Raw genomic sequence first — 72,089 nt, forward strand, 5'->3', positions numbered from 1 at the left:
GACGCAATTATAGCAGGATCTGTGGGCTGCTTCTGCACGGACAATTATACCCTTCTTCAAAATACAACCACTTCTCACGGACACATTCAAAGAAGAAAAAAAACAAAAGAAAAATTAAACAATTATAAACAACATCTTATTATGTACTCTCCTGACCTTATTTGTAAAACAGGAAAGGAAGATTTTTTTTTGTCTGACTTACAGGACATTGAGAAATTTTTAATATGGATGTCTAATTTTACCTTTTATTTATTTTTGTATTGATTTTGTTTATATGAAGTATAATGTATATTAAATAAAGATAAAATTGAAAAGTTGTTAAAGTTTAAATGAGAATTAATAAAATTTAAGGTTTTTCTTAGTTTATATAAAACATATTAAAAGTAACTTATAAATCCGATTAGATGAGTATTTATTATTTCCACACTCATGTTAGAAGTATAATAAGAGAGTGTACATATTGCACTTGCCACATGTCTACACAGTTTATTCACATGCTTGAATTATTTCTATAAAAAATTAGAACGAATTATATGTGCGTTTTGTGTGATATATTAAATTCGATAGATTAATTATATTATTTTGTTTACTATTTTTTCATATGTCTATATGATTATGTTATATTTGAGCATTATCGAGTTGAATTAGAGGGAGTCCTTTTAAAGGTATTTTCTGTACTCACATGAACTCGAATTCAAAACCTTGTGCTTAAGTGGCCAAATCACTTTCTACTAAAACTAATGCTTATTTTATATTTTGTTAACCATTCTTCTCTCAATATAAAAGAAATCGCATTTATTATAATTTTCTTCTATAAGTTGAATATTTATTAAAAAAATAGAAAAAAAATAATAGTTTTACTATGCAATCCATAAAGTACATAATTTTTTCCAATCAATTGCAAAATTAGACACACATAAATGAGAAAATTATCTTCGCAGCAAATTTTAATACCAAAATCTTATCATCTCATATATGAATAAACGATTGAGCATTTATAAATCATGATGTGGCATGTGTTAATAGGGTAGAGTAGGCGGGACATTGTTATTACATTATTGTTTAATACTCCTCTGGTCCTTAATATAATAAGACCCATTTAATTAATTTGATTAGATTAAGGAAGTTAGGTAAGTTAGTTAATTGTAAGAAAATTGACACATTTTTCCTAAAACACCATAAACATCTTTCTTAATACCCCCTCTCCCTTTTACTTAATTGTGGTTGAGGGAGTATCTATAGGGGTAATTTAGAGAAAATTGATAAATATGAGAAATGAGTCTTATATTTAGGACCAAAATCAACTCAAGAATTGGGTCATATATTAAAGACCGGAGGAGTATATAGAAATGGGTGCCATCTAGATATTTTTCAAAAACTAAATTATAATTAGGTTAAAATTATATGAATGGAGAGGGGAAAAAAAATAGAGACGAGATAATATCAGGAGAAAAAACTTTTAAAGATAGTAAAAATTCCCCCCTTTTTTTCATTATTCTCTTTTCCCTATTCTTTTCAAAACGAAGCCATAGTAATTGATTTTTCCCATTTTAAGTTCATGGTTAGTCTTGTGGACACGTTTAATGAAAAAATATGACACAATCATGTGACATTGATGTGAATTTTTCATCTTATCTTTAATTACATTTTTTAAAAATTTTAAAGTATAATTATTATTTAGTTTTAATAATATTCCTGTAAAATGGAGGACATTAAATAAAAGTAGTTAAAATCTAAAATAAACTGTGATACCAAGTGGGGAATAAAATTTAAAAAGTTAATTCTCATATAATTAACATATGTAAATTTTTTTAAAATTCTTTTTTGCATATTTATAAGAATAAATAAATAAATAAATAAGGATGGAAGGAGAAGAAGTATAATAATAGTCAGAGATGTTAAGGAAAGGGACTGATGGAAAGTAATAAATGACAAGATACCTAAGAATATATATATATTTATAGATATAAATAAAATGGAAAGGTCAGAGTGGTAATTGAGGAGGTTTTGTAGTATCCCAAGAGGCTAACTGAAACGCCTTAAAAAAAAGGGAAATGGTTTGAGTGAACATGCAGCCGCTTCCTGATTCGCAGGACTCATTCATTTCATCTCCCCCACTCTCTCTTTCTTTATTGTTTCTGTGGTCTCTCTCTCTCCTTGTCTCTAACTTCTGCAAACAATGGCCCTTGAGGCATACAGAGAGTGATTGAGAAGGAGTTCTCGATTCATGGGTTCTTCTTTTTCCCTGCAATTTCATTCGTCCTTTCCTTGGTACTCCTTATTCCATTCCCTTTCAGTCTTACCTTCTCCGTTTCCTTTTTGTTTCCCTTTCTGGGTATTTTTGTTTTTATTTTCTTGTCATCTCTTTAATCCCAAATTTTCCAGGTCTGCAGGTGCGAAGAAGATATCGGGTTAGGTGTCAATGTGTTGAGCTCTTTCTCATTGTTGAATAGCTATAGTTATGGATTCAACTTTAGAAGGTAAAATTGCCTGCGAGTCGTTGATTCATTTGGTTTTTGGCTGAAACTTGTGCGATTGGATTTGTATGTATGAATTTATTATTTGCGTTGTAGTCAGGATTCAACATTATGGTCCAGCTAATGGTTTTTAAGCGTACTGCAGGAGCATTTTATGATTTCTGGATTTTATCGTTATTGTTTTTGTGATCTCTTTGTTTGCTTCCTTTTGAATCTCGGGTGACAATTGCAATATCCCAAAGTCCCTTTCTTTGTCGAATCTCCCAACACTCAAAAAACCGTGGGGAACTTTTTCTTATTATTATCCTCCCCTTTTAACGGAGAGCTATTAGAAGCGCTTCCTTCTGTTGAAATTTGAAATATTTGCAGTTTTTTTGAAAATTATATACTACTATTGTGTTGGTTCCTGAGCTTTTACCTGCATTTGCTGTGTATTATAATCAGTAGTTGCTTAGCCTCTCAAAATAATCTGTTTCTGGAAGCAAAGAGAAATAGAAGATGGAATCTTCGGGAGCTAATTATAGTTTCCTTCGCCGCTTGGAAAGTTTAACATATTCCTACATATTTAATGATTAATGTAATAATTACTAAAATGCTTTTCGCATTGTCCTGTGTTTTAGGTGCCACGCTCGATCCATCTAAGTGCAGCAAGTTGAGTATGGAAGAAAAAAGAGAACTTATCTATCAGATTTCTAAGTCCCAGGGTGCTTCAGAGACGTTGCAGTCATGGAGCCGACAAGAGATTTTGAAAATCCTGTGTGCAGAGATGGGAAAAGAAAGGAAGTACACTGGCTTGACAAAGTTGAAAATCATAGAAAATCTTTTAAAAATTGTCTCTGAAAAGAAATCAGGAAACCAGGAAATTACAACAGATCTTGAACCGCTTTCTCCTCATGCAAATGAGCAGAAACCAGCTAAAAGGCGGAGAAAACAGAGAATCCGTCTCGGCTGCCTCTTCCAGCAAACAGTGGTCTAGTCACTAATGGTGATGGAGATTTGGGCAGTAGTAGCACCACATACTGTAAGAATTCAGCTTGCAAAGCTACCCTAAGTCAAGCAGATGCATTTTGCAAAAGATGCTCGTGCTGCATTTGTCATCAATATGATGACAACAAAGATCCTAGCCTATGGTTAATATGTAACTCTGACCCTCCATTTCGTGGTGTTTCTTGTGGCTTGTCATGCCATCTTGAATGTGCTTTAAAACATGATGGTTCCGGCATTGCCAAAAATGCAGTTCGTCCCAAGCTTGATGGGGATTTCTGCTGTGTCTCATGTGGGAAAGTAAATGATTTGCTCGGGTAATGGTCTGTATTTATGCATATATGTGTTTTACGGCTTCGAATATTATTTATTATATCGTATTGAAAGCTGGCTGCTCCTCGTTTCCCTACTCTCTCTCTTGATATTTGGGAGTATTTGACGCAACCGAAACTAAATGATTTGAGTTTTTTAATATCAAGATCATGATTGTATTTGGGAATGTGTGTTTTCATCATTCATACAGGGAGACTTGAAGACCCAATGAAAAGTCTTGACGGACTATGAGGAAAGAAGGACTTTAGTAGTCCAGTGTGCACTTCTTGAAAAAGTGAAATTATTATGTTAAATAGAAATCTCGACTAAGGAATACAGAGATCTAGCAAGAAAATTGGAGCTGCATTGAATTATATTAAAATGACTGCTTTCTTGATGAAGTGTATTGGGACAAAGGAGCAAGTTGTCGTTGCTTACTTGCTTAGACTGCTATTCTTGTATTGGATTAGCGATCGTGTACGCATTCTTGGTGTATGCTTGCAACTATGCATGTTTTTGGTGTTGCTTCAATTCTGTCCTCTATTTCAAGTTTCCCTAGTGAGCAAGCGTTGTCTGCATCTGGTTTATGGTCTGTTAGTTTCATCTGGTCATTAGGTTTCAATTATCATGTTTCTATGATAATAGCATTTAGCCAGTGGAAGTCCATAATTCTTTTATGATGCTTGACTTGTATAGGTATTTTGTAGCTTTTTCCCTTTTAAGGGAAAGGGTGGTTTTAACATGTAATCAATTAGCTTATCCAAAATCAAATGCTATTAATTTTTTTCTGCTAGGCGGCTGATTGTTTGTTCCTTTATATGTATTTAGATGTTGTAGAAAACAACTGTCAATGGCAAAGTGTACCAGACGTGTGGACATTCTTTGCTATCGTGTCTTCTTGACCGAAAAACTTTTACAAGGGACTGAAAAGTATAAACAAATTTATGAAATAATTGATGAGGCTGTCAAGAAACTTGAAACTGAGGTTGGCCCATTAACTAGCTCACCAGCGAAGATTGGTAGGGGAATTGTCAACAGACTTCCATCAGGACCAGAGGTCCAGAAACTCTGTGGTTCTGCTTTGGAATTGCTGGATTCATCACTTTCTGAAGTAGTCTTGCCTCCATCACCCGGTCCGGCATATCAAGGTAACCATTTCTTTATTTTGATTACTATATTATGCTTGTGATCTTTGTGAGACGCTAAGTAAATGTTAGTTGGAGGCAACTATTTTCGGATATGGTTTTCAAAGATTTGTGAGTTAAGCTTCATATTATATTATTATTTGGTTTCAATGCAACAGTGACTAGTAAAGCATAATGTGGTAGTAAATTTTCAGCGCCCCCCAAAACATACCCACCACCACTGCAAACAACTACAACCAGCGCTATCCCATTAGGTAGAGTTGACTGCATGGACTATACTATGCCATTATGCTCCATTAAAACCCACCCGCCCACGCATAAATTTTTTTATGTATTTGGTTATTCTACGGTTTGTGATTATTCATGCTTGATGATATTGCAGATACAAAATTGGTCGCCTCAGATATGGTGGGATTTGAAGATATCGCTGCAACGTCGCTCACTGTAGTTTTGGGTTCAGAAAACCCATCTGGGGAAAGTATTGTTGGTTACAATTTGTGGCATCGTGCGGCTCATGATGTGGACTATCCCTTGGACTCAACTCGCACGTTGTATCTACCAGACAGAAAGTTCAGTATCAGGGATCTAATTCCAGCCACAGAATACGTCTTCAAAGTTGTTGCCTTCAATCATTTGAGGGAGTTGAGCATGTGTGAAGTCCGTGTTTTGACTGAGCAAGGCGATGAAGAAGCGCCCAACTGCTCAACAACGGAAAGAATTCAAAGCCCAGTAACAAACTGTAGCAGCCTTTCCAATCCCTCATCAGTAGAAGATGAAATTAATAACAGTAACCCAGATTGTGACCAGACCGATAACCGGGTGGAGAATCATCTTACCGATCAAAAGGACACTGACAAGCTTGCTTCAGGAATTTTATCCAGTGACCTCACTAACTGTTCCAACACTGGTGAAGGTAGACTTCCGGCAAATGCTGATTCCTCATCAGACAAGGAACATGCTGTAGGAAAGATTGGCCCTTCTTTACCTAGTTCTGATGTGTTGAAGCTTGGAAAAAAACACTCACCAGAGGAGCAAGTCACTGAGGACATGATCACTGATAATGGGCTTAATCCGCTGCCTCAGGCTAGGAGGGACTGCGCAGCAGGTAGGTCAGAGGAAGGCCTTCCCATCACTCCATGCAAGCTGGAAATGCTTAAGGATGGGCCAGGAAGAAAGGGGAGGTCTAAATCGAGTTGTAAGGCCAAGGATGAAGAAAATGGGTCTGGGAAGAGACAATGCCCTCAGGATGGAATCAAATCAAAGAAGAGAAATGGGGAAAGGCAACAAGTTGAGGAGTGTGATGCAGATGGGTTTTCTTCTGATGGAGATTTTGAGTATTATGTGAAGGTGATTAGAAGATTAGAGTGTGAAGGACATATAGAGAAGACCTTTAGGCAGAAATTTCTGACTTGGTACAGCTTTAGAGCAACAACCCAAGAAGTTAGGGTTGTGAAAGTATATATTGATACCTTCATTGGAGATCCAACATCTCTTGCAGAGCAGCTTGTGGACACATTCTCAGACTGCATATCAAGCAAGAGAACATCTACGGTGCCACCTGGCTTCTGCATGAAGCTTTGGCATTAGCCCAGTTTAGGCTATTGAAGCCCATTCATGCTGCTAAGATTTGTGAAGCAGTATTCTTTAGATATCTATTATTCTTCATTTAGACATTCACCAATTATAATTTATTTCATCATTGTCAATCATAGGATGATATAACAATTATAGATTTTTTCTTTTTGGTCACAAGTTGCTATTTTAAATTGATATTTTTTCCATTTGGGGCACGATATAATAGAGTAGGTGAAGAAAAGAACATCGAAGAATGGGTGAATGCTCAAAGGCTTATGTCTCAAGATCTGCTTGAATGAGATTGCTACTGATTCATCAAAAGCAATGAACCAGATCTTCCAAACGTCACTGCTCTCCTAGTGGAATATGATATTAATGAGATTGGTTAGTTCAAAAAGTGCGTGTAGACCCAGTAATGTGAAAATTTCCTGGTAAACGGATGGTCAAGGATTTGATCGTTCTTATAACCTTAGACTATTAGGGTGAGTTTGAATACTCCTGAAATCAATTTTAAAAAAAAAAAAAGTGCTTTCACGAAAGTACTTAAAGCTAATCCAAACATCATCTTAATGTCTATTTAAGTTCCCATATCTCTTTCTTTGTATCAGCCAGCTATGAGCATGCCCTATTATTCAAAAACAATAACACAAAGGAAGTGACTTTAACTACCCAACACGTGAACATGTTCACTCCTCTCTTTGCTTGAAAGCCACCCTTCTTCATCCGGTGGTCCTCTTCCATTACTATCTCACCACATTTTTCTTTTCTGAATGATACAGATCATTCTCATCTCTCTCTCTCTCTCTCTCTCTCTCTCTCTCACACACACACACACACACACACACACACACACACACACACACACACACACACAAACTTCAAGAGTAACACAGCAAAGCATAACATCAGGCTTGAGAGGGGGGAGAGATGGCATAAATATACATTGGGATTCATGACTTACTTTTATATCTATTTAATTTGTCTACCCATAAAAGTGAAGTAGGCTTTCCGTTTTCTCAGTAATTTAATATTTTAGATGTAATTTTTTGTGTCCTAGCGAGACAAAGTATCCAAAAAAAAAATTGAGAACAATAAAATTGAAAATTAAACTCTACTCATTTTTTTTTATTAAATTCGGGAGATGGATGTATTTAATTTGCAGGAAAAATAATTTTAAAAATATGAGCTTAAAAACAAAGGGTCTAGTAGGCTATATTGGGCCTGAGCCTGGGCCTTTCATCTATAGCCCATCAGCATTTTCATTTTAATCCCACTTGATGCTAATGCAACTTCATCTTAACAATATTCTGAATTGTTTTTTTTCTACGCATATGTATCCTTCTATTAAAAATAATCTTATTTAAAACACTATCAAATATTAGATATGAGGACTGTTTTTAACAAAAATTTGAATATTAATTCGTTAGTGAAGGATTAATTCCCTCCGTTAGATCAACTCCCATTAGTTTGAGTTGTCAGCATATGGTGGATGACTTGGGAACTGAGTGTTGGTTTTTAAGGTGTGGGAACTGAGTTATAGCACGCTAAAAGAATGAGTGTCAGTTATTTAATTTTTTTCATCGGGTATATGATTTGGTAGATTAATAATAATTAATTTGAGAACAGGAGGCGTGCATGCGGTTAGTCTTGCATGCGCACTGTACAGACAGCGGCAGAGCGATTAAAGCTTAAGGTGTTTCTTTTGAAGAATTCAAGAAAACTCATTCTCGAAGACCATTAAAGTTAAAAGCTCAAAGGTTACCTCTACTAAAATACTCCTATATTCGTTCATTAAAAAAAAAAAAATGCTTCGTCTGATTCTTAACATAGAATCTAGTTTGATATTCAATTTAATCATAAATATAATATTTTAATTTACTTTTTCTCTTACATTTATTTATTTTTTCAAAGTTGTCCTTATAATAGATGTATACATTAAATGTTTAATCAAATAACAGTTCTAACTAATACACATAAGTAATAAGAAAATTTTAGAGAAAAAATAATTATTTATGATAAATAATTAATTTAACTAATTTTTTTAATCTACTTAAATTAGGTAAATAGTTTTTATATTAAAAAAGTATTAGTTTTAAATTTTACATATTTGGGCAATTTACACAGTTAAAATTGATGTCAATTATCAAGCTTAAAAAATTACTTTAATTAATATTATCATTTAGAAGTCCTTGTCTATTTTTGAGGTCTGTAACTGAAACTTTTGTTTGCTTGCTTGCCCAGAAACAAAAAATGAAAGTGTGCATGTTGAGGTAAGTGGAGAAGGGGTGCAAGATGAGAAGAGAGGCGTGGGGAAGATTAATGGGAAAAAAAAAGTGACCCCCACACAGCCAATTAATGCCCATGCTGGAAAAGACATTTACCTTAACATTTCAATTTAATTCAAATTCCCTTATTTACTTATCTCCTCTTATGTTTATTTCCATCATACTCTGATCCTATTTATAAAATAGGAAGCAGATATTTTTTAATTCTATTTATAAGACAAAATTTTTTTTATATGGATATTTAATTTTATCCTTTATTTATTATTGGGTTGATTTTGCTTACATAAGGTATGATGTATATTAAATAGAGATAAAGTTAAAAAATTATTAAATTTTAAATGAGAGTTAATGAAATTTAAAGTTTTTCTGCATCTGTATAAAACGTATTAAAAGTAACTTATAAATAAGACCAGAAAGCATATTATGTTAGGTTGTCTGTCCTTGGAAATGAGCATGTCTTAGACTCTCGACAGTTAACATAAAATTCTGTAAATATATTTAATCATTTTCCAATTGAATAAGTTTTTGGAATATTTCAAAGGCATGCAGTGAAAAACTGATTTGCCCAATTAATAATGACCGGTTAAATCAAATTAAATAGTTCAATCTAATCCTGAAAGAAATTAAACTGTTTATTTATTTTACAATTTTTACCTATTATAAATAATTCCAAATTATGTGGAAACCGAAAATTGACTGGAGTAGAAAGACAAACATTAAGCGTGACGAGTGACATTATATATGTGGCTCTAGTGCTTAGTATTTATCACTTATGGGGAGATTTTAGTCTTTTTCTTTTGTCATTTATATTTTTTTAAATGTTTTTATCTGCAATTCTATCTTTATTAATTATAGCACAAGTGCAGAAAAGAAATGATTGAGACAAAATATACTAATTTTAATGCTCTCTCCTCAATAAGAACAAAAGTAAAGATTTTATCTATTTAATGTTGTTTTTAACATATGAAAAACTCTTACAAATGACAAATAATAAGGATAATATATATATATATATATTTATATGCATGTATACGTACGTACCCACATATGAGGACCACGCCTGGTAGCCTGCAGCTTCTAGTTTGCCTGCATTTGGCTCTATTGCCTCCCCCTCCTCAGTTCGGTACGGAACGAAACTTTTGGCAGACTTAACTCTCATTAATTAAAATATTTAATTAAACTTTAGTCTTTCTTTAAAATTTTTATCGTTACTCCGTGTTTTATTGCAATTTGGATTTCAGGCCAAGAGAAAATTACGATTTGGATTGCTGGTTTAAAACTCTAAATTGATTTTTTTTTTTGCCATGATTTTATACTTCTTTTAATGCAAACGGCATGCAAAGCTTGAAGAAATAAAACTAGTCTGTCCTCAAAACAAACGCATTAAATACCACTAATTGATGCACCTGGAAAAAATTGCACCCGTAAAAAAAATTGAGTAAAATTTTATTATTATAGCAATCGAAATGTTGGGTGTATCTGAAGTAAAATTATGAGAGTATTTGGAATGCCCCAAAATTATTTTTAAAAAATATTTTTAATAAATTGAAACAAAATTTTTTTGACATATTTACTTGGATATAGTAATGTCATTTTTAAAATTATGATATTATTTTCCCCCACACAATTTTTACATTTACCTTCTTATAATACTCTTCCGGTCCTTAATATAAGACCCATTTAACTAATTTGATTAGATTAAGAAAGTTAGGTAAGTTAGTTAATTATAAGAAAAGTGATACATTTTTTCCAAAATACCATAATCATCTTTATTAATACTCTCTCTCTCTTCTACTTGATTATGGATGAAAGAATATCTATATTTAAAATTAAAACTAACTCAAAAATTAAGTCTATATATTAAGGACAGGAAGAGTACATGGTCAAATCGCGGCGGACAAAAAAAACAGAATGGTCAAATCACCATATATTAACATATTGGCAATCATGGAGAACGGTCCATATATCAATCATCTAAACTGTTAAAAATTTAATGAAGGGTCAAATCATCATCATCATCAAGTTGATTTGTCATCTACAGTACCATCAAACTACTTTTAAATGGTACGTACGGACGATTGATGACAGGAAAAAAAACATGCAAGCTAAATCAGCAACGATTAAAATATATTTTTTAATCTTTAATATAAGATCTTTTTTTTTATTTTGATAATAAATATAAGATCTCAATTCATTTTTTTCTCTTATGATTATCAATTTTTTCTAATATAGTTCTTCTAATAATGATAGTTTTAGTCAAGACACTTGTTTGTTTAGTAAGGATATTTTAATAAAGACAATACATATTTATTACAAATAACTAACTTAACTTTTTTTTTAATCTATTTAAATTAGTCAACTAACTTTTAAACTTTTATATTTAAAATCGGAGGTAGTGTGTGTATATATATATAAAAATTTGTTATATGTCCCGGCATGCTCACTATGTCACTGTGTGTATGGGATCGGACTCAACAAAATAATACTCTTCTAATCCTTAATATAGAACTCGATTCTTGAGTTGGTTTTGATCCTAAATATAAGATCAATTTCTCATCTTTATTAATTTTCTCTAAATTACCCATATGAATACTCCATCAACCACAATCAAGTAGAAAAGGGAGATGAGGTATTAAGAAATATAATTATGGTGTTTTAGGAAAAATATGTTACTTTTCTTATAATTAACTAATTTATTTAACTTTTTTAATCTAATCAAATTTGTTAAATAGGTTTTATATTAAGGATTGGAGGAGTATTATTTAGTTATATGATTCGATTGAGGTTGGAATTTAAGAAGTGGGATGAGCCACGTATATTGGTAATTTTAATAAAGACAATACATATTTATTATAAATAACTAACTTAACTTATTTTCTTAATCTATTTAAATTAGTTAACTAACTTTTAAACTTTTATATTTAAGACCGGAGATAGTATATATATGTATAAATTTGTTATATATCCCGGCATGCTCACTGTGTCACTGTGTGTATAGGATCGAACTCAACAAAATAATACTCCTTCGATCCTTAATATAGGACTCAATTCTTGAGCTGGTTTTGATTCTAAATATAAGACCAATTTCTCATATATATTAATTTTCTCTAAATTACTCCTATAAATACTCTTTCAATCATAATCAAGTAGAACAACGAGATGAGGTATTAAGAAAGATGATTATAGTGTTTTAGAAAAAATGTTACTTTTCTTATAATTAACTAATTTACCTAACTTTCTTAATCTAATCAAATTTGTTAAATAAGTTTTATATTAATGATCGAAGGAGTATTATTTAGTTATATGATTCAATTGAGGTTTGAATTTAAGACGTGGGATGAGCCACGTATATTGGTAATTAATAAATCGTATTTAATATTAAAACTTAGGGAAAGTGACAATCCAGTTTATAAATTAGAGGAGAAGTTGCATTTATACATATGTCCATTGATAATCCCAACAAAAAGCATGGTTCTTGCCGATAGAGCGGCATTATTAGCAATCAGATTTTTTTTTTTAAAAAAAAAAGTCTGGGAAGAAGTGAATTTATTACTTCTCTCCACTTATTTATAAGAATGGACACTTTTAGTATATTTTACATAGATTAAGATCATGTTCAAAATGCATTAATTTTTTCCTAAAGTATGATAATTTTTTAATTTTATCCTTATTTAATATATACACATTTCAAAAAAAGATAATTATCTAAAATAGTATATTCGCGTTGAAAATTTAATGAAGTGGTTTATAAATAGTTAAGACAAAAAAATGTTATCTCTCTGTCTTATAAATAGAAACAATGAAGTATTTTTTAATGTAATATATTATTTTGTATCATACATTATTATATTTTTTCTTTATATGATGTAAATAATTTTTAGTGGAGATCTAGAAACCAGACACATACATGTTTAGGATAAAACATAATAACTGTACAAGTTTTTGAAGCATCCGCGTTGAACCTTGAAATTTTGATTCATTATAGATAAATTTATTTAAAAAATTGCTGGAAAAAAAGTTTTATTAAAATATTACTACGATTATCATCATCATCATCAGGGTTTACCACCTTAAGAGAAAGTATTAATTTTTGTTTGTTTTCGTTTTTTCGATTAATTCTTTTTGCCTTTTTCTTTACGAGAGGAAGAGAACATGGTGCTAATTTGTTGCTTTTATTTGAAAATGAATAAAGCTGAACTCAATAAGTAACAAGGAAAACATGTACACTGAATACAATAAAATTGGATCTTCGCATCAATATTTTTGTTAGCTAGTGGTGAATATGTTGTGTTTGACGTCTAATTGATTTCTGATTATTTTTTTAACAGTGGCTACTTTTTTTATTTGTTTCCATTTGATTGCAAAATGTCCGTAATTCTTTAAATTTTATATCATCAGACATCAATGAGTAAATAATTTTGCTTTTAAAATTTAATATCAATTGTAAATTGTTCCAAACTTTTCACCCTTCATAAAAATTAAAAAGCATGAAGTCCCATCCAGTTAATTTATGTGAGAAACATTCTGCTACTATCAATTAGTTATTACATATGTTATTTTACCGCTTAAATTATGCAAAATATAAGAAAAATTGTCTGCAAGTGTACTCCCTCGGGTCCTTTTATACCGATTTCAAAAAAAGAAGAAGAAGAAGAAGAAGCTTTGTTAATAGTATAAGTTTATAAAAAAAATTATTTGAATCTATAAGTATGTTTTTTTAATAACTTGCGCGCCTATTATACCTTCTATATAAAAAAAAAAAGTTCAATTTCACAATTTCACACACTTAAAAAAATTAAGAAAAATGTTTGACATCAATTAAACTACAACCCTAACAATTTGCATGTCTGTTTAAAAGTTTAAAACATCGCTTATTAACATTTTTCTTATTACACTCTTATGTGAGTAACCTAGGAATGTTTTTTAATGTATAAAATTAAATGCAAATTTTGTAATACGGTCAGTATTTTAATATATAATAATTATTTTTTTGAGTAGGATGGTATTGCTAACTCAGGGTATCCCAACCCATCCGGCCAGACTAATCCCAGGTGCACTCGCAGGTATCGAGCCCATGACATGGTAGGGAAGGCGCCTTGCGTTCCCGTTTGCGACCAGTCGGACCCGACCCTTGCAGGCTTTAATATATAATTATTAATTATTAATTGGATTTCTTAATTTGTGTACTAAAACTTTAGAAGATTTATATTTTAAAATTGAGGGAGTAATTGAATTAAAAATTTAAGAGAAATTAATGCATTGTATGTATTGTGATCATAAATAGAGTCATTAATAACACTGATTACTTATTCTCTACTACTTTCTGGTTAAGCTTCCTAACAAGGTAGCAGTTAAATCATTAAATGTATTTTAAATTGATAAAATTTACCTATTTTACTCTTATTAAAGAACTTGATTGTACAATTTTATCATCTCTTTTGCATTTAAAACTTTCTTTACTTCTTGTGACATAGGATAAAAGTGGGATGATTAATTACCTCTAAACTTTTTATATTTTACTTCTTTGGTCTTATTTATAATCTTCAAATTTGAAAAAAGGTGTGGTCCATTCTATACATTTCAATTTGAGTTTGTCTTAACATTTAATGTATTTTTTAATATTGCCCTTGATTATTTTTCTCTTATCACATCTTTCCACATATTATCTTTCATTCTTTTTTTCATTTATTATAAAGGTATATTTAGAAATAAAGTATATTTCTAAATTATTTATTATTTTTAATTAATTTTAACTAATTATTTATTATCTGTAAATTAATTATTTAAAATTTATAATAAAAACCGGAAGAAATATTATCGAGTAAACTGGAACAGGGGCATAGGGAGCAGTATAATTGAGAATTCAGAAAATAAAATACATTTTCCCTGGTCAAAAAAAAAAAGAAAATAAAATACATTTTGAATGTTTTAATTTATTTCATCCATGTGATTTGACGACCTCAGGAATGGGTTGTCTTTGTTATTCCTCTGTGCATGTACAGTTATGAGAATTAATGCTTACCATTAATTTCATTCCTCTCTTTAGTATTCTCCCTCCGAACAACTTTCCCTTGATACATTCGAGGTGCTTGGTCTCCAAAATTAAAAATTATTATAAGTTTTAAATAATTAAATTAAAATGAAAATATGCCTTTAATATTTACATATATAGTATAAGGTACGTAAAATCTGTTTAAAAACCGAAACATGTCTTATATTCTCTAGCCAAAAAAAAGTGTGACTTATATTTAGCGAATGTAATTTTTTCTCTAATTTTATATATATATATATAAAATATTGCATCTAGCTAAAAATATGTTATACTACTTCCGGTCCTAATTATAAGAGTTAGTTTACTAATTTGAGGAGATTAAATAAAGAAGTTAAGTTAGTTATTTGTAATAAGTATGTATTATTTTTTTCTAAAATATCTTTACTAATCAAGTATATTAGCTAGCACTATCATTGTTAGAAGGGTTACCTTGAAAAAAAAAACATAAATATTGAAGACAAAGTGGATTGAGGTTTTATATTTAAGACTAAAATAAAAATCAAACAAGATATTATATTAAGGATTGGAAGGAGTATATAATTAAAAAATAATTGAAACTAACTCGAGAACTTAACTCTGTAGGTACTTCTGGGTAATAAGTTTTTCAACGGGAGATTTTCAGTAATTTTTCTTTTTTATTTGCTCCTAATAATGAGACAATAGTATTATTGTTCTTGTTTTACCGGAAAGTTCGTCGCTTTAATTCCTACATTCAAAATTTACTTTTAATGTAGAGAAAACTTGAAATGACAATTTTGAAAGGAAATTACTGACAAGGAATCTAACTTTTTCGATGGCCAATACATTCAATTACAGCACAAAGCAAAGAAGTTTAATCAGCCAAACCATATATTCTTTCTATAAGTTATGCTTAATCACATGTCTCTGTAATATTCTTTCAGTTTTAAATATAAAATTTACGCTACAACGTGAGTCTTATATTTTACATTTAAATTATAAAATGGATCTTATATTTAAAACTGAAAAAAATACCATTAATATACATAGCATCGGATTTTCGTGTAGAGAATCATTTTTTTTCTTCAAACGGGGTTTGAAGTTTCCCTCCATTTTCTTCTTTCTCATTATAAAAGTATACATAAGCTTTCAAAGCTTGGAATAATATGGCAAAAGAACAAAAGAATTAATACAAAGTTGATTACTAGCAACTTCTAGGATTGTTACAAATGGGGTCTCCCACTTTAATTAGTAAAGAGAGATTCTTAATTACACTTTTTGCACTAATTGATTTCGTGCTAAAAGTTAATAGTAATTTATTTTGTTTCAAATATTTGCCTTGATAATCTTCTTGATCACATTAACATAAGCTTTATCATTAAAAACACTGTCCAATTCAAACTCATTATTTAATCTGCAGATAATCTTAGGGATAATTGTCACCTAATTATTATCAAATAGTTGAAGAAAGTAATATGTACACATCATATTATTAAATTGCTAATATTATGCAAATTGACAATAAATACTGCATTTAATGCTAAATATAAAAACCATTTCATAATGCAAATTGCACTTTGAATGTAATATAAAGGTGAAAAAAATGGTTCTCACATTTTTTTGGAGGTAACACGTGGTTCTTGCTCCTGCATTTAAAAGCAAAATCAGTAGGAATTGAAGACATCTCAATTCTTGCAATTCTACAAGATAAAGCGCCAATAACATATTGAAAAAATCATCAAAGGCTCAACCAAATATCACTTTTTATATTTAAATGGAAAATATTTTTAACTATATACATTTATGCAAAAAACATATCCCTTTGGCCATAAACATAAATAAAATATCTTATTTTAAAAAAATTCTCTTTAATTCTTTAAAAAAAATCCTTATTTATAGTAAGAGTAAGTGAAAAATAGTAGTATAAACACCAGTAGATTGAAGAAAAATCCTAAAAAAAATATCTCTTAAATTTTAAATTTTCAAATAAAAAATTACTACAAAAATATGTTGTCATTTGCTTTTTAAGTATAGTTAATTACTATTATTAAAGTATAATAAATATGACTTATTTAAATTTTTGTAATTCAAAAAATAATTTTTCCTTGCATTCATTGAAAGCATTAAGATGGATGAAGATAAAAAAATAATATTAAAATTTTAGAAGTATAAATAAAATTTTTTTCTAATATACTTCTGGCCCTTACTATAATAGTTATGTAATTAATTTAGAAAGAATAAGAAAATTAATTAATTTAATTATTTATAATAAATGTTTGTATATTAACTTTTCTAAATTTTTTAATAGAAACTTTTCACAATTAATAATAATATTTGGAAGAAGATATTATAAGTTTAGAAGACAAAATAAATTGAAATATTATATTTAAAATCAAATTTAATTTTTAACTACTTTTTATATTTAAAATTAAAGGGATGTTTGGATAGAAATCAAACCATGGTTTCAGAAGTGTTTTTACAATTTACGAAATAAATATGTGAAAAAATTTATCTCATTTTATAAAAAACTTCTGAAACTATAGTTTGAAACTTTCCCTCTAAATTCAACCCAATATAAAAGTGAGACTTAAATGCATCTTGAAAATTGAAATACGTCAATAAAAAATAAAAATAAAAATAAAATGGGGGCCTTCCAGAGGAGGATAAGACAGAGCATTGAAGACGTACAACGGAGCCTCGGCAATAGGCCAATTTTATGCCTCAGCCAGCCGTCCCGTTCCTCTTTCACGCTGTTCCTTAATCCCAAGAAAATTACAAACATCCCTTTGACTCCTTCTTCCCTCTTAAAATCTCTCTCTCTCTCTCTCTCTCTCTCTCTCTCTCTCACTGGGAAGAGCGTCAAAAACCACACTCTCTCCTTCCCTCCTCCATGAAACAGAGTCCCCTGTTCCATTCTCAGTACTAGAATGAAGTATATCCGAACCAGCAGCCTCAAGAGGCTCTTCTCCTTGAAGCGACGCGGTTTCAATGAGGAAGTTCTCACCAGCGATGAAAAAGTTGACAACTTGCAGCCTCTTGCAGCCCCAGAACAGCCTTCTCAAGGACCCACCTGGAAATGCTTCTCCTACGAAGAACTCCTCGATGCCACCAATGGCTTCAGCTCAGGTACGTGATTCCTTGTTTTCTTCTTTGTTTGTCTGTTAGCGAAAGTTGACGTATTTCTTCTGTGGGATCAGAGAATTTGGTCGGAAAAGGAGGCTACGCGCAGGTTTACAAGGGGATATTGAAAGATGGGTACGAGATTGCGGTGAAGAGGCTGACAAGAACCTCGAGCGATGAGAGGAAAGAGAAGGAGTTCTTGACAGAGATTGGCACAATCGGCCATGTTAACCATCCAAATGTATTGCCTCTTCTGGGTTGCTGTATGGACAAGGGGCTTTACCTCGTCTTCCAGCTTTCATCCAAAGGTTCTGTTGCCTCTCTTCTTCATGGTAAAAATCGAATCTTACCTCAATTTCTGGGGAAAAAAAAGCATGCCTTGTCATCTGGGTTCTGCACATATCTTCTTGTTGTAGATCAAAACCTGCCTCCCATGGACTGGAAAACCAGGCATAAGATAGTTCTTGGGACTGCACGTGGCCTCCATTACTTGCACAAAGGCTGCAAAAGGAGGATAATCCATCGGGACATCAAGGCCTCAAACATTCTATTAACTTCAGATTTTGAACCGCAGGTAGAGTTAGCTTCTTTTTCAATCTCTTGTTCTTCTTCCAATTACTTTCATGGAACCTAGTTTCATCATGGTTTCCGTTTTGGTCAATATTAATCAGATATCTGATTTCGGCCTAGCAAAATGGCTTCCGAATCAATGGACTCATCATTCAATAGCCCCAATAGAAGGGACATTTGGGTAATGCCATTCTTCTTCTTCTTCTTGAAATACAGAGACTTTGAATCAGATTCTGAGAATGGAAATGACAAGGTTTTCATTTTCTTTCTTTCTTTTCTCCTCAGACATTTGGCACCAGAGTATTATTTACATGGAATAGTGGATGAGAAAACAGACGTGTTTGCTTTTGGGGTTTTCTTGCTTGAAGTCATCTCAGGGAGGAAACCGGTGGACGGCTCTCACCAAAGCTTACACAACTGGGTAAAGTGAAAGTCTTTGCACAACGATAAAAATCTTTTGTTCTTTTCTTCTGAACTTGCCGTGCTCTGTAGGGAAGTGAAATCCCATTTTGTTGTCTTCCAGAGTTAGACTTACACTGATATTAATATTATAACTTCCCTTTTTGTTTTTTTGGTTTCATTGAATCAAACAGGCTAAACCATTACTGAACAAAGAGGAATTAGAAAAGCTGGTAGACCCAAAGCTAGAAGGAGCCTACGATTTAGCTCAGTTACAGAGACTTGCATTTGCAGCTTCTCTCTGTATTCGAGCTTCTGCAACTTGGCGACCTACCATGAGCCAGGTAGTTCAAATGCGTTTGCTACCTCATAATTTCTTAATAATAAAATAATAAAAAAATAATATAGTACTCCACTATTAATTAGTCAAATTTACACCCGTAAAATTTGAAAACTACATCATATTTAGTCTTAAACCTAACTCAGTTTGTATTAAAAAAATTTCCTAATCAGGGCTAAATTGACAAGAAGAAATTTTACGGGTAAAATCGATGCATTTAAATTCTATAAAAAAGAACTTTTATTCAAGGGTAGGTTTCTTATCATCTCTGCAATTCTGCTACTGTACATTATGAAGCATAAGGACTTGAAAAATGACTCATGTAAATGTTGATATACGTACATAGAGATACTTAAATTAAAAACATGCAACTGTATTTGAAATTACACATTGAACAGTTCTTAGCAATAATAATGTCGTTCACGGGTTCTGCCTCAGCTTCTGGGGCCGTTGCCAGTGGATCTGGTTTAATTTTCAATTAAATATTTAAGTAGTTTATATAATCTAGTCTCTATTACAGGAGTTAGGAGCGATTCTGCCTCAACTTCTGGGGCCTTTTAGTCCTTTTTTTTTTGCCTTTTAACTTCTCCTTCCTTCGGAAATCAATTATCAACTTCATTTTGGTCATCAAACTAAGGAAATATGGAGACAGACAGAAGTCAAAACCACCACGTTATTGCATTAGGGCCACTATGTTTTACATATTCTTAGAAATATATCTGTGACTTGTCCACTTGATGTTTTTCCCCCCTTTTGTCACATGGGGAATAAAAATTTTTATTCATTTTTGAAAATCTAAAACCTCTTCTTAGCGAAAGGAATTTGAACTTTGAAAGTGTTCTTTCTTAAGAGAAAGATAAAGGAGAAAAAGCTCTTCAACACAACCTGCTTTAGTATTTCTTAGTAGGTAAAAAGTTTATACCTGAAAATGATTTACCGTGAGTATTTTTTTTATGTTCCCCTCTTGGAATCTTTCCCGAGCACACCGTTTTCTTCTTGCTGAGTTCACTTCTTTCATAGCCTTTGCCAATTTGTTATATTATATTGAAATCACTTCCATGAGATTTCAAAATCTACAAATAATAGGTTTACGTAATCTGTCATTTTATTCAATCACAATGGTGTTTATTAGATAATTATTCATGTCGTTTTCAGCAATAATGATATTGCAATATAAGATCATAGATTTAGTCCTATTTTCTCTTTGCTGTTGTCATTCTGTTGCTTTCCTTAATTATTTTAATTTGATTAATCTGTTGATGTTCCATCTCACCAAACTTTTAATCTTTTCACTAATAAGAGTGCAGAAAATCTCATAACTGATCCGAGTATTAAAATGGGGCGTCTAGCTACAGAAACCTCAATCCAGTGAATTGAAACGTCATTATTATATTCCCTAAGCAATAAACACCAAATGAGCCAATTAATGGGTCAAAACTGTGTTCATTAATTTAGTTTAAAGAGGAGTGAAGGACAAAAAAACTCTTGTGGGCCTCATTTTTCTTTTGGGAATCACTTAAAGCAATCATTTTTGACATTATTGACATAATTAATCATACCCTTTATTTTAAGTATGAGTTCCTCTCTCATATGATCAGAGACAGAGAAAGAGAGAGAAGTGAGATTTGATCATATACAGGTGGGTCTTATTGAACTCCATTATCATGTTCTCTTTCTCACATAACTTCTCTGAACTTTTATTGAAATTAAAGTCATATATATAATTGACTGGTCATGACCTCCTCAAGACTTCAAATTTTTCTCAGCATCATATAGATGCTACATATAGTTTTCGCCACCTCAAAATTTTTGCAACACTTTTCAATCCTGGCTGCCTCATTATTAAATCTTGACTTTGCCGATTGTATATAATCTTAATAGAGGATTCGCACTCAAAATCTCTTATTTAAGAAAGTGTTTGATATTTGTAATATATATTGCAGGTACTGGAGGTAATGGAGGAGGGAGAAATGGACAAGGAGAAGTGGAAGATGCCAGAGGAGGAAGAAGAGCAAGAAGAAGAGTTCTGGGGATTTGAGGATCTGGAATATGAATATGAAAGCTCATTCTCTCTGTCGCTACCAGACTCCACTGGAAGCTCTTAATTAATAGTTTTGTTGAGCATCACTTTCAAGCTTCAAGCTAGCTACCTGTAAATAAAATATATTTTATATATATTCATACATATCATCTGGCTATATTGTGCTTAATTCTGCTGCTCCTACCTAATCAATTTCCATTAACTCCATTTTGTTCCTAATTAAATCCCCATGGCTTTTCCCCCCTTTAATTCAATTTTGTGCCTTTGTAATATTTATCTCTATGAACTCCATTTTGTTCCTAATTAAATCCCCATGGCTTTTATTATATCAATCATAATTGCCTTGATATGTGTACTTCAGACCAATGCATTACTCTACACATATTAATAAAATTGATTAAAGTTAATTGAAATATAATTTTTTTGTCATATTTGAGACTGGAGGTTGTATATAATTGTCATTATTGTGTTATTTTTTTCCCGCGTTATATAAAGTTAATTAAAGAATTTAATATACAGAATTACGTGTAAGAAAAGGTTTTGAAATTTGGCTTTAGTTACGTGATACAAGGCATCAAGAGATTAGAGATGACTGGGTCAAATTTTCTACATGATGTGACTTCTTTATGAGCCGCATTTAAAATGAGGATTTTTAATATTATATATATGTCAAGGCATTTGATGTTTCTTCCGGTAAAATTATCACCACATTAATTAATAATATTACAATTAAAATTGGACAGTTGATTAATGTTGGAAAACATGTTTGATACTGACGGCAAGCGCAGCATTGAATAAGTTGAATAAATTTTAAACTGAATTAAATTAAAACTTCTAAGTCCTAGTTTGGTTTTTCAACATTTTGAATTGTTCTTTTCAGGAAAATTAATTTTTATTAACTCGTAAAGTATTGTTAACAAACATTAAGAATTCATATCAAACTTAAAATGGATATCAAAGTATATATATAATTGTGAATAAAAAAAGCAAAATTTTAATTATAATATTTAATTTTATGAAAGTTTTTCTGTTCTTTTAATTTTAGCATAGTTGGTCGGGAAAAAAAAACGTAGCTGACATGTTAACAAAAGATATTGATACCACAAGTAAATAGCAACAAGAAACTAGTGTTGTATATCTCATAACCAATACTGTGACAATATTATTGTCTTTTTCTTTTTTGGCAACGACAATATTATGGTCTAATGATAGCGAGGCATTTAATAATTTAATAGTTATATTAATTTCTCGTAGGGCCACTCTTTATTAATTTTCGAAAGATGATTAAACTTTCGCCGACTTAGACATAATAATTTTTCGTTTTCATTTTTGTAATTCGTCACTTTCGGATTGTTCCACTAAAAAAAATTACTTAATAATCTAATGTTAATGTTTTATATTACAAATAAAAAATAAAAAATTCCACTTAGTACCTTTTTTTTTATAAAAAAAAAGTGAATTAACTAGACAGATAGATTCAATCTATATGAAAAGGTTAATAAACTAATTAGCAATATATAATATCTACCGTATGTATTTATTTATGGATATTATTATTGTTGTTGTTGTTGTTAATAAGTCTCTCTCTCACACACACACCAGGCACGGCTGTCATGCAAGTTGGCATATGGCATTGTCGCTGTTGGAAGGCCCAGTGATGAATTGGGAGCCGTCATACGTGTAATTGAATGAATGAATATATCAAAATCAAATTAATTATCATATTAATTAAATACACTAATTTAGACCCCACATGCACACATTCTCATGAACATATTAATATTCACTGCCACTCAAAATTAGCAGTAATTATAAGCTTATAATCGGGCAAGATTTTCATACATTTTAAAATTTACATTTAGTAGGTTTTCATTTTAATGGAAGCATTCTGATAGTTTAAATACAAAGTCTTACGTTTGAGTTTATGTAAATACGGAAAAACTTTTTGGGAAAGCTACTCCCAATTGAACTTGATAATACTTGAATTTAACCCAGTCAGATAATTATACAACAAAGACCACACCCAGCTCTATACTTACAAGCCGAATATACAAATTATTCTAATGATTTTTTTTTGGGACTAAATCTTTTAGTTGGTCTTTCGAAATTGTATTAGAATCCCATTACTTTGGATCGAGTTGATAAAATTCATTTTAAAGGAAATCCATGTTCTCCCATAATTTTGTATTTCTATAGTAAGTTTCAAACTTGGAATAATTAACCAAAAAAACGAAATTTTTGCTTAATCTTTTAATATAATATAATACTCCTCCGGTCCTTAATATAGGACCCAATTCTTGAGTTGGTTTTGGTCCTAAATATAAGACCTATTTCTCATATTTATCAATTTTCTCTAAATTACCCCTATAGATATTCTCTCAACCATAATCAAGTAGAAGAGAAAGGGGTATTAAGAAAGATGATTATAGTGTTTTAGGAAAAATGTGTCACTTTTCTTATAATTAACTAACTTACCTAACTTCCTTAACCTAATCAAATTAGTTAAATGGGTCTTATATTAACGACCGGAGGAGTATAATATAATACTCCTCCGGTCCTTAATATAGGACCCGATTGGTGAGTTAGTTTTGGTCCTAAATATAAGACACATTTATCATATTTATCAATTTTCTCTAAATTACCCTTATGGATACTCCTTCAACCATAATCAAGTAGAAGAGGAAGATGGGGTATTAAGAAATATGATTATGGTATTTTAGGAAAAACGTGTCATATTTCTTATAATTAACTAACTTACCTAACTTCCTTAATCTAATCAAATTAGTTAAATGGGTCTTATATTAAGGACTAGAGGAATATAATATAGGGAAAATCCCAAAAAAGGTCCTTGGAATATGGGAAATGCCAGATTGGGTCTTTAAATTTCGAAAATGACAGAATGGGTCATTGACCCAATCTGTCATTTGTAAAATTCAGGCGAATTGACAATTTTGCCCTCATTTATTCATTCACTACAATGATTCAAGGAATCACTATAAGAGTTTAGGTGTTACCTAGATTCGTGTAGCGAATAACTACTCACTTTTTCATAGTCAGCTGTCTTGTTATTAACTACAACTAATTCTGTAATCACTAGAATAATGTAAGCATTACCTAGATTTGTGTAGAGAATAACTACTCATTTTTTTATAGTCAGGTATCTTATTATTGTCAAGTACCTTATTATTAACTACAACGAATCTTGTAATCACTAGAACAGTGTAAGCGTTACCTAGATTTGTTTAGAGAATAACTACTCACTTTTGCTCATGGGCAAAAATGTCAATTTGCCTGAATTTCACAAATGACAGATTGGGTTAATGACCAATTCTATCATTTTTGAAATTTAAGGACCAAATCTGGGATTTGGTATATTCCAAGGGCTTTTTCTGGGATTTTTCCTAATATATGTTATTTCGTTTTTTCTGTATTCTAATTTGCAGAGAAGGGCTTACTGAATACTGTGTCAGCAGAGTGTGTACGTAATGCAAAAGCGCAATTATATTAATTTAGTAGTGTGATATTAAACTTCACAATTAAATTATATTATATTGTGCCATATGAAGATGATAAATCCTCCCGAACTATCAAGTTGACAATGCTCGAATTTAATATATTAGGGAGAAATTAATTGGCCAATTGGGTTTCTCATTAGGATCCAAAAAGAAAAGCTTTGAAAAATATTCTATATTTAAGATCGGAGAAAATAGTTACTAATTAGTAGTATTAAAAGTTAAAAAAAAATTTAAAACCTTGAATATTAGATTATAAGGTTCATACTAAAAATATTAATCAAATATATTTTGAATACGTAATATAATACATTTCTTTTGACCGGAATTTAGTATATTATTAAGTAATAAATGTAAAAAAATATTTTGGTCAAAATGGATATATGAAATTATAATTTTTGTAAACAATCGTGGCATTAGTCAAAGATTAATGGATTTATTCAACATTATATAACAGTCAATTATATATATAAAAGACCAATGTCTTAAAAATTAAAGACTGAAACCAACGGGGGTTGGTCCAAATGGTAAACGGCTTGGTACCGCTTAAGCAAGGTCTCGAGTTTGAGCCTCAGCGTATGCTGAAATCCCCGTTGGGAGACTCACCCACCTTAGCCAGGTGCGCGACCCGGGTCGGATCCAGATGTAGTCGGAGCAAAGTTCCGGTGAACTGGGTGGGCAACCTAAAAAAAAATAAATTAAAGACTGAAGATATATATGCAAATAAATAATTTTCTGGGCGGCAGTTGAGATATGGATGGACTTTTCAGATCCAGAAAATAAAATAATATTTCAAAACGGATTTGGCTGATAATTCTTTCAAAACACGAAGCCTGATAGTAGACCAAAAGAGGCTGTTTGATGATGAAGTAAGAGTACATGTAATATGTTTGACAAATTATCATTATGACTTTCAATGCTCAAATAAGGTTAAATATTTTCATTTTGTTAAAATGACTTATTATTTATTAATCATTCAAAAATACATGAAGGTCAATAATAAATATGTTATTTCTGACATTATTTTTCTAGTGTCGCTCTCAATCTAGGCTTTAAAAGTACAATTACAGGAACTATAATAATAAGAAGGTCACGTTTGTTATTGGTAAATTAAGTTGAATATTCCTACTTTCCCCCCTTAAGTTTAATTTGTTGTTTTACTAGTTATCTCTCTCTCTCTCTCTCTCTACCATCACTAGTTATCCAAATTTACTAAAAATAGGGTCAATAATAAGATCCGCTGCTAAAATTTAATATACATAATCTAAATTTATTTTACAATCAATGCTGTGCTAACTTTTACCAAACAAATTAAAGAATTAGATTATGGAGAGTAATTAAAGATTTTAATAGTTATTATCAGAGCCAGCAAATATGCGCTGTTTTATGCCGTCAAAGGGCCTTCATTTAACACCTTAAGTCAACTATTAACGTAACCTATAAGCCAGCGTTTGTTAAGCAATAATTATAATCTCAATCTTATGATCATTTTTGCATTAACTTTAATTTATTCTTACAAATGTGAGTTACGCAATTAACTAATCCTGCAACTTTAAAATTAGTTTACCATAATAAATTTATTGTACAAATAATGAAATGATTACTCATATATGTAAGACTATGTTAATTACCAACTAAAAACCAAACTATGAACAAATATTTGTAATTGCACGGACACCTTTAGATTAGACTTGAACTTGATCACGGGACGTAAAAAATGAAAATGAAGTATATTGTTAAAATAAGTTTTTATTGGTAAGGAATTTATACTTGCAATTATATATACTTATTTTTTTAAACTATGACTTATATGAGACATGTTTCGGTTTTGAGATACAACTAATTCTTATTATAAATCGGTTGCAGGAAAAAATTTTAGTCGTTAATACAAGTCATTTATAAGATATTTAATGATTTTTTTAAATTTTATCTTTATTTAATTTTTGTTGAAAAGAGAAAAACAGAAGAAAGAGATATAAGAATGATTTGTAAATACATAAAGGTAAAGAAAATTTAATAAGGATAAATTTGAAAAATTTTATTATGTTAATCCGTTTATTATTATGTAACAATAAGTTATAAGGGACTTGCAATAATACAGATGAGATGAAAGTGGTATATATATGCAGTTATTTTTTATTAGTATTTTTTAAAGCCATGCCAATACCTTTGCATTTAATACTAGATAATGAAGTTAGGCCAAAAATACTAGATAATGAAGCTTTCCTATATAAAAGATCGAAGCCGTACAATACACGTCATATGAACAAATTGGTTTCTATTAATCACAAATTAAATAGGGGAAATTTCACTGTAGGACCGCAGAAGATAATTAATTTCAAAAAGCCCCCAAAACTTTCTAAAATTTCACTGCAGGACCAAGGGGGCAAACTGATATTAATTCCACAAAGAAAATGACCCTATTGCCTCTCATGTGAACAAGTATGGGAGAACCCATTTGCAAGTGAGGTTAGATAATTTACAACATGTATAGATATATTTACAATTAAAATTAGTCCATTTACATATTATCTTCTTCACCTGAAGAATGTGTCTGGGTGAACAAGTGTGAGACAGCCCATTTGCAAGTGGGACTAGACAATTTGCAACATACATATATTTATTTACAACTGGAATTAATCCATTTACATGTCACTTCCTTCACCTGAAAAGGTCTCCGTGAGTGAACAAGTGTAGGAGCGCCCATTTGCAAGTGGAATTAGTCAATTTGCAACATACATACATTTATTTACAATTAGAATTAGTCCATTTACATATCACCTTATTCACCTGAAAAAGGTGCCTGTAAGTGAATAAGTGTGAGAGAGCTCATTTGCAAATGGGACTAGTCAATTTGCAACATACATACCTTTATTTACAACTGAAATTAGTCCATTTACATGTCACCCTGCAATAAGTATTATGAGGGGCAATAGCGTCATTTTCTTTGTGGAATTAATATCAGTTTGCCCCTTGGTCCTGCAGTGAAGTTTCAGAAAGTTTTGGGGGCTCTTTGAAATTAATTGTCTTCTGCGGTCCTACAGTGAAATTTTTCCAATTAAATAAGTCATGCCTTGGGACAGCAAATTGAATTGAAGCATCATGGACCATAGGACATTGTCGACACAAACCAGACATACAGAGGTAGGGGACCAACCTGGGCACGAAGAGGGTTTATGTATGTTTGTGTATTTGTGTTTGTATATTATATTCCAACATTTCCAACTACAACATTTATGTCATTAGTTGTCTGTATTTTGATGTAAAACCACCTCTCTTTGATATATAAGAATCAGATAATTAATTTATAGATATTAAAAAAACTAGTTAAATTAATTAGTATTTAATAAAAATATGTGTTAGTTTTTCTTAAATTCCTTAATTATTTGCATTTGAACTTTCTTTATGATGAAAATCCCCTAAACATATATAATCAATATAAATTGTTGAAAAAAATTATAAATTTAAGAAATAAAATGAATTTAGGTTTTATATTTAAAGGTGAAGTAAATTTCATAATTAGATTTTATATTTAGTACGAGAATGAGCATATCAGCCGGCTAGTCGTTCCCTTTTTGTGATGTCTGTAACATTTCTCCCTCTTTATTATATATTCTCAGCTTGTAGTTGGCATTTTTCAGCGAATCTCCTTAATTAAGGAAGGGAGTTAAATATAGTCAGTAATCTTTTTTTTGTTTTTCAAATATACTCTTATTTCAAGCTTAACCTTATTTAATTTCATTGAAAAAAAATAGATAATGAGCAAACTCTATTTCTTTTCCCACTTTTAGGTGAAATGAATAGAGGTATATCTCATAATCATTAATAAATATTGAATCATACTTTATAAATTACATTACAAATTAGATCTTCTATTTAAAACTGAAAGTAATATTTATAAATTATAAATACTTTACAATGTCAGTTTTAAGGAAATGTTATTTAGCATCTAGTTTAAACATAAACATATGAATCAGCTAAGTCTTCGGCTGGTATATGTTCGGAGGGTTGGCAAAAAAAAAAAAAAAGATGTCTTCGGAGGGGTTTTTTGTTTGTTTTATTTTTTGGATTGGGCCTCCACTCATGTTTCATTGGATGTTAAGGGTGTTGTAAGAGCCTCATCCATGGTTGTGGTCTTGTGGAGATCATTGAAACGACATTCCTGTACAATAATTTTTTTAACAAAAATAATACTCCTCCTGTTTGGGAAAAATTAGGGATAAATTTATCATTAAAAATTTAGTTGGTAAATAAGACATAAAGACTTTGTGCAACATGACTTTTATTGTGTGCAATTTATCTTTTCTTATGTGTAATAATCTTCTTTTGTGCGATCTGTAACTCAATTTCCCTTTGTGCAAATAATATTCTCTTATATACAAGTCATCTTCTCTATGTATAAACTTAATCTCTTATATCCAAATAGTTTTGTGCAAAACAACTAATTTTTCCTTGTGCAATCAATGATCCTATGAACTATTTGCTAATTAAATTTGCAATGACGAATTTATCCCCAATTTTTTCCTATTTATTTATAGATTATTTTGCAAAATTTATGGTATAATTTATAATTTTTATTTTAGAATATATTCATATTTATGATAGAGATAATGTAACGTTCATGTTCCTACAAAAAGATAGTTTTTAATTAAAGTCATCATACAATGTTCTTTAACACGATTAAAATCCTGACCTAGCCTTTTTAGACTTTTTATAGGTTAGGGTGTAACTTATCTCTATTGGGCATTTGAATATTTGATGACTGATACAAAAAAAGTATGATAAAAATAATAATGAATTTATGGCTATATATATATATGGCATAGGCATATAGGAGATATAATCTAAATTAAAGGCTACCAGATAAATTATACATGAATAATGCAAATACAAAAAAGGATATAATTATAATTACTAAGTATAGATGTGGGTACTTGACTAAATTCATGTATCTATATTAAATGTTAGCGCGCGTATATCGAATAAAAGAAAGCTCGCTAGTTTCAATGTTTAGCTTTTTGAGCAATACAAATGATTGTTCATCATACATAGTATATTGGCTTCATTTGTTTAAAACCACCATCCACAAATTCTTATATACAAACTACTATTGATATTGATTTTATTAAAACAACTGTTGAACACAGTAAATCATTCATAGTTTCTCATTTAGAACTATAGCAGCAAAACCGAAAAATCAGGCGCAAAATTACAGTCATAAAATTGCGGCAACAAAATTAAGGGGTGTTTGGATAAAAACAAAATCATGGTTTTAAAAGTGTTTTTACGGTTTACGAAGTAAATATGTGAAGGAATTTGTCTCGTTTTACGAAAAAGTGCTTCTAAAACCATGGTTTGGAGGTTGCCAAATACTCCTTAGGTATAAAACTTCAATCATAAAAGTCACATATATTTAAGCCACTATGTTTTATTTAAAATAACTGTTCAACACAACAAATCACTATAACAAACCACTCATGATTTCTCATATTTAAAAATACGGCTGTAAAATCAGTGCAAAACTATAGCCACAAAATTGCGGCTGCAAAAACAGGTACAAAGTTACAACCATTAAATCCACAGATTTTTATATCTAAATCACTATTGATTTATTTTAAACAACTGTTCAACGCAACAAACCGTTCATGATTCTCATATTTCAAACTATGTCTACAAAAACCAAGTACAAATTACAGCCACAAAATTGCAGCTGTAACACCATGTACAAAACTACAACCATAAAAGTCATATATTTTTATATCCTAACCACCATGACTTATTTAATACAAGTGTCCAACACAACAAAATCATGCATGATTTCTCATATTTAAAATTATCACTGAAAACCTGTTGCAAAACTACATCCATGAAATTGCAACTGCAAAGCCAGATGCAAAACTACAACCATAAAATCCACAAATTTTTATGTCCGAACTACTATTGTCTTATTTAAAACAGCTGTCCAACAATAAACCACTCATGGTTTCTCATATTTAAAACTATATATGGCTGCAAAACCAAGTACAAAACTATGGCCACAAAATTACGACTACAAAATAATGTACAAAACTACAACCATAAAATTCACAAATTTTTATATATAAACCACTATTGATTAATTTAAAACAACTATCCAACATAACAAACTAACCATGGTTTCTCATATTTAAAACTATGGCTGAAAAACCAAGTACAAAACTATGGTGGCTACAAACCAAAAACAAAGTATTGTGGGATACTATATATTCACACACACACAAAGAGGTACTTCCTGTAAACTTGAAGCCATAAACCAATACTTCATACTCCATAGTCACAATATCCTTCCAACCATTTGTAGCATTATTATTGTACGTGAGAGAAAAAATGAAGATGCTATAGAAGCAAGCACATTTGATATCCCTAATGGAAGGTTATCCATATCCTTCTCCTTTTCAGATCGCTTGTCCGAGTGCATATATGGCCGCCTCGACCCACATGCGAAGGGAAGCTGAATTCTTTTCAACCTCTTGTTCTTATGGAGTCAATTTGAAGAATCAAGTTCATCTATAAGAGAAGATTGGCTGCAACCTCTATTTGAAGAATCACAAAAGTTCAGACATTTGGGATAGCAGCACGAACCCATGAATGTCTTCTTCAACAAAGAGGCAAGATGTGGAGGGCATGACGATAGCCGTGTTTGCTTCACAAGTTTGGCAAAGCTTGCTCAATTCTACATCTTTTGAGCTTGCCATGGTTGTAGCTGTAGTGATGATACTGGAGCACATGTGTAAATTGGATTAGTTTGAGATTAAAAGAATTCAGCTTCCTCTTCACATGTGGGTCTTGAGGCAGCCATATATGCATTAGGACATGGATTCTGACGAGGAGAAGGACATCAATAACCTTCCATTAGGTAGGTCGAATGGTTTGTGACTCCAAGCTTACAAGAAATACCTCTTTATATATAGTATTGGACAACACTCTATTTTTGGTTTTGCAGCCAGTGTAGTTTTGTACTTTGTTTTGTAGTCATAATTTTAAACATAAGAAATCATGTTTGGACAGTTGTTTTAAATAAGTTAGTAGTGATTTAGATATAGAAATTTGTGACTTTTATGGTTGTACCGGTTTTATAGCCATAGTTTTAAATATGAGAAACCATGAGTGGTTTGCTGTGTTAGTTATTTTAAATAAGATAGTAGTGGTTTAAATATAAGAATTTGTGAATTTTATGGTTGTATTGGTTTTACAGCCATAGTTTTAAATATGAAAAACCATAGGCGGGTTGTTATGTTGGATAATTATTTTAAATAAATCAATAGTGGTTTAGATATAAGAATTTATGGATTTTATGGTCGAGTTTCGTACCTGATTTTGCAGTCGTAATTTTAAACATGAGAAACCATGGGTGGTTTGTTTTGTTTGGCAATTATTTTAGCAAAATCGATAGTGATTCACATATAATAATTTATGAATTTTATGGTTCTAGTTTTGTGCATGGTTTTGTAGCCATAGTTCAAATTATAAATACTTTACAATGTCACTTTTTAGGAAATGTTATTCAGCATCCAGTTTAAACATAAATAGATGAATCAGCTAAGCCTTGGGTTCCCATATATAGTTGGAGGGTTGGCAACCAAAAAAAAAAAAGAAGTCTTTGGAGGGCTTTTGTTTTTTGGATTGGGCCTCCACTCATTTGTATTGGAAGTTAAGGATGTTGCTAAAGCCTCATCCATTGTTTTGTAGATTATTGAAATGACATTCCTATACAATAATTTTTTTAACAAAAATAATACTCCCCCTATTTATTTATTTATAGATTATTTTGAAAAATTTATGATAGAATTTATAATTTTTATTTTAGAATAATACTTCCCCTATTTATTTATTTATATATTATTTTGAAAAATTTATGATAGAATTTATAATTTTTATTTTAGAATATATTGATATTTATGATAGAGATAATATAACGTTCTTGTTCCTAAAAAAGATAGTATACAATGTTCTTTAACACGATTAAAATCTGACGTAGCTTTTGTAGCTTTTTATATGTTACATTGTAATTTATCCCTATTAGGCATTTGAATATTTGATGACTGATATAAAAAAAATATAATAAATAATTAATGAATTTATGGCTATATATATGATATAGGACTATAAGAGATATGGTCTAAATTAAAGGCTAGCTACCAGATAAATTATACATGAATAATGCAAAACAAAAAAAAAGAAGATATAATTATAACTACTAATTATGAGACGTGGGTATTTGACTAAATTCATGTATCTATATTAAATGTTAGCGCGCGTAAATCGAATAAAAGAAGCTGGCTAGTTTCAATGTTTAGCTTTTTGAGCAATAAAAAAACTGTTCATCATGACAAATTGGTTTCATTTGTATAAAACCAACATCCACAAATTCTCATATAAAAACTACTATTGATTTTATTAAAACAACTGTTGAACACAGTAACTCACTCATAAATTTTCACTTAGAACTATAGCAGCAAAACTGAAAAATCAGGCACAAAACTACAGTCATAAATTTGCCGCTGCAAAACCAGGTATAAAACTACGATCATAAAATTCACATATTTTTATATTTAAATTATTATGATTTATTTAAAACAATTGTCCAACACTATAAACCACTATGACTTATTTAAAATAACTGTCCAACACAACAAACTACTTATGATTTCTCATATTTAAAATTAGGGTGCAAAACCACATACAAAACTATAGCCACAAAATTGTGGCCGCAAAAACAGGTACAAAACTACAATCATAAAATCCATAGATTTTTATATCTAGACTGCTATTGACTTATTTAAAACAACTATCCGACATAACAAACCACCTATGATTTCTCATGTTTAAAACTACAGCTGTAAAACCAGATACAAAATTACAGTCATAAAATTGTGACTATAAAACCGCGTATAAAACTATAACCATAAAAGCCACAGATTTTTATGTCTTAACCACTATGACTTATTTAATACATGTGTCCAACACAACAAATCACACATGGTTTCCAAATTTAAAACTACTGTTGCAAAACCTGATGCAAAACTCCAGCCATGAAATTGTAGCTGCAAAATCCAGTACAAAATTACAATCATAAAATCCATAGATTTTTATATCTGAACTACTACTGATTTATTTAAAACAACTGTCCAACACAACAAGCCATTTATGGTTTCTCATATTTAAAACTACGGTTGTGAAACCAGGTACAACACTATGGCCACAAAATTGCTGCTAGAAAACCATGTACAAAACTACAACCATAAAATTCATAGATTTTTATATGTAAACCACTACTGATTTATTTAAAACAACTATCCAATACAACAAACTATTTATGGTTTCTCATATTTAAAACTATGGCTGAAAAACCAGGTACAACACTACGATGGCTATAAAACCAAAAAGAGTACTGTTCAATACCACACACATATATATAGATAGGTACTTCTTGTAAACTTGAAGCCATAAGCCAATATTTCATACTCTATAGTCACAATATCCTTCCAACCGTTTGCAGCATTATAGTACGTGAGAGAAGACATGAAGATGCTATAGAAGCAAGCTCATGTGATATACCTAATGGAAGGTTATCCATATCCTTCTCCTTCTCAGATTCCTTGTCCCATTGCATATATGGCCGCCTCAAGACCCACATGCGAAGAGCAAGCCGAATTCTTTTCAACATCTTGTTCTTATGGTGTCGATTTGAAGAATCAAGTTCATCTATAAGAGAAGATTGGCTGCGACCTCTATTTGAAGGATCATAAAAGTTCAGACATTTGGGATCGCAGCAGAAAACCATGAATGTCTTCTTCAACAAAGAGGGGGGTGTGGAAGGCATGACGATAGCCATGTTTGCTTTACAAGTTTGGCAAAGCTTGCTCAATTCTACATCTTTTGAGCTTGCCATGGTTGTAGTTGTAGTGATGATACTAGAGCACATATATAAATTGGATTAGTTTGAGAGATATGGGGAAGAAAGATCCCAAAATTTCCAAATATTAATAAAATTTCCATATAAATTAATTTCAGATTGGTATTGAGATACAATGTATTCTCAACACCAAAGTGAAATATATTTTATATGGAAATTTTATTAATATTCTGAAAAATTGGATCTCCTTCCTTAAATCTCTCAAACTAATTTAATTTCTGTATGTGCTCTAATATCATCACTATAACTTAAACCATGGCAAGCTCAAGATGTAGAATTGAGCAAGCTTTGCCAAACTTGTGAAGCAAACCTGGCTATCGTTATACCCTCCACATCTCCCCTCTTTGTTGAAGAAGACATTCATGGGTTTGTGTTGCGATCCCAAATGTTTGAACTTTTGTCATTCTTCAAACAGAGGTCGCAGCCAATCTATCTACTTTCTTTCTAAAATCTTGTAATACCCGTTTGAGTTAAAATCAGTCGGTTCGGAAAGTTAAAACGGGTCGGTGTGGGTTTAGTTGCTAATAAATTCGTTACTGATAACCATCCTTTATCATGTTTCGTTTCCCAATTCTTTAGTATATCTGTTCAAAATGACTCCCTTTTTGCATTGATTACCATGTCCTTTTCTTTTCACCTTACTAATAATCATCCTTTGTCATGTTCCGTTTCCCAAGTCTTCAATGTATCCATTCAAAAGGACTCCCCTTTTGCATTGATTACCGCATCTTTTCCTTTTCAATACAATTATGTTTCTGAATCAATATGATTAAATGGCTGCCTTAGAATAATCATGGAGCCTCTCCAATATGCAGCCGGTCTTCATTTGCTTCATCGCTCAATTGGAGCCGTCCCTGTTATGAGGTGAAGCAACTTTATTGTCTTGTATTATTCACCTGTGAATAGTAGTTGTCTTCTTCTGACGACTATTATGCTGCTCTTGGAGTTTCTAAATTCCCCACTAGCAAGGAAATTAAAACGGCTTATCAAATGTTAGCTCGCCAAGTATCAACCTTAACTTGGGAGGGGGGATTGGGATTCTTCATTTCACATGGCACTAGTACTACGCTCTAGAAAAGGTATATATCATATTCATTGGTACTGTGCTTAAAAGTGATTGGATCATTTATGGTAGAAATAATTACATTTTCTGACTGCATAATTGATTGATATTGTTGAATCATTTTCTTTTCTGGCAGAAAAAAAAAAAGAATCATTTTCTAACTTCATTTCTCTTTGCTCATTTTATCATTCCTTTCTTTGCGTTAAATCTAGAATGATTGTTAATCTTTGGCTGTTAATCTTTCTTAAATATAAATATAAAATTAATCCCTTGTACCTCAACATTCCTAATTTTGTTTGCAAATCTAATCCAATCTCTATTTATCTTGTGGTGTTTCAAGTTCTTCTCCTTTTTTGTTGTTGGTGAACAGGCAAAGCCCAGATTACAAACTACAAGTTGTTCTTCTCCCTTTAAAAGCTAGATATATAGAGATGTTTTTGTGGAAGAGACCTCCCCAAGTATGTGTCAATCCAAATCATTCACTGAACTCAAAGGTAGTGCAAGTATCGGGTTTTGTGGCTGCAGGGTTTTGTTGAAGTACCAATAGCTATTGAGATAACTTGAGAATTTCTCTTCAATTTGATGACTGAAGATGGAAGTGCAGACGTGAGAGTTGCGACGTGCTAACTCTGAATATATATGTGGTATGTAACCTGTTTGTTTTACCTTTTGATGATTTCGTGTGCGTAATATTTTCAAAAATTAATAAAAGTGAGGTGTTTTTACCTTTCAATTAAATATAATGTTATCAGTTACACAGTAACATAAAGAAGAAAAAAATCAAGGCTAAGTTACATACAAATGCAGCCCCGAATGTTATTATTCCGTCCAATTACCTATTCAATCATGCTAACAAATATTTTTCCTGTCATGATATTTTTTCTTATAAAACCTTTATTAATACAATATTACTTTGTACATTATAATATTATGCATTGATTGCATTTTTTCATACATTGAATTAAAAGTCATTTACCTTAACATACATTTATTCTTATGCCAAATTAATATATATATTTTTAATTTGTGCATGATATTTGGTCCTCATTAACAAGCAAAACTATTAAAATTATTAATATAATTAGAATTAGAATATAACATCTAACTGGATAAACCAATCCATGCATCGCATGGGGAGAAGTTTCTAGTTTTCTCTTATAGATGAACTTGATTCTTTAAATTGACACCATAAGAACAAGAGGTTGAAAAGAATTCAGCTTCCTTTTTGCATGTGGGTCTTGAGGCAGCCATATATGCACTGGGACAAGGATTCAGAGAAGGAGAAGGATATCGATAACCCTCCACTATAGGTATGTCAAATGGTTGAAATTACTACCTCTTTATATATAGTACTGGACAACACTCTATTTCTGGTTTTGTACTTGGTTTTGCAGTCATAACTTTAAATAAGAGAAACCAGGACAGTTGTTTTAAATAAGTCAGTAGTGGTTTAGATATAAAAAGTTGTGAATTTTATAGTTTTATTGGTTTCACAGCCATTGTCTTAAATATGAGAAACAATCGGTGGTTTGTTGGGTTAGATATTTATTTTAAATAAGTTAGTAGTGGTTTAGATATAAGAATTTGTGAATTTTATGGTTGGACTAGTTTTACAACCATAGTTTTAAATATGAGAAACCATGGGTGGTTTGCTGTGTTAGACAGTTATTTTAAATAAATCAATAGTAGTTTAGATGTAAGAATCTATGGATTTTATGGTTGTAGTTTCATATCTGGCTTTGCATTCGTAATTTTAAACATGAAAAGTCATGGGTGATTTGTTTTGTTTGGCAATTGCTTTGGCAAAATCAGTAGTGATTCAGATATAATAATTTGTGGATTTTATGATTTTAGTTTTGTACATGATTTTGCAGCCATAGTTCAGAACATGAAAAATCATGGGTGATTTGTTTGTTTGAAATTATTTTAATAAAGTTAATACTTATTTAAATATAGGAATTTGTGAATTTTATGATTGTAGTTTTTTTTTTAATCTAATTTTACAGCCGTAGTTTCAAAAACATGACAAATCATGCCTAATTTGCTACAATTGTTTTAACAAAGTCAATAGTAATTTAGATATAGGAATATTTGGATAAATTTAAACATTCTCTGACACTTTATTTATTTAGCCATGTATGGAACTTTTTCAGGTTTTGTAGTAGTTTTATATTTGGTTTTGTTGTCCCAGTTTTGAGCATAAAAAGTTATGACATTTTGTGTTGGTTCAACCAAGACGCGGTCTCACTTGAAAAATAGAACTGGAAAGTCATCATAAACAATATTTCAAATAAATTCTATATACAACTGAACCAGATAATAAAAGTATAAAAAATCATATAATCTTCTTCAAGATAACCATTATAAAAGTGTATCAAATGACATCATTATATATATATATATATATATGAAACAGTTGAGTTAGTTTCAAAAACCAGTTTCGTTGAATCCTTGGGGAAGAAAAAATTTTAAACACAAGTTTCGTCCGATGGAATCGAGGACTTGGTCAAAGATTTCACTTCAATGGTGGAGACATTCAGAAATCAGAATACGTCACTGTCAAGTAAACATAAGCAAAGCTCATTCAGAAGTGGGAACGCTTGGCAGAAAATAACACCCTCGTAGCTGCATCTAACTTTGCTTACATGTCATTCTCATATTGAGTTTTTCAGAAACGAAGATCATGAGGAAATTTCGTTCAAACGCGTTATGGGACACATTATGGGCAAAGTCAACTATTTGCTTGTTGACGATTCTAATCTCCCCCCTTCCTCGCGCTTTCATATTTCATAGGTCATACAACTCTTTTTCTATGGGCTTGCTCTTTTCGATCATTATTTCTCTTCACTCTGAAATCTATTCGAGTTTTGACAACAGAGATGAGTTTTGTGTTTTCTCCACCGTCTTTTCATAGTTCATACGATGGTTTTCAGACACAAGCCCAAACTTCGTTCGATAAATTCGATGACAACTTTAATTCTACGATGAAATGGGCAGTGGCTGGGTCTATTGGTATGAAACTATTGATCTTCATTCATGCCTGCTATTTGACTTTTTAATGCACTGTGCCGAACGTCTCTGTTATGTTTATTGTTAATTTCATTTCTTACTATCTGAGGCAGACAGTTATTGCTTCAAAGCTCAAACCTGATGGAAATTATAACAAAAAATGATCTTAGTTGAAATAATGATTCTTTTAGTTGCTTTGATCTTCTGTTTTACATGAGAAAATTTACAGGTATACTGTTCCATTTTGATTTTCAGTTTATCTGTTGGTGGTGATAATGGCCATTATAGCAGTAGTATACGCCATTGTTCAGTGCTTGAAGAAAGCAGGATCAGTGATTCCAGCTTACACCCAGATTCCAAATACAGATAATGACCATAAAGCTTCAAATTCACCTCCTTCAAACAACAAAGAAATTGCATTAGCAATGCCACCAGATTCACAAGTGGAGTTTGCAACTATGGAAAGATTCCTCGACAACATCAACCAAGAGAAACCCATCAGATTCTCACCTGAGGAACTTGAAGAAATCACAAAGAACTACACCACTGTTTTGGGGTCAGGTGCTTTTGGGGTGGTTTATGAAGGTGAATTGTCAAATGGACAGCAAGTTGCGGTGAAAGTTCTCAACAGTTTGGATCTTGGTACAGAAGAGCAATTCAGGGCAGAAGTTAGCACCATAGGAAGAACTTACCATATCAATTTAGTTACGCTCTATGGCTTTTGCTTCCACCGTGAAAAGAGAGCTCTTGTATATGAGTATGTGCAAAATGGGTCTCTCAACAATTTATTATTTGGCAGTCTGAACAGAGAAGTTGAGTTTGGGAAGCTTCATGAGATTGCCATTGGAACCGCAAAAGGAATTGCTTACTTACATGAAGAGTGTCAACATAGGATCATTCATTATGATATTAAACCAGAGAACATACTTCTTGGCTTGAACTTGGAACCAAAAGTAGCCGATTTTGGTCTTGCAAAACTTTGCAGCAGAGAAAGCAGCCATGTCAATATGACACACTTCAGAGGAACAAGAGGATATGCTGCACCAGAATTGTGGAAGTGTTCTCCTGTGAATTACAAGTGTGATGTTTATAGTTTTGGTATTATTCTCTTTGAGATTGTGGGGAGGAGAAGGCATTTTGATAGTGGCTGCAGTGAATCACAGCAATGGCTTCCGAAATGGACATGGGATATGTTTGAGAACAATGAATTACCAGTGATGCTTTCACTGTGTGGAATTGAAGAGAGAGACCGGGAAAAAGCAAAGAGAATGTTAATGGTGGCCCTTTGGTGTGTTCAATATTTGCCTACTGATAGACCTCTTATGAGTAACGTGGTAAAGATGTTAGAGGGTGACATAGAAGTCCGTCCACCACCATTTCCCTTTCAGAATTTGGTGTCTTGTTTGCCACCACTGACTTCGCAGGGAACCAATGAAGGCTTAGATGCTTCTACTTCATGGGTGACAGAATCTTCTGAACAATCTAATTCTAAACCAGCCAACAAGATATTCCATATAGAAAAATCTGCATAGATGTATGTCACATTGTGTAAAATTGAAAATTCTTTTACTTTTGTCATTTAGTATGACTCTGCTTTGTAAATTTTGCATAAGATGAAGCCAAATTCTTGTTTGCTATGCTTCTTCATATCTGTTACTCTCCTAAGCAACCCCTTTTACAGTGTTGACTCGCAGGATATTTCTTTGATTGAAGAATCATTTTTTGCGCTCCAGAGAGGTACAATTTTATTTTACCATATTAGGTCGGTAATCTTGAAAAGAAGAATCAAGTTCTTTTTTTTTATTTTGTTATAGGAATTATAGGCTTCGAGTTGAGGTCGAATCTAATAACTTCCCGAAATTTTGGTGTTAATGCCCTGTTTGCTTGGTGAAAACCGGTAATACAGCCCCCCAATAATCTTTCAGTATCACATAATAACTTTCTGAAGCAAAATTTTGTACTACACATATTAATAATCTATTCAATGTGTGATATAAAATCCATACCAAGTGGCACTATTAATCTTATTTTATGAAATCCTCGCAATACACGTTCCGATTTATTTAGTTTTATTTAAAACATCTAATGACAGACTCCAAAAGTCCCCCCCCCCCGGGACTGCAACTTTTATTAGTATCGAAGTCACCATAAAGTTATCCAACTAATGTCAGCCGAATGTGCCGCGTCCACTGGAGAAATAAGAGGACCCACATGCCTAAGATGTTATGCAGTTGACTGGTTAGCAACTATGGTGAATGTTGAAAACTATGAGCAACAAGCTGAACACTGAAGTTTTGCTTGAATCATCCTCTTACATATGGTTTCTGGAATTACCCTTATAAGCGACCCGCTTCTTAGTCTCTTCAGAGATTTACACTTATAAGTGGCATGGAACTTTCAGGATGTGCAGATAAAAGAAGCAGAACTTTCCATGGATAAACAAATAAAATGTTACATCTAAGAACAGAATAGATCTAACATTGTTTCTAATCATAGAAAATAAGATATTCCGAAACATATACACTGAATATGGATGCTCCCATCTAAACAGAAGATATTTCGTGTTAATCTTGGCTGGTGGCTATTTGAATGTCACACTTACTCATGATACAGAAGAGCCAAAACCAATACTAGTATCAGTCTGTGTTGTCTGAAACAAGTTACCTGCCATCCATCAAGTACTGAATGGGATTCACAGGTTCTGGGATTTCCACTGAACTCTTAACATTTTCATCACAATGCTCGTCATAGGCCTCAATTCAGTTCTATGCTAAACACACCAATGAGCTATCTGAACAATTCTTTTTGCTATCAGATTTTATCCGAATACATCTTGAAAACTTCTTTTTATTAATACCCATTTCGTTCCATAACGTTAAATTTTGCTAATTTATTCATCATAGATATAAAGCTAGGATCTCTTCACAATGACATACAAATTATTGCACTATAAATGACCCTGTGAACCTAATAATCCTGGATTGGGAAACCCGGTCTGGCTTGACAAAGCCCAGTCTAACCCAAAGAGGGAAAAAGCCCAAAAAGGAACTAGACAGGATTGGGTCCAACCTTATGTCCGGATTGGGCCGAGTAGATAGCCCAGGCTGACCTGAGGGTGTTAATTTTTCTTTTAAACAGGTCCATAAAATAAACCAACAGAGGTTGGGTTTAGCGGGCTAGTCCATTACAATGTGACGAACTAAGGTTTGAATTCCCACTGAAAGAGGTGTCTACATTTAGTACCCGACAGTATCTCGAATAGGATTGCCTCCAATAAGAGCATACCCATGCTTTAGCCAAAAAAAAAAAAGGTCCATAAACTAGAGCGAAGGTTCAAACTATTAACCTGGGAAAAAGTCGGTGTCAACGCAATGTAATACGTCTTATATTTGTCCTAGGTTCAAACTAATAACCTGGGTTCTTCTGAGTGACGCTCGGATAAATAGTGATTAGAGTACAGGGAGTGGAGAGTAAAGATGATTGAAGACCAAGGTTGTTGTTTGGAAAAGGAAATGAGGAAGCTGCCAATCGCCTTGTAGCCTACTGGCGACTGGCGTGAAGGCTCCCTTATAAGTTATGATCCCACTTATAACCTCAAGCTGTACTTATCCCTCTAGTTAAAAGAGAAAAGAAATGAAGAAACTACTTGGGGACTAAGGCTGAAGCAGATGAGTTTAAAAATGCAAAGATGGAATGCCATAAACTGATACAGATGGTGTTACGGACAATTGTATTTTGGTAGAGGTAAATTAGCCTGCATTGACATGTTTGTTGTAAGTGTCACGAAATATTCTGAACAATCTAATTTTAAGCCACCGTTATTTATAATGTGCATCCTACATTGCTTTTAGGGGATACAATAATGACATAAATAAATAAAAAATGACATCATAAGGTTTACATCAGAGTACATCCTGCATTTTCATGTAGTTTAAAATTAATAGTTTTTAGATACACACACACACTACAAGTGCGGGAAATAACATAAGAAGTTTCTTCAAAATTTCACCCGAACGCGTCATGGGGCACATGAGTATCAAAATCAACAGAAGCCAAGTGTCACTACTTTTCTCATACATAATTAATCGTTATAAACTGTTCCATCTCTCTTGCCTTTATTACACGTCATAGTTCACACACCTCTATTGCCATTTACTTGCTCTTCTCTCCACCATTATTTCTTCAATCTCCCATCAGTTCAAGCTTTGAGCACAGAAGATTATCTTTCTTTTGTCTCAAATGTCTTCTTCCAAATCATACAATACACATGCCAAAATGATGCACGGTGGCCAAATGAATTCCAATATGAAATGGGCTCTAACTGAGTGTCTTGGTATGAAGCTCTTAATAGTCTTCATTCGTATATGGTTACTTTTTGTGTTTTCTTCCCTAGAATTCCCAGTTTTTTGTGCTTCAGCTCTTTTCCTACGTTCTGAGGCATAAGTTTATTGCTTCAAGGAGTTCAAATCCTCAGCAGTGTTAGAGATAATAACAAAAAATGATCTTAGCTTTCAGAACTTAAGTTGCTTTGTTGTGATCTGTCTTTCTTGGTGAACAAGAAAATTTACTGATATCCTGTTCCGTTCTGATTTTCAGTTGTAGGGACGGTGATGATAATTGCTATTATAACAATAGCATACTCAATTCTTCAGTGCTTGAAGAAAGTAGGAACAATGATGTCAGCTTATACCCAGATTCCAACGGTAGATAAGGACAATAAAGCCTTAATCTCAGATACTTCAGACAATAGAGAAATGGCATTAGCAATACCTCCAAATTCGGAAGTAAAGTTTGCAACTATGGAAAGGTTCCTCAACTGCATCAACAAAGAAAAACCCATCAGGTTCTCACCTGAGGAACTTGAAAGAATCACAAAGAACTACACCACTATTTTGGGGTTTGGAGCTTATGGGCTGGTTTACAAAGGTGAATTGTCAAGTGAAGAGAAAGTTGCAGTAAAAGTTCTGAACAGCTTGGATCTTGGGACAGAGGAGCAATTTAAGGCAGAAGTTAGCACTATTGGAAGAACTTATCACATTAATCTAGTCAGGCTATATGGCTTCTGCTTCACACATAACAGGAGAGCTCTTGTATATGAGTATGTACCAAATGGTTCTCTCAACAATTTATTATTTAGTAATCTCAACAAAAAAGTTGAGTTGGGGAAGCTTCTTGAGATTGCAATAGGAATAGCGAAAGGGATTGCTTACTTACATGAAGAGTGTCAACATAGAATCATTCATTATGATATTAAACCAGAGAATATACTTCTTGGCCTGAAATTTGAACCAAAAGTGGCAGATTTTGGTCTTGCAAAACTTTGCACCGGAGAAAGAAGCCATGTGAATATGTCAGACTTCAGAGGAACAAGAGGGTATGCTGCACCAGAATTGTGGAAGCTTTGTCCTGTGAATCATAAGTGTGATGTTTATAGCTTTGGTATTGTTCTCTTCGAAATTGTGGGGAGGAGAAGGCATTTTGATAGTGGCTGCAGTGAATCACAGCAATGGCTTCCGAAATGGACATGGGATATGTTTGAGAACAATGAATTACCAGTGATGCTTTCACTGTGTGGGATTGAAGAAGAGAAAGACACGGAAAAAGCTCAGAGAATGTTAATGGCGGCCCTTTGGTGTGTTCAATATTTGCCTACTGATAGACCTCTTATGAGTAATGTGGTGAAGATGCTGGAGGGTGATATAGAAATCCCTCCCCCACCATTTCCCTTTCAGAATTTGGTGTCCTCTAAACCATATCTGACTCTGCAGGGAACCAATGAAGATTCAGATGCTTCTTCTTCATAGGTGGTAGATCAATCTTCTGAACAATCTAATTCTAAAGTCTAGAGCACAACATATATACTCCGTGTAGAAAAATCTACTAAGATGTACGTCTTTTTGTATTAGTTTAGTGAGAATGTCTCCCTTTAGCAGCCCTCTTACATCTTTGACTTGTTGCAAGATGTTGCTTTGACTTTAGAATGATTTTTAGAGCTCCAAAGTGGTACAATTTTACCATATTATTAGCCAAGAAGTATACTTAAAAGCAAGAATCAAGTCTCTTGGACTGGACTACAAACCTGTAACACAATCCTTAATAACTCCACTGATGCAAAGAGGTTCGAGCTAACTCATTGTTGTTAAAGATGGGGTTTTTGCATGCACGCATGAACTGGATAAACTTAATAGGACCGATGAAATGAATATTCATATCAGTAGTGTACTCCGGTGACAGTATAATCTAAGTTCCCTGGGTAGTAAGGGTAAAACATAAACCTCTTAACTATGTTATTATGTATATAGGAATTAGAATTCGAATGTCCAACCACTTGTTTAGCTAACGAAAGCAATTATAACTCTCATCAACATAGGTTGCCGTTTGATTCTCTAATTTTTTTCTGAATATGTTAAACTTTTTTAGCTGATCATAATAAATTATTAAATGATAATGTTTTGGAAACTAATCTTAAAAATTAGTGATTTACTGCCCTGAAAGTCAAAAGGATATTGTTAATGCTGTTACATAGGAAACCACTAGCGCTATTATTTTAACATTTTATTTAGAAAAGCAATTTGAATTCAAGCAGAGCAAATATTCCTAGTGGTGGAGCCACGCGAGGAGAGCATATGCCACCTTCACCTGTGGAAAATTACAAATTAAGATATAATGCTTTGATCTTATTTATGTATAAGTTAATTCTAATATGTTTTCTACAGACCTAACAAATTTTAACTTTTACTAACTCTTCTTTAAAATTACTAATTTTATTTTTATTTAATAAACATTATACCTCTTGAGAATAAAATCAATACAATAATAAATGAAAAGTGTAATTGTACATTCAAATGAAATGTTTTTCTCTATGACCAAAAATTTCTTCTCCAGGACTAGCGGATTAAGTTTTAAGATTTTGCATCCCTTCCTCTTAATATTTCAAATTTTAAATTAAACTGACCTAAGTCTTGACCCGCATCTAAAGTTTAAACTTTCTAAATGTAAAGTCTAATAAACTTGAGCTCAAAATTTTGAATTCATTATACCCAAATATTTAATACTACCTTCAATTTTTAATATAAGAGTTAATTTAATATTCAATTTAGTCATAAATATAAGATCTAATCTATTTTATCTCTCATATTTATCTTTTTTTTTTTAAAGTAGTATTTGTACTAGTTGCACATGTTAAAATTTTTATCAAATGGGAGCTCTAGCTAATATATATGATTAGCAAAAGTATTCTAAGGAAGACAATACTTAATTATTATAAATAACTAACTTAATAAACTTTTTAATTGACTTAAATTAACCAACTAATTCTTATATTAAGGACCAGAGGTAATATATTGTTATAAAAACATTATTATTTGCTTATTTTATACATTAATAATCAAATCCTTTTTTGAAGGGAAAAAAGAATTAACCTAATCAACCTCGGCGGTGGAGTGTGGAAAACGGAAGAGAGAGAGAGAGAGAGAGAGAGAGAGAGAGAGAGAGAGTTTTGTGTTGTGCTTGGATTGGAAAGAGTGGATTTGAAAAAAGTCAAACAAACTATCTTTGTGGTAACTGGTAAGAAGAAAGAGACGCCAATTGCTAACCAACCAAGACACCAAAGTCTCTTGCCCTTTCAAATTGAAGGCCACGTGAGCGGTTAGGCCCACCACCTTCTTCAACAAAACATACAAATAATCGAGTTATATAAATTAAAAAATTGATTAAATAAAAAATTAGTTCCTCACCATATAGTGATACAATATTTAAATTTTTGCTAAGAGAGGTAACCACATTTAGCAAAAAAATTGATTAAATTTATACAAGTGCAGTTTACTTTTCAAAAATCCCTTATATATAAAATCGGAGTATAAACAATCAATATATAAGACTAATAAATAATTAATAAGAAAGAAATAAAAAATATATAATTTAGATAATTGAAAAAAATCTTATATAGAAAATCGGAGTATAGAAAAATTAACTATATGTGGTGTTTTTGGGCCTGTCTGGAATTGCATGGCTGCATTCATATCACATGGAAGGAACCCCACCGGCACTAGCCACTCGCGGATTTTGCATTGGGACCCATTATATAAATGTCTTTTTCCCTTCTTAAATAATTGTATTCTTTGTGATTCCTTTCATATAAATTTATTATTTTTGTTAACTTTTTGTTAATATTCTTTACTTTCTAACTATCTTTGATATCTTTAACAAGTAGCTGAAAATTTTAATTATTTTGAATAGAAAATGGAAATCTTTTGTAAGAAAAAACTGCTATTGAATTAACAACAATATTCATCAAAGCCTTATGGAAATGAAAAACCCATTTAGAATGACATATAAACAGTTTTTTAATCATAATTTATAAAATACAGAATAAATATATGAAAAGAGTTTTATATTAGTTTAAATACTTACATGAAATATGATTACGAGTGATTTCAAAAACTAAACAAGACTAGAGTATAATAATTTTGTGGATATACAGACTTCAAGAACTTATGATGGTTTCATGGAGACAAATATTCAATTATTGCTGCTTTATATGTCTTGTTTGAATTGGCCATTCATCTTCTTCAAGAATTCTTTTGATAACCAAGAAAAAGTTGAATGCCTGGATACACGTGAACTCTGAAAAAATAGCAGCTTTTACTGCTAGGGAATTTGTGGAAAATTGGCTTTGCAATCAAATGGAAAATGAATGGATGAATCATTGTTTGGTGACTCATTAAAAAAGATGTAATTATTCAATAGCATTGAGAATGAGTTAAATAATTGTTCAACGATTTTATTAGAACATGAAGAGGATAATTATAAGTTATGTGATCATCATTTTCGTTGTGGAAATTGGTTCCTCTACCATCCACAAGATCCAGTGCTTGTCCACTTTATACATGGAAAATCACACGCACGAGTCTCGTTTTGGTATTAATTAATATTTTTGTAATAATTAATCACATAGTTAAAATGTTAAAGTATTAATATTTTAGTATTTCAAATGTTATTCATATTCATATAAGTCTCTTTTCATAATTCGATAATTGCATATTTATAATCTGGATCTTTGAACATTGGACAAGAACGTACTTATGAATATGAGCAGCATTTTAAATATTAAAATATTACTATTTTAACAAAATAATATTAAAAGTGTTAATATTAATTTAAAGGTTAATATAATCTTTGGTCTTTTAAGTTTGCTCTTATTTTATTTCAAATTATAGATTTTAGTTTCTCAATAGGCAAAATAATCTAAATTTTTTATTGGATTATAAAAATCAATATTATAAATTAAAAAAAAAACGGGAGTGATCAAAACTTATAATTTGAAACTTGAAAAACTAAAAGTAATAATGAAAACAAACTTTAGAGACAAAAGTTTATATTAACTTTTAATTTAATAACATATTATTGATATTAACGTCGATACGGACAATCAAACGGGTGAAATGGGGAGGATCGACATTAGTCAAAAGGGCTCAAATATATCTTTTTACAAACTGCATCACATTTTCTTGGAACCTTTTGGTAATAATTTAAAGTGAGGAGACTTATTATTAACTTTTGTATTTCATGCGTATTTGTAATTTCCCCCCTTCTTTAAACCAAAATAAACTTTGACTTCGACTGGCAATGAGTCTAGCTCAAATAAATAATTAAACTTACATTTTATTGTTACTTTTCAGCGTCCAGTCATATTTAGTTTACAAAATTTCAATTTTTTGGTGGGTAAAATTTTTTCTACAAAATGTAAACATAAAATACATAATAATATAAATGAATTAATAAAATTTATTATTGGATTCAAGTCAGTCTGATCTATCCATCAAATTTTCTTGTCGTCACGCGCAGTAACACGAGTCTGTTTTTTATTTTAAAAAAATTTCGATTATTTATATATTAGTAGAGACAAAACTTATCTCATATACATATTTCATATTTTATAAATTATGATTGAAAATTTATTTTTAAAAGTTTCAATCACTGTTCCAAATAAGCTCTAAGATACTACCTCCGTTCTTAATTATAAAACATTTTTACACAAAACATTTTTTTTCCAGAAAAATACTCGTGCTTACAAAAACTGCCTTGTGGTGGGTTTAGTTAGGGGACTGCTTTTATACTATAGTAGTACTAATTTACTCTTCCTATAATGTCTGGTTTTTCCCTTAATTGAGGATCTGATTGATATATAATCCCCTGATTGGTTTGAAGTTTGAACTAACAAACCAGCGTGCAGTATGGGTTGAGTACCGTGATTAGGGTTCAGTTTATTAGATTTTATGAATTAACTATATATATATGTAAGAATTATTCTTTGCCCCGGCCAAAAAGAAAAAAGGAATTATTCTTTGCGTCAAAGTAGCATGAATTGTTTGATACCACTTATGTATTTAGCTTATGTGTTCTTCATTTAAGTGTCCTCTAACTATCGGAGTCTAGATATATAGGATTTGTACAGTGAACTAGTTTGAGATTTAATTAATTATAAGTATAAGCTTCCAATTTATTTTATCTTTTATATTTATCCATTTTGCTCCCAAATAATTTCTATGATGATTGCACATATTAAGGAGTTTTCATAAAAGGATAATTTCAAGGGATAATTAATCTCTGGGTCCTTATAATTTTATTTGATTTTTAATCAGGTCCCTATAAAACTTTTTCTTTTTATCAGATCTTTTTACTTTCACTTGTTTTTTATTAGGCCCCTCCATTTTTTCCCTTATCAAGTCCTTATAGTTTTATTTATTTTTTAACTAGGTCCTTTGTAGTTTTTAAAAAATTATTTATTAACTTTATTCTGTAAAATTAATTTCATTTTTAAATTAATGATTATATAATTGGAGAAAATAATTAATATAATCATTAAGTAATTAATAATTAATCAGAATAATCAATTATACTTAACTATAAATTATTTATAATTTTAGAAAATTTTATTATTATAATTTGAATTTTATAATTATAAACATTAGAATTGAAAAATAAATAATATATATGTTTAACTAAAAATTTTAAAAAATATTAACATAAGATTATTATAATAATTTATCATTATAGAATATTATTATTTATAGAATAAAGAATAAAAACTATAAGGACCTATTTAAAAATAAGGGAAAACAATAAGGACATGATAAAAAAGAAAAAAATTATGAGGACCTCATTAAAAACAAATGAAATTATAAGAACATGATAAAAAGAAAAAAAATTATAAGGACTTGATTAAAAATCGGTTGAAATTATAAGGACTTGTATATTAATTATCCCTAATTTCAATGCACATTATTGATAGGATATTTTAGAAAAAAACAATATTAATTTATTATAAATAATTAATCTAACTAATTTTTTTAATACATGCAAATTAGTTATCTAGCTCTTATATTAAAGATATGAGATAGTAGCTTATATTTTTGTAAAGTAATTGAAAATAAAATCAAGCAATGATACGAAACCGAAATTATCCAATCATGACGTGACCCATTAAGAGAGCAAAAATAAAAGAGGCTAGGTTCATCATCTAAAGAGTGTTTATATGTATAAATGAGTGATTAATGCTAATTCACAAGATAATTCTATCAATATTCGCCATGCAGTGTTTTTTCCTGTTTTCATCAGCGCACAATAATATGCGTATAAAACAAGGCAAAGCCTGTTTTTGGTGCGTATAAGATATCAATTTATTGCATTATTAAAAGAAAAAAAAATCTAAAAAGAAATAAAAAAAGGCAGCTAGCTCACTCAACTTGATTTTGTCAAAAAGTTTAGTGTGGGACAAAAATAACGTTATACCCATCACACTAAACTTTTTAGGTATAATTGTGAGAGAATTTCTCATCACACCGTGTGACATGAGCACGTACACAAACGCAAATGTGGAATTTAATCCTTAAAAAGAATTAAATTATATATATAATCCTTTAAAAAGAATTTAATCCTTCAAAAGGGATGTTATTATTGGCGCGCATATATATCAAGGGACAAAAACCCAGTCCATAGTCTGGTTTGAGTGTCAAACACGTTATGAGTTGAATCGGTATTAAACTAGTAAAAACTGGGTTTAGATAATTATATTGTTATTAGTTTTATTTTTTATATTTAATTCTTAATATCTTAGTTACTATATATTTGAATAAATTTTAATGATAATTTTGGTATCAATCATTGTTAATTTTAGTTATTAATGAATGGTAAAGATAAAAATTTTAAATATTGTTGTATTTTGTCATTGTTACAATCAAACTACAGTTATATTTCTTTGTATTTTATTATTAATTATTCTTAATATTACTGTACTTTATTATTTTTAATCAAATTATATTATTTTAATAATATCAGTTTAATCTATTCTAATCCGATCAATCAACCCTTAAACTATTATTTCTAACTAATTTAGTGTCCAGTTGGATTTTTTCCCCCTTTATATATAATGATATATTGACTCCCGTTTGGGTGAACCTTGAAAATTTTCAACGCCAGCAAAAGCCAGCCTCCACCATGAAAAGCAGAGGCTTGGTGGGACCCACTGTTGACCACAATGCCCAGTCTGGTAGTTCACTATGGTTATTTACTTATTTATATAGAGCGTGCGCGTGTGCGTGTATCTTTTTTCTTTTTTGGTTACAGTGTGCGGATATATTGGTCCTACTCCTACGGAAGCAGAACCATGGCAAGGTATTCGGCTGGGCCATATCAATTATTGAAGGGGCTCCCATGTAAATATCCTTCGGGCGCGGAAAACATTTGGGCTTTGTAGGCCCACAATATCGGTTTTTCTCTTTGTTTTTGCCAGAAAGGTTTTTCTCATAAATGATTGTCAATAGGAACATTTTTTTTTTGGGAAAAAACACATTGTTTGCAGCATTATTAGCATCTTAAGTAGTTGCAGAATTTCACGATTTATAAAAGAGTCTTTTTTTTTTCGGGATGAAAAAACAGTCATAGTTGATATCCTTGTACTTATTAGACTACTTTTGAATCTTGTGATTTATTTAAATTAATAATTACAAAAAAGTGTTGTGCAATAATAAAAACATACAACTTGTTGCATTATTATTATATTTTCACATATACATATTTCTTCATCTTCTCAAATAATGACAGTATGAAGAGGGAAAAATCAGACACACTCTTTGTTTCATTGTGTCCCAAATTCATTGATAAATTATTTGTTAGCCGAGAATCGTCAAAACAACAAAGATAAAAAATTTAAAATGAAATATCACACAGCAGAAACAATACATCCAATGTAATCAAAGTCACTAGATATGGGTCAATGAGATAATGAACTCTAAACCAAGGGAAGATGCAATCTAAAGGAAAAATGTTTTTTTGTTCTTTTAATAATTTAGACTTGGAACTATTTGGATCTCAAACACAAGAGCAGCGGAAAGATTCGGTTCCCTCAAGAGAAGATGAGCGATCTTCTTCCATACTACTACCTTTGGTCCTAATTATAAGAGCCAATTGACTAATTTGAGAAGATTAAAGAAGTAAGTTGAGTTAGTTATTTGTCCTAAATAGGTGTTGTCTTTCTTAAAATATCCTTGCTAATCAAGTGTATTGACTAGAACTATCATTATTATAAGCGTTACTTTGGAAAAAAATGTATAAATATGAGAGACAAAGTGGATTGGGGTTTTATATTTAGGACAAAAATAAAAGTCAAATAGGGTCTTATATTAAGGACCGGAGGTAGTATTATCCATTAGTGCTGCTTCAGTTATTCCACGATTTTCTCCCATCAAGTGTTGAAATGGGTTTGAAGGGCGTTCTGGAATATCCATGGAGCCTTCCAACATGTTCACCACATCACTCATTTTGGGCCTCCTTTCTGGTCTATACTGAACACACCACAGAGCTATATTTACCATTCTTTCTGCTATCTCTCTGTGTATATCTCCAATATCACAATCTGTTATCAGCTGTTGTAGATTCTCACCGTCAAACATTTTCCAAACCCTCAATGGAAACCATTGTTGACTTCTGATGGGAAGCTCTCATCAAGGTTTCTTTCCTTGCTATGATTTCAAATAACAATATTCCAAAGCTGCAGACATCAACCTTATGAGTTGCCCTAATAGGCACCACAAGTTCTGGTGCCATATAACCATATGTCCCTCTGTGTCCTGTCATAGTAACATAAGATTTTTCCCTGTCACAGAGCTTGGCTAAACCAAAATCAGCAACTTTAGGACACAGTTTATCGTCCAAAAGTATGTTTTCTGGTTTGATGTCGTAGTGGATGACCCTCTCTTGGCATTCTTCATGCAAGTAAGCAATCCCTTTGGCTATCCCAACTGCGATCTCATGAAGCTTGTCAAATGCTAAGGTCTTATCTTCACTAAACAGATATTTGTAAAGAGAGCCATTGCTCACGTATTATAAACTAGAGCTGCCATATTATTTTCAATGCAGAATCCAATGAGGCGAACTAGATTTAAATGACGAACTTTTCCGATTGTGCCCACTTCTGCCTTGAATTGCTCCTCCATTCTCTCGTTGGAAATGCCATTTAGAACTTTCACTGCCCCCACAACAGATCCATCATCACTAAATGTTCCTTTATAAACTGATCCAAAACCTCCTGACCCCAACCTGGTGGAGTAGTTATTTGTTGCAAGCTTTAGGTAATCTGAGGTGAGCCTCATTGGGCTCTCTCTTTGCAAATTTCTCAGAAATTCTTCCATAGTTAATGTCAGAAACTCTTGACGCCTATTGGCCTTATCCAATTCTATTCGATGTTTTAACACTATCATGATTGATCGCCAAACGAGGAGGGCTACAAAAGGAAAACACAAATGATAATCAGTCAAAATTCTTGCAACAAAACTTCAAAAACTGAAGCCAAATTGCTTCGTGGCTTAACCTTGTTTGGTTTTAGCCTTTTTAATTTAATCATTTTCATAGAACTTCCATCATTATTTTAACCTTTAAAACACTTTACGTAGATCTTACCCAAGCAGAGCGCAGGAATGGATAATATTAACTTCCACTCCCCAGGAAGGAGTACATTCAAAGCGATTTCCACTGGTATAAAGGTAAAAGGGGTAAATGCAATAGGTCGAAATGATTCAGTCAGAATTCTTGTAATCCAAACTTTTCTCTTAATTTAATAATTTTCATTAAACACCGCATTTTGAGTGAGGGGTCTCTCGACTTTATTATCCCTCTATTTTCTTCCACTTTTTATCTCAACCATAAGATTGCAATTTGAACAATCCAAATTTTATATTTTATAAATTATGAATAAAATATTATTTTTTAAAAAATAAATAGAATTAAATTACTAAATTTTAGCCATAATAATTTAAAAAATAATAAAAAATATTTTATATAATATGAAACCTGAACTGTTCAAATTATAATTTTAATAGTTGAGATAAGAAGTTGATAGAAATGGAGGGGTAGGGAAGTGGAGAGACCTTTTCCCCAATATTTCACATCCTTGCTATATTCTATTTTGAAAGAGTATATTTTAGAATAAAATTAATTTTATTGCCATCAATCGTTTTTTTTTACCAGACCATCAATCGTTTTAAATAAATACCTTTAAAAGTAAAAAATAAAAAAGACATTATTGGACCTGCAAAGTGCAAACTCGAAAATTTCTTTGTTTTTTTTTGCCCCAAAAAACCCACGGAATAATCATCATCAAGAAAAATATATAGAAGTCTCAAATAATCAAAATGTTTTGTTTTGAATATATACCCACAACTTCCATCAACACACCATTAAAATATGAGGAGAACTGACAGCAATAATTGAAACAGTAAAAAAACTAAATCTTACTTATTATCCCGATGCGAGTATGGAGGTGCAGCCGCCTCCATAAATCTAAGACGGTTGAGCGGAGGCTTATCTGCGGTGGCGGATTTCTCATTCAGATTATTGTGCCCCTAATTTGAAAATGGAGCAGCAATAGTAAAAATCCAGATGAATCGGACCTTACGCATAAGCAGGGCTCAGAAGAGAAATAAAACGACTGTGCTTTACGGTTTCGAAGCTAACGTTAATGGTGATTATGATGAGAGAACCTGAGACTTTTCTGTGGCAGCGAAGGAAAGTTGGAGAAGATGTGATTTGCGGTTTATGAAACTCAAAACCCAACCACAAGCAAATAGTGTGAAGGACCTGCAAAGGAAGCCAAGATGATAAGTGTCTACTTAGCAGAAGTAGGTCCTTTGAAACTGGCGATATATATATATATATATGTATAAATGTATGAATTTTCTGGGAAAAGGAGTGGATTGTTTCTGAGCTAAACGTTAATGGTTATGGGAGAAGAACCTGATGAGACTGAGACTTTTCTGTGGCAATGAAGGAAACTCGGAGAAGAAGATTGATTTGTGATTTGTGTAGAGGACCTGCAAAGGAAGCGAAGATGAGTCTTATATGAATATATCCTGAAACATTACGAGAAGACATAACATTGTTTAATTTACTAAAATTGAAATTTTTCATAATTTATATTTCGATCTCGTCAAAAGTTTCAGCTCAATACACAACAAGATCAAGGTGTCACCCACCATGTCATTATACAAAACATCTCTACATTTGAAGGCCGCGTTGGACCCACTGTCCGCGGTGATCAAGGGAAGTGGATCGAATCATTTCTGAATTATATTAATTTGTTAAGAAAGACTTCAGATCAAGTTGCTTATTTTATTATAAAGAATGAACTATTTGTGGTCCCCCCCCCCCGTGTGGTATTTTGCATAGTTGCATTCGTATCCCCATGGAGGAAACCCCAGATTGTGCGTCAATTGTGATCAAATTATGAATGTCCTTTTTCCCTTACAATAATTGTGTCATGTACAATAATGTTTTTAATTTATTAATAGGTTGACGGTTAAAAATACCTATGAAAATATACCAAAAGTTCACCCAATACCATGAACTTTTTTTGAATTCAAATCTACCCATCAAAGTTTACAAAAGAGGTCTAACCACAGCACGGAACCTTCGCAGATGAGATGGATGAATATCTGGAAGCTCAGAATACCTCAATGGTGCAAAACGTTCGCATGGCTGCTGTTGCATGACAAACTGATTAACAACCAAATGAAATTCAAACGACATATTCAACCAAACAGGACGTGCGAGAGATGCAAGCGGCACATGGAAGACAGCCTTCACGCCCTTCGAGATTGCAAGGCCGTCAAAAGTGTATGGGATACACTCATTGCTCCTTCCTTCAAACCCATTTTCTTCTCCAGCACCCTCGCGGATTGGCTCCATCTGAATCTGACACGAAGAGTCTGTATCAGCCCATGCTACTGGAAAGGGCTGTTTCTCACCATTTGCTGGCTTTTGTGGCGAGATCGAAATGAGTGTATACATAACAACTCTTCTCCTACTGCTCATAGTGCCCACGCTAGAGTAGTCGCTATCTTAAACAGCATGAACGCTGCCTAGAACAAGCTCATCGGAACCACTCTCCAACTAGGCCTGAGAAATGAGATCGATCATTTACTACCTGATGTGGAGTTTGACGCGTTGGCTGAAGTGGATGGGGCATTTGCATATTCCAGCAACAATGCTGCTTGTGGTGGAATTATTAAGGACCGAAAGGATACCATACTGGAAGGTTTTCAGATGGGACTGGAAGCAGGCGATGCACTTACTATTGAACTATGGGCGTGCTTGATGGGTCTCAAGAGACTTTGGGATCTAGGCCACAGGAGCGTGCTGTTACGTAGCGACTCTCAAGAAGCCTTACGTTTGATCCAAGGAGATCCTCCGGAGCTGCATGAAGACGTTAACCTGATTAAGGAAGTGCAGGCGATGATCAGACGTGCTTGGAGAGTGGAACTTCGATACATAGCTCGAGACGATAACTTGATAGCCGATGCTCTTGCTAAAAATTCTCTTCAGGGAGGAATTGGCCTTCAGCTACTGCACCCCGACACGGTGATACGACTCATGCACATGGACACGGGAGACTAGGTTTCTTTTCTAGTTTCTATTCTATTTTCTTTTGTTTCCTGAATATAAAAAAAAAAAGTTTAAAAAGAGGTCAATAATACTAGTTCCGTTAACATCTGTTTTTTTAGCGATGGGACCCATGATTTTTTAATAAAATTACTAAAATACCTTCAATTAAAACAAAAAAAAAAGTTAAGAGTAAAAAATACTTATGAACTTTTACTGAAAGTTCACCAAATACCATATAATTTTTATTGAAAGTATAAAAATATCTCAATGTCAAAAGGCTATTGCATTATATTGTGTTAGAGATTATTAATTATAATAAATTTTTATAATTAAAATAACTCATGTAAAAAAATTTAAGCTTAAATTGAATTGCTCTTTAAATATAAGCTATTTATATTCCCAATCTTTTCTTTTAATAGACATTATAGGTATCTTTTAAAAATAAGTTGTTTGTACCAACAATACATGGAGTTATGTTTATCCTCCAGTCTATGATATCAAATTTAACAATTAATCTGAATTCTTTTTTACATTTATTATATTTAATTCTTTGAGAGAATTTAAAGCCACTATTGATAATGGAACCCACTATTTTTAATAAAAGTACCAAAATATCCCTAGTAAAAAAAAAGAAATCACTATTTCCTTTTAACCTGCTGATGGTCTTTTTGGCTCATCTCCTTTTTAAGGAAAAAAAACCTACCCTCTTATAAGATGGATTCATATTCTTTATTTAAATTAACCTTTAGAGCACCCTCCTTTAATTTTTTGTTTCTGGAGTTAAGTAATTTTTTTAAAATTGAATTAAAAATATGAAAATATCAAATGAATACTAATCAAAGGATTAAAAAGTAAATATTTATTTTGTTAACTTTATTTAACAATTTTCTAGAATTAAACCACTCTGGGATGAGCAATAATGATGTTAAAATATAAAATATGATAAGTTAGAAAAAAATATTTAACGATTATGTATAACATTTATCCTATTAAAATATTTTGAGCCATAACAATTAATATAATAACTATAAAAATCGGCCAATTTTTATAAAAAAAAGAAAAAATTGTTGATCAAGAAAAAAATTTATTAAGAAACATTAATAATCTTTTTTAATTATAAAGATGCGGAAATAAAAATTTATTATAATTATTAATCTCTAACACACTCTAATGCAATAACCCTTCAAGATTTGGATATTTCTGTACTTTTATTAAAAATTATATGGTGTTTAGTGAACTTTTGGTACAAGTTCATGAGTATTTTTTACCTTTAACTTTTTTTCATTGGGGGTATTTTGGTATTTTCATTAAAAAATTGTGGGTCCCACTGCTTAAAAAAACAGATGTTGACGGCGCTAGCATTATTGACCACTTTTTAAATTTTGATTGGTAGACTTGAACCCAAAGATAGTTCATGCTGTTGTGTAAATTTTTGGTATATTTTTATGAGTAAATTGTCATTGAACGAATTTTTGACCCTTAACCCTTTATTAATATTCTCAATGTTATTTTTTTTGTCTCTGATTCTTTGACAATCAATCGAAAATTTTATACATTTTGAATAGAAAATGGAAATATTTTTAAGAGAAAATTGTCATTGAACGAACGACTATCTTCATCAAAGTCTTGTGAATACCACAACAAAATGAAGTTAATTTACAAGATTTGCATCATGTCCAAGAAAATAATTAAAATTTCGGCATATATCAACCTACTCAACATAATTTTTCCTACAGAAATAGAGGGCACTTTTTTGAGAAGTTTTTGTTTAACTTGGTTTAATGAATGTGGGAGCTGACAAGAGCCTAGTAAATAAAAAGATACAGTATATTTTGCTCATGTTGTTATCTTTTTAGGCAAGATGTTAGAGAGTGATAAGGTGGTGATATGTGTGTGCGCGCGCGCGCGCGCGCGCTTGTGAAAAATTTTGAGGTCCTAATAATTAATAGTGCTTACAACATTGCTAGGTAATTAGAAATGTCAGGATTTGTTGAATCAAAAATAATATATTGAAGTCGCAATATCTGAGCAATCTGAATAAGTTTGTTAAAGTTGGAAATTAAAACTCAAAAGCACAAAGCAAAGGACAGCTCCGAATCCTGCCCATGAAGATGGTTTAGAGAATGAGATTAAAAATTCAAGAAGGAGGGAATGAGACAGTAAGGAACAGGCTGTCGAGTTTCATTGTATTATAATAAGTCAACTTATTATAAACACAAGTCTCTGAAAAGTTTTTGTTTCCGCGTAATCTTTGGCTATGTATTGGGTTATGTGTTTCTATATAATATTTATAGCCATGAAAGCGGAACTTTAATTTGGACAATTAAAATTGCCTTGTAGTGGGTTTAGTTTTATATGGTGGGATTGCTTTTGTACTACTTTTCTATACCTTTGAAGAATTGAAGTAAACACTTTACTTTGCTCACTCGAGTGGATTGTGATGTTAATGTGCACTTGTCAAAAAAGGTGAGCGTGGAGCAGGTAAAAAAAAGAAGAAGTTATCTTTAGACATTATGGCAACAGATTTTATCGTCAGACGGCGTGACATGAGTAGATCTATGGATTTTAATCCTTAAAAAAGGATGTTATTATCATATGTTCATATATTGAACTTTGAAAATTTTCAACATATAGTGCGTACGTAATAGCCTCCACTACGAAACGTGAAGCTTAATGGCAACTCAATCACACGGTGGTATTACCTGTGGTTTTCTAGGGCACTACTCGGTTTTTCTTTTATTAAAAGAAATTTAGGTGAGTTGGACAATAAAAGCTTACAAGAGATTCAAACTCATGACTTTATAAGTTATGAATAGATTCTTTGCCAACTAAATCAACTCTTAAGGGATTAATTCCCAGGTTCTCAACCTGTTGTGTTGCTTTAGCCTTTATTTTTTGCATGGTATTAAAAATCGGACCGGACCGGCCGGTTCAGACTAGAAACTGGTGAACCGGCCACTTGTCCAATCCGATCTGTGACTTAAACCGGAGGATTCCTGAACCGGAGCAAACTGGACTAAACCGATGTAAACCAATCATAGACCGGGTAAACCGTTGGGTTAGGCGGTTTAACGGGTTATTATTTTTCATCAGACCAGAGCCTATGAGCTTCAAATGGAATGGCCGAAAAGTCTAAATTAGTTTTAAGCTTTGAAGACAACAATGGCGTAGTGAGGAAAAAGAAGAGGGAAGGCATGATTAAGGCGGAAATTGAAGGCTACAACCTAATATTACTTGAAAGAGATTCAGCGAACCTTAAACGAAATCTCAAGTAGGGAACCTATGACAAGCTGACCATGAGGGAGAGCGAGATCGAGAATTAAAAGTGACGGCCAAAACAATGAGGGAGCGGCAAAGGCTTGCAAGTTTGAGACAGCGTGCTTCTCCGATCTCATCCTGGCTTCACACTCTGCTTCCTCTTCGTCCTTTTCACTTTTTTTCCTTCAGTAACTACGGAGTTGGCTCTCTCCTTCCTAGCCATCGCTTCATACTTCCTTTCCTCCCCCTCTAATCTAATGTGTTGGCCCCACCACATCCCCAAAACCTAATCTTAAAATTAAAATGACAAAACTATCCTTAAACTTCCTAATTCTTATTTATATTAATACACCTAAAGAAAAAAAATGAGAGAATAAAAATTAATTCACCTAAATCCAATTAATTTTCATCATTAATCTTCAATTAAAATTTAAAGATTTGCACAAAATAAAATAATATTTAACATATGTGCAAATATCTTAAATAGTAAATTTATAATATTTATTTAACTGACTAATTCTCACAAATATAAAATAGATAATAAAATAAAGTATAATTTAATTAAACATAATTAGCCACAATTAATCATTAAAAGGACTTCGGTCTAGTATATACGGATATCATTTATCAATATATCTAATAATTATTTATAACTTAATTTATTAATAATTCATACACTATTGTCACTATTTTTTAGTTATTACCGGTCTGACTCCGGGTTGACTCCGGTCTGAACCACTAACTCTTAACCCACTGTCTCAACCAGTTCAGTGACCAATCCGGTTTTTAGTACCTTGATTTTTTGGCACCTTTCTCATTGGGAATCCAAATATTGGTTTGCTAGATTGTAAGACATTAGTTCCTTTCATTAAACCTAATTTTATAGGTGTTGCTTTTGGTTTCGCCTTTTATATTTGTTTGCTGAGGACTTTCAATTTTGGGCTTTCTAGGCCCATTAAGATGCAATACCCAAATGCAACAACCTATTCTAAGCCATACAATCACCGCGCAGGACATTGATAAAAAAAATTTTAAATGAACTCAACTTAAGAGGTTTAAGAAATTGGGTTGAAAACTTTTAATTGATTTTTCTTACTTACTCTTTTATCTTATATCTTCTTTTTATCAAAATTTTATAATCTCACTTCTCCAATTTTTTAAATTAAGCTCATAAAATTTTTTCCCCTCCACTCCTTATGTTTGCATCTTAAGTGGTTCAGAACGTGGAGCTGTCTCAGGCCGCTAAATAAATTCAAATACGACAAACCAAACTATGAGAAAGCGAGGTCCAGAGTCCGCAACATATATAATACATCTTTTTAAGCCCCCTAAACCAGAAAAAGAAATCAGACAGGATCCAGAAGTCATTCGACATACTGCAATACACATCTTTAATTTGTTTTATATTTGAAACCAAATACGGTTTTAATCTTGTCCCCAAAAAAATAGGGTTTTAAAACTTTTTCATATAATTAATTTGGACCAGAGGAAGTATTCAATTACCCCGTTTCATTCACAAAACTATTAATTGAGTTTTATAAGTTAATTGAAAAATGGCCAATCCAAAGAAGTATAAGCCTACGCCGTTGTTGACAGCCAACAATGTAATAAAGAACATTCTTACACATAAAAAAAAGTTGGCCGGACGATTTCCCCTTGCGGCATGAGAATAGCACTCTATAACCATAACACCACGAACAATGTAATCGTATGATATATATACATATGTCCCAGTTGGTGAATACACAGCTTAAGCATACTGATAACCAGTTTCGGATTATATAACATAGACAGACACAATTAACGACTTTGCCTTTCCCTTCCTTTGCTGACAGCCTCTACATATGCCTTAACCTCCTCTTTATTCAATTCCACCACAAATTTGCTAGTCTTAATGTGGGCTTACGTCTAACAGAATGAGATCACTAGCCATATATCAACAGGAGTTCAACTTTATGATTTTGGATGGAAATCTATATCGATCTCTCAAGAGATGATACAATGGAAGATTTTGTTACCTCGAGAGATGAGATAACATCAATGCTAACATCATCCTTTTGTGCTTCTTTGATTATTGGAAGGTCTTCTTCCATCAAGTGTTGAAATGGGTTCGTAGGTTTTGGGATATCCATGGACCCTTCCAACATTTTCACCACAACACTCATTGTGGGTCTCAATTCTGGTCTGTACTGAACACACCAAAATGCTATCCTCGCCATTCTTTCTGCTACATCCCCATTTTTACCTGTAATACCACAATCGCTTATCAACTCTTGCAGATTTTCGCTCTCAAACTTTTTCCAAACACATCTTGGAAACCATTCCTGAGTTTCTGTGAGGTTCACATCAAAGTTTCTTCTTCTTCCCATGATCTCAAATAACAACATTCCAAAGCTAAAAACATCGCACTTGTGAGTTACGTGAAAAGGCATCCAAAGTTCTGGTGCAGCATATCCTGGCGTCCCTCTCAGACCTGTCATTGTGACATAAGACTTTTCCCTGTTACAAAGCTTGGCTAAACCAAAATCAGCAACTTTAGGACACAAATTATCGTCTAAAAGGATATTTTCTGGTTTTATATCATAGTGGATGATCCTTTCTTGGCATTCTTCATGCAAGTAAGAAATCGCCTTGGCTGTTCCAACTGCATCTCATGAAGCTTCTCAAATCCTAAGGCCTTTTCTTCATTAAACAGATATTTGTCAAGAGAACCATTGCTCATTACTCATAAACTAAAGCTGTCATATCCTTTTCAATGCAGAATCCAATGATGCGAACCAGATTGAATGATGAACTTTTCCGATTGTGCCAACTTCAGCCATGAACTGATCCTCTATTCTCTGGTCAGAAATGCCACGTAGAACTTTCACTGCGACAAACAGTTCCATCACTAAATGTTCTCTAATACTTGCATATCAGTTGAGATGCCTCCTTCCGTGCAAAACATCGCTTTGTCGATGAGCACAATTGGATTGAGTGCCTAGAATCTAGGTTTGGAATAAGTACAGCTTCTATCAACATATCATTAGAAAATGCATGGGGAGGAGGAACTAATGGCAAATCTCAGGAGCAGAAAAAACTCTGAATAATCTTACTTGTGGTCAAGCTAGTGATCAGTTTTGTCCTAGAATCAGGTGACATGGCTGAGCAATTTTATTATATGCAAATTAATTTTGATGCATGCAAGTCATCTTCATCACCACCGGCATCCTACGATTTTGCGACTCCCATTCCTGAGTGAAAGATCGAGATTCTTCATTCGGTTGCCACACTGTGTATGAACTTCATCAAAATGAAAAACCAATTAATTTCATCAAAACCATATTGTACATGGTGGGATAAATAGATATGCTGCCTGAATCAAATGAAACTTATCTATGAATTCCTTGAAGTTAAGGGATATTTATAAGATCCAGATTCATCCATGATGAAATCTAGAGTTGAATCCAAAGAATTTAATTTCTTTTCACGTAGGAAAAATCTTGGGAACGAAAGCAACAAAAAGCCAAAGCTAACAAAAGTATCTGAGAAACACTAAAACAAGAAGCAAATCACAGTATAGTAATTCTAAACCCTACCTCAGAAGATATAACACAGAGCAGCAGCAATACATGTAGAGCAGAAGGAAACAATTCAGAAATATTGATATGCCAATAATCAAAGCATACATGGACTCTTAGCACAAAACATGTAATGTTTTAGACTGATGAGAAATTTCTGTTCATTGCATCCTGGTACAAGTCAAAGTTTGAATTATTCCTTAAAGGAAATTTTTTATAACCAGTCATTTTCAGGCTGTACACATTAACTTATCCTTTGATTTTTCAACATTTGTATTCCTTATTTCTTAAAATATTTCTGCTTCAATGTCATCAACTTTCAAATCGTATTAATAAATATGAATGGTGCATACAACATGAAATCGATAGAATATATAATTATGTCAACGAATTACGACATGACGTGTGTGTATTCAGATTTGTAAGTGTAACTACTTGGAATGTGATGTGATATATTATATCGACAGTAAGATTCCTAATAATTAAATTAACTTCAAGACGGCCCAGTTAATTATCTACATTCGTTATGCATATTTTAAATGAATAATATATAGCATCAAGAAATATTCGGGTAAACATATACTTACATATATGATCAAATCGAAATAGTTCAATTTTGAAAGATCATATTTCGAAAGGCATACATGAATTTTTCAGTTATTCACTGTCAGATTCTCCCATCACTGGTAAATATGGATCCTCTATTTTCCAAAACCCAACATTCGAATTCTAATATAATGCATTTCATATGTAAAAATATGCTATAAGGTTAAATTATAGTTTTTATTATCTAATTTAATGAAAATGACTTATTATTTCTTAATAATTAGTAGTTTAAAAATTGCATTAGATTGAATAGTATTGTTTTATTAGTGTCATTGTCAATGTTTTTAATATAATCCTTCAATGCTTAAAAAGCGTGTAGCCGTATTATCGCTTTACATTTTCATTTTTTCCCTATAGTTTGTTGTTTAACTGGGTAAGCAACATAGCAAAAAATTTGGTCAATAAGATTCGCCATTAGAATCTTAAAAATTTCTTCTACAATAATAAATGATACGTACAATTTCGATCAAGAAATTAACTGGTAAATATGGATCCTTCTATTTTCCAAAACCCAACATTCGAATTCTAATATAATGCATTTCATATGTAAAAATATGCTATAAGGTTAAATTATAGTTTTTATTATCTAATTTAATGAAAATGACTTATTATTTCTTAATAATTAGTAGTTTAAAAATTGCATTAGATTGAATAGTATTGTTTTATTAGTGTCATTGTCAATGTTTTTAATATAATCCTTCAATGCTAAAAAGCGTGTAGCCGTATTATCGCTTTACATTTTCATTTTTTCCCTATAGTTTGTTGTTTAACTGGGTAAGCAACATAGCAAAAAATTTGGTCAATAAGATTCGCCATTAGAATCTTAAAAATTTCTTCTACAATAATAAATGATACGTACAATTTCGATCAAGAAATTAAACTATGCTGGCTAAATATTTTATTTTAATCCCTATCGTCAGACTCAGAACTATATATAGTTATTATTTAAAGAAAATAACGATATGATTTTACATGTTAGTGAGCTTTCATCTTACACGTTATGTTATGAGGATATAAATACACACATATGCGTGTATAAAGTCAACTCTTAACGTAAGCCAGGCCAGTGATTATTAAAATTAAACGAATTGCAGCAGGCGATTTTTTAATCTCATGATAAGGAGAAGTTCTCTGCAATAATATTATTTGCATATATTCAAAAAATATGTGAAAATAAATTTAAATTTCATTTACTCATAGTATTTAACCGTAGGCAAAGATGAATTAGAAAATAAAAAACAACTATCTTTAAACCAGACCTATAATTTAGGCACAAAAAAGAGTTAATGTAATCTTTGGTCTTTTAAGTTTCTTGTTTTGGTTCCTCAAATTTCAAGCCATAGGTTTAATCTCGTAAGGAGCAAAATGGTCTAATTTTTTGTTGAGCTATAGAAACTAATATTTTAAATGAAAAGAAATTTAGGGAACCAAAATTTATAGTTTGAAACAATTGAGGGACCAAAACCAAAATTAGGACAAAGTTGAGGAGTCAAAAAATTGTAGTAATCCCATGAAAAAGCTTTAAAAAATAATTATACTTAATGGGACACAGTACAGTTGCGAACTGAGATTCCTGGAGTTTGAAATTAAGATTTGATCTAGTGATTATTATCTTTTTTTAATTTTTGTTGTTGTCATATATTATACTTTCATAATTTTTCGTTTTGCTCAAATAATGATAGCGTGAAGAGGCAAAATCCGATTCAGCAAATCAATCGAGAAATCGGCCGGAAATTTTCTAATAACTTTTGAAAAAATTACTGTACACTCCTATATATGCTATCTAATCAATAGAAAGTCCGACAATAAGTGAGCAACATACATGCACCAGTTGCCATTTCTTATATAGGATCTTATCATTACGTACTGCTTACTTGTTATGAGATTTTTTAAATAATTAAATTGCTTATGTGAGATTGCGTGGAGGGATTTTTCCTCTAATTTTACCTTTCATTTCATTTCATTTCTTTATTTGTCTTTTTAATAATAATTCCTTTTACATTTTTGCTTAGTTGTTGTCGTGCATTTCTTCAAATATCTCCTCTGATCTGCGGATCATAAGACAAGTCATAGGCTTTGAATGAATTTCTATGTTATGATCAATGCTTATAATTCAACTTTGAGCCCCGTGAACAAATTTCTTGCCTTTCTTCTGTGGGTCATTTTTATTTCTTCTACAATTGCACTAATTGTTTCACTGCATGTGCCAAGTTCATTGATAATTTTGTGTTACCGTATTCAAAAGTTGAACACAACCGAGATTAAAAATTAAAATGCAATGTCACCCACGAGAGAAAATACATGCCGTATAATCAAACCACTAGATATCGATCAATAAGATAATGCAGAACCATGGCCAAAAAGGATAATGCAGAGCCTCTATAAACTTAAACCATGGGAGGATGCCATCTAATGAAGGGATAATGAAAATGGTTTTTTGTTAATTTTGGCTCGAATCTATTTGGATCTCCAACACAGGAGGAGAAAACACAATGGAAGATTCAGTTCCCTCAAGAGTAGATGAGCCGCCATCAATACTACTATCTACTTGAGCTTCTTCATCCATCAAATATTGAAATGGGTATGAGAGGTCTGGAACATCCATGGAGCCTTCCAACATTTTCACCACATCACTCATTTTGGGTCTCGATTCGGGTTTATATTGAACACACCACAGAGCTATCCTGGCCATTCTTTCCACTATCTCCTTGTCTTTGTCTTCAATAATACCACAATATGTTATCAACTCTTGTAGATTTGCACTCTCAAACTTTCTCCAAACCCATTTTGGAAACCACTCTTGAGTTTCTGAGAGGTTCACGTCAAGGTTCTTCTTCTTCCTATGATTTCAAGTAACAACATCCCAAAGCTGAAAACATCGCACTTGTGAGTTACACGAAAAGGCATCCAAAGTTCTGGTGCAGCATAACCTGGCGTCCCTCTTAGACCTGTCATTGTGACATAAGACTTTTCCCTGTTACAAAGCTTGGCCAAACCAAAATCAGCAACTTTAGGAAGCAAATTTTGGTCCAAAGGATGTTTTCTGGTTTTATGTCGTAGTGGATGATTCTCTCTTGGCATTCTTCATGCAAATAAGCAATCGCTTTGGCTGTTCCAACTGCAATCTCATGAAGCTTCTCAAATCCTAAGCTCTTATCTTCGCCGAACAGATACTTGTCGAGAGACCCATTGTTCATGTACTCATAAACTAAAGCTGTCATATTCCTTTCAATGCAGAATCCAATGAGGCGAACCAGATTTAAATGATGGACTCTTCCAATTGTGCCAACTTCCGCCATGAATTGTTCCTCCATTCTGTTGTCAGAAATCCCACCACGAAGAAGTTTCACGGCCACAACAGTTCCATCACTGAACGTTCCTTTATAAACTGATCCAAAACCTCCTGATCCCACATGGTGGAGTAGTTGTTTGTTGCACGCATTAGGTGATCTGATGTGAGCCTTGTTGGGCTCTCTCTTCCCAAGTCATTCAGAAACTTTTCCATCGTAAATGACAGAAACTCTTTAGATCTCATGCGGAGTAAAAATATCGCAAGTAATAATAAGCCAGCGCGGCTACAGAAGGTATTTATAAAAGATAATCAGTCACAATTGTTGCTACAACAAAAAACTGCTTGAAAAGTTTAAGCGAATTTGCTTTTAATGGCTTAATTCTTATAACTTAATCATCTTCGTTGAACTTTATCATTACTTTAAATTAAAGTACTGTACGTAGATCTTACGTACCCAGCAGGCTTTCGATGATAATGAGTAGGTTCCGTTCATGACGTAAAGCCATTGCTATCAGTACCCCGGCAAGAAGGAGGACTACACATAGGCAGGAATGTATGATTTGTTTAAAAGAGTATAATGTAGAATAAAATTAATCTTATAAACTTCAATCATTTTAAATATTTTTCTAAAATGCCAAAAAAAAAGAGTTAATACAATTTTTGGTCCCTCAAGTTTGCCTTTCATTTTGGTTTTGGTTCCTCAAGTTTTTTTTTTTTCCATTTAAAACATTAATCCTCATGATTCAACAAAAACTTGAACCATTTTTTCTTTTGAGGTACCAAAACGTATAGTTTAAAACTTGAGTAATAAAAACCAAAATAAAAACAAACTTGACGGACTAAAGATTATATTAACCAAAAAAAAAAGACGTGATAATTCAACCATTTAGAAGCTCTAAATCTTACGCGTGATAATGATGCGAAGGGGTATTGCCCTCCATAAAGATGACATGTTTGATCTAATTTCCTCCAAATAAATGCCAACCTTATCCTTTCGAATATCTGTGGTGTTGGGTTTCTCACTCAGATTATTGTGGCCCTAAACATAATAATTACCTAGCCATGATTGATCATAATCCAGATGAATCGGAGCTAAAGCATAAGCAGTAATCAGAATAGAAATAAAATAAATGGTGATCGGAGAAGAACCTGCTGAAGCTGAGATTTTCTGTGGCCATGAAGGAAACTCGGAGATGTGATTTATGGTTTATGAAACTCATCAAAACCAAGAAAATAGTATCCCGTATTCAGGTGACATGGCTGAAGAATCAAGTTATATGCGAATTAATTCTGATGCATATAAGTCATCTTCATCACCACAGGCACACTTCAATTCTGCAACACCGGTTGCTCTGAGTGAAAGATCCAGACTCTTCATTTAGTTGCCTCCCAATATATATATTTATATATATATATGAAATTCATCAAAATGAAAAATCAATTAATTTCAAAACCATAACTTGCACGGTGAGATAAACAGATATGTCTAACTCACAAATTGTGCTAATCCATATGAATTCCTTAAGAGTTAAGGGATATTTATAAAATCCAGATTCATCCATGATCAAATCTAGAGTTGAATCCAATGAATTTTGTTTATTTTCATGCAGAAAAAATCTTGGGAACAAAAGCAACAAAAAGCCAAATCAGACAAAAGTATTTGAGAAACATCAAAACAAGAAGTAAATCACAACATAATTCTAAATCCTACCTCAGAAGATATAACAGAAGCAGCAATATATGTAGAGCAGAAGGAATCAATTCAGAAATGATACTAAAGATGAAAGCATGTAAATATGGAGTCTGAGCACAAAACATGTAATATTTTAGACTGATGGTGATAAGAAATTTCTGGTGATTGTATCCTGGCACAAGTCAAAATTTGTGAACAATTTCTCAAAGGAAATTTTCTTATAACCAGTCAATTTCGGACAGCACATTAGCTTATTTAAAAAAAGAACCAACGAAAGTCCACTTAAAAGCAATTAAATATGATCACCAGCTTTCCTTCGAGAGAGAGAGCAAAGAAAAGGTACAGAGAATTTATCTTTTAGCACATGATTCTGCCATGTTATGTATGAAGCCTAACTAATTCATTCGTTTTTTAAAATATAATCTATCCATATCTTACTTTGATTTTTCAACATCTGTATTTCTCGATTCTTAAAATATCTTTGCTTCAATGTTATCAACTTTCAAATCGTATTAATAAAAATGAATAATGATGCATACAACATGAAATCGATGGACTATACAATATATAATTATGTCACGAATTACGACATAACGTGTGTACTCAGATTTGTAAGTTTAACTATTTGGAACGTGATGTGGCATTATTTAGCGTATTGACAATAAGATTCTTAGTGATTAAATTAATTTCTCTGGCAAAAAAATGAACTCAACTAGGCCCAGTTAATTATCTCCATTCATGATGTGTATTTTAAATGAATAGCTTCAAGACTATATGATCAAATTGAAATATTTTTTTAATTTAATAAAATTTAAACACACAACCCGAAATATTATTTAATTGTGACGGGTGGCGTTTGTTATTAGGGGAAGCAGGCATTGCCGGAAATAGTTAATTTTTGAAAGATCATATTTCAAAAGACTATTTACGCAAAATTTTTCAGTAATTCACCGTCAGATTCTCCCATTATAATTATGTCACGAATTACGACATAACGTGTGTACTCAGATTTGTAAGTTTAACTATTTGGAACGTGATGTGGCATTATTTAGCGTATTGACAATAAGATTCTTAGTGATTAAATTAATTTCTCTGGCAAAAAAATGAACTCAACTAGGCCCAGTTAATTATCTCCATTCATGATGTGTATTTTAAATGAATAGCTTCAAGACTATATGATCAAATTGAAATATTTTTTTTAATTTAATAAAATTTAAACACACAACCCGAAATATTATTTAATTGTGACGGGTGGCGTTTGTTATTAGGGGAAGCAGGCATTGCCGGAAATAGTTAATTTTTGAAAGATCATATTTCAAAAGACTATTTACGCAAAATTTTTCAGTAATTCACCGTCAGATTCTCCCATTATTCGAATTTCGAACTCCTTTGAATGACCTTATTATTTAATGTCAAAGTTCCCCACGACATTCTTTAATATATAACAACAAAGGCAGGCTCGGTTTGGTACGTACGTGGGATTGGAAAAGTTGGTACTAGGATTGATACTGACATTGCTTACTTTGTAATGTTTGATATAAGGAACCGAGGGTAACTTGGGATTGAGGGATAGCACACGGGTAAGATCGCTTAAACCCATAGTATTCGTGAAGTTAGAATATATTGGGATTGTCCCTCTTTATAAAGCTGCTGCTTTGTTTCATAATATATCGGATTCATCAAAGTTCCCTTGTTCTTTGGAAAATTCATAGAGCGGAAACAACAGAATAATACCAGGTCACCAAAGAAAATAATATATTGCAAGACATGTACTCATGTTACCGGGAGGCAAAAATTCAAAGTGAAGTTTGAGGAGCCAAGGCCATTGAAGTGTGGCTACATAATATGAATGAATGTTCTTGGAAAAAGGAGATGGAGTATCTAATTTCATCGTGCTATTTACCTGTACGTGGATAAGTTGTAATTAAGTCATCTTGATGATCACCACCGGCATACTTCGATTCCGTAACTCCGATTCCGTCCTCTGACTGAAAGAGTCAGATTCTTCATTCAGTTGCCCCTTCATCAAAATGAAAAGCCAATTAATTTCATAGATATGTCTAACTCAAATTAAACTAATCCATGAATTCCTTAAAGTTAAGGGATATTTATAAAATCCAGATTCGCCCATCATCAAATCTCTAGATCGAGTTGAATCCGAAGAATTTCTTTTCATGTGGAAAAAATCTTGGCAACAAAAGCAACAAAAGCCCAGAGCTGACAAAATTATTTGAGAAACGCCAAAACAAGAAGCAAATCACTATATATAAATATTGTACCGCAGAAGATATGACAGAAACAGCAATATATGTATAGCAGATTCAGAAATGATACTAACAATCAAAGCATATAAATATATATATATTTATATATATGTGTGGAGTCTGAGCACAAAATATGTAATGTTTTAGACTGTTGAGGATAAGAAATTTCTGCTCATTGTATCCTGGAGCAAAACAAAAGGTTTGAACAATTCCTCAAAGGAAATTTTTTTATAATCAGTCATTTTCGAACAGTACACATTGGCTTATTTCAAAGCAAGCACCTATGAAAGTTGGTAAATGGATTCTTCTATTTTCCGAAACCCAACATTATTCGGATTCTAATGCATTTCACTTGTAAGAATATGCTATAAGTTTAAATTATATTTTTATTATTTAATCAATATGAATTACTATTTGTTAATGATTATGAATTTGAAAATTGCATTAGATTGAATAATATTGTTTAATTTATTAGTGTCACTGTGTCAATGTTTTTAATATAATCATTCAATTCTTAAAAAACGTTTAGGTTTATTATCGCTTTACATTTTCATTTTTCTAAGTTTGTTGTTTAACCCTTTAGGCAACATAGCCAAAAATTTGGTCAATAAGATTCGCCATTAGAATTTAAAAAAATTACTTAACAGTTTCTTTTACAATAATAAATTATGCGTATAATTTT

General features: G+C 31.9%; 4 protein-coding genes, 1 long non-coding RNA gene and 4 pseudogenes across 9 annotated transcripts; 5 read left to right on the top strand and 4 right to left on the bottom strand.

The window, feature by feature from the left end:
• Positions 1 to 2,064: 2,064 nt before the first annotated feature.
• Positions 2,065 to 6,688, top strand: LOC114730714 (VIN3-like protein 2; annotated as a pseudogene).
• A 10,920-nt stretch (positions 6,689 to 17,608) lies between these two features.
• On the top strand, positions 17,609 to 21,456 carry LOC114730765 (probable receptor-like serine/threonine-protein kinase At5g57670). The gene is made up of 7 exons (XM_028917874.1): positions 17,609 to 17,914; positions 17,986 to 18,240; positions 18,325 to 18,482; positions 18,580 to 18,659; positions 18,764 to 18,899; positions 19,072 to 19,221; positions 21,161 to 21,456. Exons 1-7 carry the CDS (start codon positions 17,716 to 17,718, stop codon positions 21,320 to 21,322), a joined length of 1,140 nt encoding a protein of 379 aa, XP_028773707.1. The 5' UTR covers positions 17,609 to 17,715; the 3' UTR covers positions 21,323 to 21,456.
• A 14,371-nt stretch (positions 21,457 to 35,827) lies between these two features.
• Positions 35,828 to 40,440, top strand: LOC114730763 (LEAF RUST 10 DISEASE-RESISTANCE LOCUS RECEPTOR-LIKE PROTEIN KINASE-like 2.2). Of its 4 annotated transcripts, none has more exons than XM_028917869.1 (3): positions 35,828 to 35,838; positions 38,301 to 38,800; positions 39,053 to 40,440. In XM_028917869.1, exons 2-3 carry the CDS (start codon positions 38,668 to 38,670, stop codon positions 40,327 to 40,329), a joined length of 1,410 nt encoding a protein of 469 aa, XP_028773702.1. In that variant the 5' UTR covers positions 35,828 to 35,838; positions 38,301 to 38,667; the 3' UTR covers positions 40,330 to 40,440. The 4 variants fall into 4 exon arrangements, with proteins under 4 accessions (XP_028773702.1, XP_028773703.1, XP_028773705.1 ...); XM_028917870.1 differs by lacking the exons at positions 35,828 to 35,838; positions 38,301 to 38,800 and adding exons at positions 36,382 to 36,432; positions 37,006 to 37,098; XM_028917872.1 differs by lacking the exons at positions 35,828 to 35,838; positions 38,301 to 38,800 and adding exons at positions 36,382 to 36,432; positions 37,032 to 37,098.
• A 2,650-nt stretch (positions 40,441 to 43,090) lies between these two features.
• On the top strand, positions 43,091 to 44,601 carry LOC114730764 (PR5-like receptor kinase). Its single transcript, XM_028917873.1, has 2 exons — positions 43,091 to 43,130; positions 43,394 to 44,601. Exons 1-2 carry the CDS (start codon positions 43,091 to 43,093, stop codon positions 44,599 to 44,601), a joined length of 1,248 nt encoding a protein of 415 aa, XP_028773706.1.
• Positions 44,602 to 52,466: 7,865 nt separating this feature from the next.
• On the bottom strand, positions 52,467 to 55,045 carry LOC114730706 (PR5-like receptor kinase; annotated as a pseudogene).
• A 1,081-nt stretch (positions 55,046 to 56,126) lies between these two features.
• Positions 56,127 to 56,746, top strand: LOC114730743 (uncharacterized). The gene is made up of 2 exons (XM_028917851.1): positions 56,127 to 56,132; positions 56,216 to 56,746. Exons 1-2 carry the CDS (start codon positions 56,127 to 56,129, stop codon positions 56,744 to 56,746), a joined length of 537 nt encoding a protein of 178 aa, XP_028773684.1.
• A 5,132-nt stretch (positions 56,747 to 61,878) lies between these two features.
• On the bottom strand, positions 61,879 to 63,013 carry LOC114730744 (LEAF RUST 10 DISEASE-RESISTANCE LOCUS RECEPTOR-LIKE PROTEIN KINASE-like 2.2; annotated as a pseudogene).
• A 3,443-nt stretch (positions 63,014 to 66,456) lies between these two features.
• On the bottom strand, positions 66,457 to 67,723 carry LOC114730707 (rust resistance kinase Lr10-like; annotated as a pseudogene).
• Positions 67,724 to 67,904: 181 nt separating this feature from the next.
• Positions 67,905 to 69,249, bottom strand: LOC114730708 (uncharacterized). Of its 2 annotated transcripts, none has more exons than XR_003738851.1 (4): positions 69,162 to 69,249; positions 68,600 to 68,802; positions 68,357 to 68,489; positions 67,905 to 67,985 (listed from the first exon to the last, which is right to left on the bottom strand). It is a non-coding gene; the product is annotated as an uncharacterized LOC114730708 (long non-coding RNA). The 2 variants fall into 2 exon arrangements; XR_003738852.1 differs by having other exon boundaries at positions 68,357 to 68,506.
• Positions 69,250 to 72,089: the final 2,840 nt, after the last annotated feature.

The sequence above is a fragment of the Neltuma alba genome, unplaced genomic scaffold, assembly GCF_004799145.2.
Source record: "Neltuma alba isolate B1F8T4 unplaced genomic scaffold, ASM479914v2 tig00012763_pilon, whole genome shotgun sequence".
Lineage (NCBI taxonomy): Eukaryota > Viridiplantae > Streptophyta > Magnoliopsida > Fabales > Fabaceae > Neltuma > Neltuma alba.

Excerpts from the sequence above, each read along its gene's own strand:
- LOC114730765 (XM_028917874.1), top strand. The coding sequence starts at position 17,716 with ATGAAGTATATCCGAACCAGCAGCCTCAAGAGGCTCTTCTCCTTGAAG. Across the intron at positions 18,241-18,324 it reads TGTTGCCTCTCTTCTTCATG|ATCAAAACCTGCCTCCCATG; the intron begins GTAAAAATCGAA and ends TTCTTGTTGTAG. Across the intron at positions 18,900-19,071 it reads ACCAAAGCTTACACAACTGG|GCTAAACCATTACTGAACAA; the intron begins GTAAAGTGAAAG and ends TGAATCAAACAG.
- LOC114730763 (XM_028917869.1), top strand. The coding sequence starts at position 38,668 with ATGAGTTTTGTGTTTTCTCCACCGTCTTTTCATAGTTCATACGATGGT. Across the intron at positions 38,801-39,052 it reads GGCAGTGGCTGGGTCTATTG|TTTATCTGTTGGTGGTGATA; the intron begins GTATGAAACTAT and ends TTTGATTTTCAG.
- LOC114730764 (XM_028917873.1), top strand. The coding sequence starts at position 43,091 with ATGAATTCCAATATGAAATGGGCTCTAACTGAGTGTCTTG. Across the intron at positions 43,131-43,393 it reads GGCTCTAACTGAGTGTCTTG|TTGTAGGGACGGTGATGATA; the intron begins GTATGAAGCTCT and ends TCTGATTTTCAG.